Source organism: Amblyomma mixtum, chromosome 5 (genome assembly GCF_055824585.1).
Source record: "Amblyomma mixtum isolate Tamu chromosome 5, ASM5582458v1, whole genome shotgun sequence".
NCBI lineage: Eukaryota > Metazoa > Arthropoda > Arachnida > Ixodida > Ixodidae > Amblyomma > Amblyomma mixtum.
The window spans coordinates 127,797,120-127,869,208 of record NC_143016.1 but is presented as its reverse complement, the minus strand read 5'-3'; the positions used below and the strand labels follow the sequence as shown (position 1 = coordinate 127,869,208).

The window sequence follows — 72,089 nt, the reverse complement described above, 5'->3', positions numbered from 1 at the left end:
TTGCCGCGTTGGTTATGGTGTTCGGCTGCTTAGTACGGCGTCGCTGTTTGTATACCGGGCCCTCGGCGGGCTCATTTTGATGAGGGTGGAACGGAGAGAACTGCCGAATACTGCAATTTCGGTGGCTGTTGAAGAGGTTGATGTGGTTGAAAGTAATGCTGAGGCCTCCTATACGACATGGCTCATTAGTCATAGTTTTGTTCTGTCACGAAAAACCTCATAAACCGAGTTTCGCAATCATCTTGAGTACTGCCAGAGTCGCTCCTAAGCCCTCAAGATCGTGAGGAGTGCGTGCGAGAAAAACGAGAAAATGCGAGAAAAACTTGTGAAGGCCGTAACGGCTTGCTTCTCTACTCCCGAATACATGGAACGTGAAATATTGAAAAAAAAAAGAAGATTAGTGAAAAAGGTTACTTGTGGCAGTTTACCTTGTCTATCGAGTAATGATTCTTTGAAAATAAAGTTTGCAGCTTGCGGTGATTTTACGCGAGAAGGGTGTGGTTTCGGACGAGTCGATGTGCGGTCAAAACAGCGACGAGAACGCAGAGCAAAGAGCGCTGTAGCAATACGCGCGCTAGCGTATATGGCCTGCTCGTAGTTAACCGTAGAAACTGCGACTCTGAACCGTTGGTCGTGAACTGCGTGGTAGTTAGCGAGGATACTGACAGCACGGATATTACAGAGACAGCAAAAATTGCCAGACTGGGCGACGCGCGCATGTTTAATGGTAAATAAGTGGAGCACGATGTTCAGTGCTAAGCGCAGTGATGCCTGCCTTACCAGAAATCTGGAAAACATCGTGTGTCTATAAGATATATAGCAATGGACACCACCAGCCTGCAAATGTCATACCTCCCTTTTCCGTTTATGCGACGTGTGAATAAGGTTACGATAGCGTGGTCAATTTGTTTCTGTATTTGCTCTCGTGCAGTAGCCAGTGAAGCTGATCTGCTGGCGTCGCCAAGGGTTCGAAGCTCAGTCGAGGCAATAATTATTTTATTTCTGCATGGGCTGTTGCCGGATAGACCTCATGAAATAGAGCGTTCGCATTGAAACTGGCGTGCTTACATCGCGCGTTGTTGAGATCGTATCGTGGATGCACATTCATATGATCGTGTGTAGCTTGTTATTTCTTTAAATGATATATTTTGGCACGCCAGGCTGCGCTGACTGCCATTAATGCACAACAGGTGGTGCCGCTCAAACGCTCTAGACAGGTATGTGGAAATCTGTACGTCTTCAATTGAGCCATCGGTTTCTCGGGGACGCAAAGAAAGCTCGCTGAAATTGGAAGGCGTCACTATTTCTCGACAGATGTGTCGACTGACTCCGGCTGGCGCGCTGGCGCTCTGTCTAAATGATGTCATGTCGCGAATTCGTTATTTGCGTCTGGTTTTATCTTACTGTCGTTCGCAAGCAGGGGTGAGCAGTGGCGAAGAGGTAACTGCCTCTGAGAAAGCAGTTGTTGGATGGAGAGGTTTCCAACTTAAGCGTGCCAGGGCACAAGGACAATAACTACACGCATGCGGGAATGCTAAGCTTAGGGAGCTCCATTTTGCATACAGATATTGCGTTTGTGCATAGCAGACGACTCACCAAAGGGGCAATGATCTTCCATTCAACCTTAAAAGTAGGCGGGATGCCATGCTAGCTAAACTACTTAGGAAAACAACTGGCTTAACGAGGACAGTACGAATCTACGTATATGATAGTAAATATACTGAGAAACGTTTATTAAACGGCTGGTTTTTCGTAGCGTACTAAGTACGCGACTGAGTTTTGTTGAAGTAAAATTTTGGCAGCAATTGGTTGGCGGAATTTTAAAATCGTCTTTGAGCTGAGTAGAGTAAGCTATTGATAACTCAACAGGATGGATAAGAGGGGAGTTGGTGATACATAATGCAAAAAAAACAGCGCGAACAAACGGGGACGAGACGTAGAATGCACAGGAACAGCGCCTGTTCCTGTGCATTCTTCGTCTCGTCCCCGCTTGTTCGCGCTGTTTTTTTTGCATTATTGATAACTGCCAACCGCTCGACCAAAATCTGCGATAGATAATCAGAAGTACATTTGTCGGTCGTTCTATGTCTCTTGCAATGGTGAAGGCAATTGTTCGCACCCTTTATTTTTCCTTCTCGGTAAGAATTCGATTATTCATTTTGATATTTGGTCAGTTATTGTACTGCTGATGTAAAAAAAATCCAGAAATAAATGCGAGCTTTCATTTTACTCCTGTTATGCATTCTTCGTTTTTCGAATCCGCTTGGTGTCGATCGATGAGCTGTGCGACTGCTCAGTAAAGCAGCTTTACAGCTTTTTGCCTTACAGCACTCACTGCGCGCCAGGCGATCAAAATGACAAAAATGAAATTGCGCTAAAGTTAGCGAACGCTGTTGCTTTGGTGCTACCTTTCTTTTGCAATTGCCAAAGACCTATGGAGCAAGGCTTAAGATTTACAGACTTTGTTGCAACGTCACCGACCACAGCAATCGCAACGGGCGGCAGCAGGCCGCGTGCCTGGCGCCGGTCACGTGACCAGTTAAGGACGGCCTGTGTTACGAATCCACCAGGCAGGGCTCTGTATATCAGCTTCTTCTGGAAAAAAGTTTCGCCGACTGCGAGCTAACGAGCTGCACATGAAAGCTTGTAATAGGCAAGGGCGTCTACATCCTCAGAATGCACACATCTCTCCTTTGCCTCTTCGAAAACGACGCGCGCTGCATTGAAAGGCTCCTCTTGGAAAGCTGCATCATGCTTATTTAAAATATCATAATTTCATACCATCGTTAGAAGACGCCACAAAATAAGTGCCGCAAACAAACAGTACAAAGATTCGCGGTATTATTCCCCTCTCAAAGAAGCATCGACTTGAAACTTTAAAACAAACGAGTAGAAAGAAATAAAACGTACTGTGCTCAATAAACACCGATAGTTGAGACACGGTGCCCTTTAGCGTTCATAATAGGGCTTTAGACGGACGACATGGACAACTTCTGGTCGTACGCGGCGTCTCTGGAATGCAGTCATTTTTTCAGTTACGACTTCCTTGTATAGTTTGCATAGCTGCCGAAGAACCTTGTGCGGGACGAAATAGCGCGGCCAAAGTTCTTCACTGAAACCGCGGCAGTGAATGGGCGTACAAACACAGACGCGGCCCCCTGGCTTGAATTCTGCGTTGCGTCTTTGTAGGTTCTAGCGTCTGGCGTCGGTCCGCTGCTGGTCTTTGGTCCGTAATCGGGCAAGTATTCGGGCTTCTTCTGCGCGTTGAAGGTAGGCAGCAACATCGACGTTATGTTCTTCGGTAACGTTGGAGAGCATGGAATCAAGCTTGGTCGTGGCCTCCCTGCTATGGACGAGCCTAAAAGGCGTCATCTCCTGCACCGCGGTGTTGTAGGCGAAGAAGACGTAAGAAAAGACGATTCCCCAGGTCTTGTGCTCGCCATCGAAATACATGGTAAGCATATCGGTGGTGGTTTTGTTCAAGCGGTCGGTCAGTCCATTGGTCTGCGGGTGCATAGAGTTTCTTACTATTACCTAGAGGGAAAGCTGGCAAGCCGTCTATGGGAGTTTGCATGGAGACCCCACGTGACCACCTCAGCCGCCATGGGCGCTCAAAGCATCATGGGGCGGTGAGCTACTTGTTGCGGAACTGTAACTTTTGGCCAAAAAATAATAAAAAAATAAAGCTGTTTGATAGCTACAAACGTCCTAACATTCAATATCTTGTCTAATGATTGCAACAAACGAGCAGAAAAGCATTTAAGTGCAAAGTTTGCCTAAAATAAGACATGACTAGCTTTCCTATTGGCCAAGTGATGAACACTAAAAAAACTAATATTTCGTAATTAACAAGCGCACTTTTAAAAGTAAATATGTTTTCAGAAAAAATGTTGTTGTTTAGATACTTTAAGAGGTTTTTTAATGGCATTTCGGAAGAGTAAAACCTTTTATTGGCGTCGTGTGTCGTCGCGTCTTCACTACTATGGCTTTTGCACACTGCGTTCGCGCGAAAGTCGTCTGCGCACACACGAACTACGTTTTCGGAATGAAACGCCTCAGTACTGCCACTCTGTGTTCCCGAAAAACTACGACTGTTCCGCAACAAGTAGCTCACCGCCCCATGATGCTTTGAGCGTCCATGTTGGCTGAAGTGCAGCGCCGCCAGCTTTCCCTCTAGGTAGTAGTAAGAAACTCTATGTGCGGGTGGTATGCAGTTGTCCTCCGGTGGCTGGTTTGGCTGCAACGCAAGAAGGCTTGCGTTAGTTCCGCCGTGAATGCTGTTCCTCTGTTTGCGATGAGCACAGCGGGTGCGTCGGGCCGCAGAAGAATGCACTCAACGAAAAATTTAGCGACTTCTGCTGTTGTTTCATTCGGTAGGACATTTGCGTCGGCGTAGCGGGCGAGGTAGCCATTCGTTATGATGATCCACTTATTTCCAGACGTTGACATCGGGAAAGGAATAAGCAGGTCCACGCCGATATGCTGAAAGGGCATTGAGGGTGTTCAATGTTGTTCAGAAAGCCTTCTGGCCGGGTGGGAAGACTCTTTCCTTGCTGACAATCTCGGTAAGTTTTCACATAATGTGCGACGTCGGCAGACAGTCGGGGCAGGTAATACTTGTCTTGAATACGGCGGCGGGTGTGAGAAAACGAGAGATGTCCAGATGTCGGCTCGTCGTGTGGAACCTGTAGGTCTTCTTAGTGGAGACTTGCAGGTACAAGATTGAAGTAGGCTGCTTTGTTCGAGGTAGGACGTTTTGTTCTTCTTCATGAGAACATCATTCTGTACACAGAACGAAGAGTATCCTCGCTTGAGTGAGGCAGGGATGAGAAAGCTTGCCTTCCAAAGGCTCCATGAGGCGGTTTAGGTCGGGGTCCGAGCGTTGCTGCTGTGCAAAAGAGCTGTAGCTGATGGGTCTCAGGAAGGCATCCTCCTCGTCGTCCAGCGGCGGTAAACCCGCAGGGGCTTAGTGACAGGCACTCCACCTCAGAGTGTTTGCGTCCTGACTTGTAGATGACGGTGACGTCAAGTTCCTGAAGGCGCAGGTTGTATTGAGTGACGAGAGTTCCTTAAAACTTGCAAAACAGTACAGTGCGTGGTGACTGCTGACCACATTGAACGGCTGTCCGTACAGGTAGGGGCAGAACTTCGACCTACCCCGGATGATGGCAGGACACTCCTCAATTTTCGAGCAGTTAGCCTCGGCCTTGGATAGGAAACGGCTAGTGTATGCGATTACTTTCTCCAGTCCGTAGGTTAACGAGAACGGCGCCTAGGTCCACACTGCTTGCGTCAGCATGAATTTCAGTCTCGGCGTTTTAATCAAAGTGCGCGAGGACTGTAAACGACGCTGATGTGCTTTGAAGGCTTCCGCTTGCGGCGCTTCCCATTTAAATGGCACGTACGTCTGCCTTTGTCAGTTGGGTGAAAGGCTCGGTGATACGCGAAAGGTTCTTGACAAATCGTCGGTAATGCGCGCACAGTCCAAGGAATATGCGCACAGTCCGAAGAATCTGCCCACAGCTTTCTTATCGGCCGACGGTGGAAACAGTGCGACAGCAGCTGTTTCCTGTGGGTTTGGGAGCGCACACTTCTTGCTAACGATGAGGCCTAGAAACAGCAGCCCTACATAGGCAATGTGGCACTTCCCTGCTTTCAAAATTGGGCCGGACGAATTGATTACGTGAAGTACTGTTTGAAGCCTTTTTAGCTGCTTTTCAAAGTTCGAGGCGAAGACAACGATGTCATCTAAATATGGCAGACAATTCTGCCACTTCAAGCCTGCCAGCACTGTATCCCTTACTCGCTGAAACGCTGCTCGAGCGGAACAGAGACCAAATGATATCACCTCGAACTCGAAGATGCCATCTGGAGCGATGAATGCGGTCTTCTCTCGATCTTTTTCATCGACCTAATTTGCCAGTAGCCGCCCTTGAAGTCCATCGATGAGAACTACTTGGCGGTGCAGAGCAGGTCCAGTGCTTCTTTGATGCGGGAGCGGCGGTAGACGTCCTTGTTTGTTATGTTATTGAAGCGGCTGTAATGAACGCACAATCATAGCGCGCGTCTTTCCTTTCACTAGAAGATCCGGTGCCGCCCTGAGGCTCTTCGATGGCTGGATGAAGTCATTGTGAAGCATTTATTCCACTTGGTCCCGCATGGCTCGTCGTTCTTATGGCGACACAAGGTAGGGGCTTTGGCGGAGAGGTCTGGCGTTTGATGCCACGTGTGTGCTTGGTAGGGGAGGCACAAGGTTAGGCCGTGAGATTTGTGAGGATTATCACATTAACAGGGAAGGTGATAACTGTGTTAGCAAGACATCACTTGCCTTGTCCAAAAAAGAAGAAATGGACCTCAAAAGCAGCTTGCCACATTTTTACTAGTTTGTGCTTGTTTTAACCCGATGTGCGCATGCGCCACTGAAGTGCATTTATTTACCTTTCGCAGTAAACCCTCAGTTCATGTTTAGCGCTCGTCCTGTCTTATTCTATGTCTGCGTCCTAGCTACAAGCGCAATTCTCTTAATTAATGATGACATATCAACTAGCCCAGCTTTCCGCCTTGATGGCATAGGTCTGGCGTTCTTATCGGTTACAATGCGATGCTTGGAAATCGGCGTTTATCGGACATTCGGCGATGACGAGAAGCACTCGCTGTAGTTTCGAAGCATAATGAGGATCTGGTGTTTTCTGTTTCCCGGCAGGGCTGGGTTTATGTCGAATACGTTCTTGTCATCTTCATTACGTGAGTGCTCGGGGGCTAGATCGGAGAGCGCGAAGGTGTCACGAATGTCGGATAGCTTGTAGAAGAAAGCAATCGTCGTTCTTCGCTGAAGCTCTTCAGCAGCACTTCACCTAGGCCTTTGTGTAAATGTGCAATGCATCTTTCGAGGCCGATTCCTCGCTCTAGAAGCAGCTTCGTGTTCTCCTCTATGAGAGCTTCCATATTCTTGCTGCCGTGACACCTACGGTGGACCATGATGCTCAAGGCAGCATGTACACTCAAGGCAGCATGTACACTCAAGGCAGCATGTGATTCCATTGTTTTCGTCGAACGAATGGCTTTGTCCGTCGAAAGCGTGATGAGCTTGGATTGAAGTTTGATTATCGCTGATGTTCATTTAGAAACTCCATGCCCAATATGACATCGCGGGGAAATTGCTGTAAAAGTAGGAAGGTCGTAGGATAGGTATCTCCGTTGACAGTCACTAGCGCTGTACATCATTCTGCGATGGGAGTCGTGATTTTCTAGGCGGTCGTGAATTTCCTCAGCTGCGCAGCGAATGCTTCATTCATCACCGAATAATCAGCTCCTGTTTCGACTAGAGCGGTAACTCTTCGACCTGTCGAAAAGCACTTCTAAGTCGGATTCCCCTAGCTCCTGGTTGCCCGTCTTCCTCAGCGTCGGGTAACAGCTTCGTTGGGTATGGGAATCGTGGGTAGGGCATGCCGTCGAAGCTTTTCTGGGTGGTGGCGTCGTTTCGTCGGCGGTTCGCGCGTAGTCGAGGATGTCATTATAGGCGGCGTCGGCGTATCGGACGCGGTGTCTTCATGCGGCGTAGTCGTTCGCGTTCGCGTTTCTCTTGTGTTCGCGTTTCTCTTGTGAGGAACCTCACCTCCAGAGGTTGCTGACTTTAGTTTCCCCTACGTGGGCTGCGAGACCTTCCTCTTACCGCGGATGTGCAGCTGCGGCGCAGCGACGCAAAATGCGCTACTGACGGTGATGATGGGCGCAAAAGGCGGTTCGGAGCATTTTCCTCTCGACGCAGGTAATCGTCGATTTCTTGTGGACGTTGGCCGAAGCTTAGTCGTGGTGCATCAACGGGAAAGCCACGAAGTCCGTTACGAGCAGTGAGGAAGAATATGGATGGCTTCACCGCAATGAAAGCACAGCGGGCGATTGCCGGTAGTCCGACAACTGTCGCGTTTCCTGAGGTTTGAGCGTCATTCATAGGCTTGGCGGGCGGGGGCAGGTTGACGAACTTAGGTTGTGTCTTTGGGGCTGAGGATTGCGTACTGCAGCGGCGTAGGTCAAGCTCGGAGCTTCAGCTAGAGGTGTCGATGAGAGGGAGCTAAGCGCATGCTGCACTTCTTCGCGGACGATTTCTTCAAGGGTCGCTACTTGAGGCTGTTTGGAAGATGGTAAGAGGCGACGCAGCTCTTCCGTACAATTTCGCGGATGACAACCCGCACGTTGACTCTGAATGCAGCGCCGTCCCAGACGGTTGTTGAGGCCACTTGGAGCCGTCGAGGGTAATGGCGGGCTCGTGCTTCCGAGGTTTTCTCAATGGTGGCTGCATCGCTGGTAAATTACGTGACGGTCTTCGGTGGATAGCTGGTCAGACCACAGAAAAGTGCCTTTTTAGAACCACGCATTAAAAACTAGGCCTTCTTCTCCTGCGTGATGTCAGGATCGACATGTTGAAAAAGGCGCAGCATATCTTCTACGTACACGGTCCCTGTCTCATTCGGGTGCTGGATCCGTGATTGTAGAAGCACGTGAGGTCTTTCTTTCCTGACGATGCTTCTGAATGCCCTCGGGAACTCTCGCTTGAATGATTCCCATGTCGCCAGTCAGGCTTTGTGGTTTTCTTACAAAATTCTGGCTAATCCTTCCAGGGCGAAGGAAACATGGCCAACTTTAGTTTGATCATCCGAACTATTGAATACTAGTACGGCGACACGGACAAATTGTTCTAGCCATTCTTCATGACCCTCCCCTGGTGAACCGTTGAACGTGGGCGGAAGTCGCGGCTGGTGCAAAATAATGGGGGCTTGTGTCGTAGCCATTGCTGACGTCGCAGTTGAGGAGCCCTTCTTGGCTGGCATGCGGTCCGGTTGTAGTCCGTATTCAGGTGAACTCCTCTGGAGACGACGGGCGCTTCGCATTTCGTCTTCGGGTGGGGTGGCTTCTGCTGCTTTCTCATGATCTGCTTCTTCGAGAGGGCTCAGCTTGCTTATGCGGCTCCCAGGGGTCATTATGTGGCAGAATTAGTAAATATTTGCACTAATTAACATATCTCACGCAACACACCTGCTGACAGATGACTTCTACTGCTGCAGACTGTGCTTCACACCTGCTAGCCGCTTTTGTGAGTGTGTATTATGCGCAGTATTAGACACGCTGGCGTTTGTTGAGTTCTGCTTGAAGACAAAGTAAGGACAAACAAGTTTTACGGAATTTTTGTCCCAGGGTAATCTTCAAGGCTCAATCTGGGCGCTTAGATATACCTTCCATCCTACACACCAGATTCGTCCGAGCAAAGGTTTCAAACGTGGCTTTGCAAAGAGCGTCTCCTGATCGGTGATGCTATCCGCGAAACTTCGACATTTCTGGCGGCCTTTTCAGGTTTCTTGCTGATGATCCGTCACCGAAATCTATTCTGAAGTACGCGCACAGCATGGCTCTGAAGCTCCAGGACTGGGATGGTGAAGGTACCCAGCACCTCATACCATATGTTACATGATGTTAAGCCGATGAAGACAGAACATGGATGGTGGCGGCGTGAACGCAGCCGCCGCTGTTCGTCTTCTAGTCTGCCGTATATATATATATATATATATATATATATGGGTGTGTTCAGATAAGAACGGTAATCGAGGTCCCATGACCATTTTTTGTTTTCAATGAAAATTTTATATATGATGGGAAATGTGTCCACACAAAGGAATGAACCTTAGTTTTGCAAGAAGCTTCGTAGTTTACTCGGAAAAAAATCGCATGTCACAAGAGGTGGAGAATGTCGTTTTTGGCACTTCGCAATGTTGCAAGTTTGAAGCCTCATTCCATGCACAAAAAATTTTTTCCGCCCATCAGCATTTTTTCAGAACTTCTTTACAACTTGTACAATTTGAGAAAATAAAAAATGTTTTCTTTCTCTTGAAATCTTCCGAGTAAAAAAATGCAAACTTTGCTTCTGGAGCTATGCGGTGCAAAAAACGCACTTTTCAGGGCAGCCTTAGGCCAAGATGCCTAAAGATCTCCCCACTGAATATTTTTCTCAGTATTTTTCAGCTGTTTTTACTCACCTCAAGCAAGTTCTGTTGCTCTAGACTTGACAGATAGTTTTCAGTACAGTCTCAAAATTGGCCGAAGTTCAAAAACGCCAAAAAAGTGACAACTTTGACTTGGGTTTAAAAAAAACATCATCATCGAATTTTGTTAAAATTTGCCTGAATAATCCTCAATACATGGTAACTTTAAGGCACTAGAAAAGTGTTGCATTATATTCTTTTAAAATACAAAAATAAACACAAAACTGAGTTCATGTTTTTGTTATATAGAATTGCTTATTACTGCCTCTTAGAAATAGTGGCTGTCAGCAATTTGATTTAGCACTCATTGAACGTGGTTAAATTTTATTTACCCCAATATCCGAACCATTCTGAATGCTTATAGAGCTTCTATTCGCTTGTTAGCGGCGCTCTAAATGCGTGAAAATGGGAATAAATTCGCTATTTTGCCTGATGTCATAAGAATTGGCTGGTGGCGGTCAAAAGTTGTTTGTATTGTCTAATTTATTCGTCGTACGGTCTATTGGTATATATAATCGATTCCTTAAAGATATTAGATCATTTCTTGGTTCTTAGAAAAATTTTTATATATAAAAGTTAATATTGTTACGCGGCGGCCAGCCGAAGAATGAGGCGTGGTGAACGATGGCTATGAGATGGTTTAATGGCCGCTGGCCTAGCGCGAGCGCTCCGTCCGGCGCCACTGCCAGCTTCGTCTTCGTCACACTACCCGGGGCCTCCGAGCGATCGTCCCGATCGGTGACGAACAGACGGCGAAATGGCGATGGTCTTGAGTGAAGGATCGAACAATATGTAGAAGATAGTGCAGTGCTGGCCGCCACGGTGAGAAGATGAGAGAATGAGTCCTGGTCCACGAAGCATCCGGGCCGTAGGGTGCCAGGAGCTGACGGCCGAGGTCTCTGGACGCACCGAACGGCAGAGGCAGGGGGACGGTGTCTTCACGTTTGGGTCAGTGGGGTCTTGGGTCGGTGGGGTCTTGGGTCCGTCGGGTCTTGGGTCCGTCGGGTCTTGGGTCGTCGTGTAGTGTGGTCCGGGCGGGGGACGGGGCTGGGGTGAGCGTCGAGGTCGGTTCAGGTCGGGCGGGCTGGGGCACGGCCGTGCGGCGCTGACCAGGTACTCACGGCCGACGTCCACGGCAGGCCCAGGACGCCGAAGCTCCGTGACCAGGATGACGATGAAGGGACCCCAGCACCTCACACCAAATGTTACGCGGCGGCCAGCCGAAGAATGAGACGTGGTGAACCATGGCTATGAGATGGTTTAATGGCCGCTGGCCTAGCGCGAGCGCTCCGTCCCGCGCCACTGCCAGCTTCGTCTTCGTCACACTACCCGGGGCCTCCGAGCGATCGTCCCGATCGGTGACGAACAGACGGCGAAATGGCGATGGTCTTGAGTGAAGGATCGAACAATATGTAGAAGATAGTGCAGTGCTGGCCGCCACGGTGAGAAGATGAGAGAATGAGTCCTGGTCCACGAAGCATCCGCGCCGTAGGGTGCCAGGAGCTGACGGCCGAGGTCTCTGGACGCACCGAACGGCAGAGGCAGGGGGACGGTGTCTTCACGTTTGGGTCAGTGGGGTCTTGGGTCGGTGGGGTCTTGGGTCCGTCGGGTCTTGGGTCCGTCGGGTCTTGGGTCGTCGTGTAGTGTGGTCCGGGCGGGGGACGGGGCTGGGGTGAGCGTCGAGGTCGGTTCAGGTCGGGCGGGCTGGGGCACGGCCGTGCGGCGCTGACCAGGTACTCACGGCCGACGTCCACGGCAGGCCCAGGACGCCGAAGCTCCGTGACCAGGATGACGATGAAGGGACCCCAGCACCTCACACCAAATGTTACGCGGCGGCCAGCCGAAGAATGAGACGTGGTGAACCATGGCTATGAGATGGTTTAATGGCCGCTGGCCTAGCGCGAGCGCTCCGTCCCGCGCCACTGCCAGCTTCGTCTTCGTCACAATATTAATGCGTTCCTCAATTCGGCGTTTTCGAACCTGCCTCTATTTACCTCTGTGTTCAATGGTTCTACAAGGCACTGTCAGGAGACAAAACGTCGTCTCTTGAGGGGAACGATTTATCTGCAGGGTTTTTAATCATGGGGAGTTTTAATCGGGAGGCAATTTAAAAATTTCATGCCGCTTCATGTGCACATTGCAATTCAGAAAATCGTAACAAGAAATGAACGGCGGCAGTTGATTTCGGTTTTGCGCACAGTAAATTGTCCAGCACGAAGCACTAACCAGATCACAGTCCCTTCCATTCAGAAGCAGCGGTGGAGGCCACGTAGGATGCACTTCCTTCAATTGACTGAACCTACTTCCACAGGTGGAGCGTCTGAACTCCAGGCACTTTCTTTGCCATTTTCCATTGTTCCTTCTTCACTTCGCGAAAGTCTGCAAGCTCCCTCTGTGGCAGCTCCAGAATGGTGATGTTCTTTAGTGTTTCTTGAATTGCGTCTACAAAGCCTCTGGCAGTGTGTATGGCCTCACTTACAGGCTTCCGCAAGTTGTGTTGTGATGCTTGATGGTGTGATGCTGCGTCATGTTTCCTCAGCAATTGTGCCACTATCCACATGATGCCATTTTCACTTTGGAAAATTTTGAAATGAGCAGCGAGGATGACGTGTTGATTGCTACATGTGAATACGGCGAGCTAGTTAAAAAAACTCTGACCGCTTCATCGTTTATTAGAGAATTTCAAAGAGTGGCCATGAAATGCATTCCCTACAACTATATTATATCTGTGCAAGCAAGAGCAATACACGAAAAAACGCACAGCTGCAAGAGAGGTGCAATTGTTTTACATTTTGATTTTGCCAAAAAATGAACAGTTGTGCTTCCAGACTGAGTACAAGCGTACTATTGGCAGAAAAAGCAGGTAACCGTGTTTACCTGCGTTGTCATGTCAAGAAAATCGACTGGTAACTACGCCGTTAATTTCGACGGTATGTCTCATGATTCCGCTCATGCATGCTTGGCTCTGTCGAAAATCAAAGCACATCTCGAAGAAAACGCGCCAATCTACACCAAGATAATATATTTGAGCGACGGGGCTCCCGCTCACTTCAGGAATAAATACCAGTTTCATGAGCTGCAGTGCAGTGAATGTCAACGGACGATATTGATGTTTTCGGCCTCTGGACACTGCAAGAATGCTTGCGACGGCGTTGGTGGGCTAGTGAAACATTGAGCATCAAACCACAGCTTGCAGAAGCCTGACAATGAGGCCATACACAGAGCCGGAGGCTTCGTAGACGCAATTCAAGAAACACTAAAGAACATCACCATTCTGGAGCTGCCACAGAGGGAGCTTGCAGACTTTCGCGAAGTGAAGAAGGAACAATGGAAAATGGCAAAGAAAGTGCCTGGAGTTCAGACGCTCCACCTGTGGAAGTAGGTTCAGTCAACTGAAGGAAGTGCATCCTACGTGGCCTCCACCGCTGCTTCTGAATGGAAGGGACTGTGATCTGGTTAGTGCTTCGTGCTGGACAATTTACTGTGCGCAAAACCGAAATCAACTGCCGCCGTTCATTTCTTGTTACGATTTTCTGAATTGCAATGTGCACATGAAGCGGCATGAAATTTTTAAATTGCCTCCCGATTAAAACTCCCCATGATTAAAAACCCTGCAGATAAATCGTTCCCCTCAGGTGACGACGTTTTGCCTCCTGACAGTGCCTTGTAGAACCATTGAACACAGAGGTAAATAGAGGCAGGTTCAAAAACGCCGAATTGACAAACGCATTAATATTAACTTTCATATATAAAAATTTTTCTAAGAACCAAGAAATGATCTAATATCTTTAAGGAATCGATTATATATACCAATAGACCGTACGACGAATAAATTAGAGAATACAAACAACGTTTGACCGCCACCAGCCAATTTTTATGACATCAGGCAAAATAGCGAATTTATTCCCATTTTCACGCATTTAGAGCGCCGCTAACAAGCGAATAGAAGCTCTATAAGCATTCAGAATGGTTCGGATATTGGGGTAAATAAAATTTAACCACGTTCAATGAGTGCTAAATCAAATTTCTGAGAGCCACTATTTCTAAGAGGCAGTAATAAGCAATTCTATATAACAAAAACATGAACTCAGTTTTGTGTTTATTTTTGTATTTTAAAACAATATAATGCAACACTTTTCTGATGCATTGAAATTATCATGTATTGAGGATTGTTCAAGCAAATTTTAAGGAAATTCGATGATGATGTTTCTTTTTAAACCCAAGTCAAAGTTGTCACTTTTTTGGCGTTTTTGAACTTCGGCGAATTTTGAGACCGTACTGAAAACTATCTGTCAAGCCTAGAGCAACAGAACTTGCCTGAGGTGAGTAAAAACAGCTGAAAAATACTGAGAAAAATATTCAGTGGGAAGTTCTTTAGGCATCTTGCCCTAAGGCTGCCCTGAAAAGTGCCTTTTTTGCACCGCATAGCTCCAGAAGCGAAGTTTGCAATTTTTTTGCTCGCAAGGTTGAAAGAGCAAGAAAACATTTTTTATTTTCTCGGATTGTACAAGTTATAAAGAAGTTCTGAAAAAATGCTGATGCGCGGAAAAATTTTTTTGTGCATGGAATGAGACTTCAAACTTGCAACTTTGCGAAGTGCCAAAAACAACATTCTCCTCCTCTTGTGACATCAGATTTTTTTCCGAGAAAAGTACGAAGCTTCTTGCAAAACTAAGGTTTATTCCTTTGTGTGGACACATTTGCCCATCATATATAAAAATTTCATTGAAAACAAAAAATGATCATGGGACCTCAATTACCGTTCTTTTCTGAACACGCCCATATATATATATATATATATATATATATATATATATATATATATATATATATATATATATATATATATATATATTGTGGGGTGACTGGCACGGTTCGGACCCTGCAATCAGGGCCAACGCCACTCCGCTAGCTCGACCACACTGTGGCCGCGACGAACAACAACACCGAGGAATAAGCCCGCAGGCAAAACCTTTTATTGGGATCTCCCAATGGCTTCCCTCGGTCGCGCGCAGGCAGCAGGCAGGCAGCAGGCACGGGAAACGGGCACAGGAGACAGGCACAGAACAGTTCGGGTCACCTGGGCCGCCGCTGGTGTCGTGTCCGCTCTCTCCGACGTCTCGGTGTCAACTCCCCGTCAGACTGTCCCGTGCGCGCGGCCCGCGCGGCCGCCGAAACCGAGAGGGGTGGGTAAGGAGGGCTGCCCACGTGACGACGCGTAGTCGCGGGCGCCTCCCCTCCGCTCCCTCCGCTGCTGCGCCTCGTGGGGGCCGCCAGAGGAAGAGCCGCGGTAGGCCACGAGAGAGAGAAGGGTGCATCCGTGGACTCATCAATGGAGATGATGACCAATTCCGCATATATAGAACATTCACCTATTATCTATATACGAACTGCGATCTATGGACGGTGGATCTCAACACCGGAACCGAAGGGAAAACTGAACTGCTGACGCACCTAATTTGCATTTGACCTTACAAAGAAAAGTAACCATCAATTTTTGTAGCAATAGCTACATTACGCCAGGTTGTTGCCTGTTCGCCGTCGCCGCACTTCGAGCCTTGGCTGCACTGTGACGTCACACCACGGCCCTCGATTCTCCAGCAACTCGGCTCGTCGCTGTCGCCCCGTGGCCACCGCTCCTGGTGTTCGGCGGTCACCGCGACTAATTACTGAGCTTTGCCAAAGCATGTTGAAACACTGCCACGGAGTCCACGGTACGCCATCTCCCATTCGGCGCTATTTCTTGCCCCCTGGAGGGGACGCCGCGTTTGAGCGCGGAGCGATCGGACGCGTGGTGCATCGGCTCCGTCGATTTCTCGGCTGGAACCGCGACAACCTGATGTAACGCCTATCAAACCTGTGCGACTGCAACCGTGAAGTCAGCAGGATCCTGGAGAACCCGATCACACCCAGGTACGCCGAATTTTCGGCCATTTCGAGCAACCCTCCGCATCACCACGTAGCGGTCGAGCCAAGCCTAACGGCTCCGGCTCCTCCGCCGCTGGCTGCGGAGACGCCTGCCGGCCAACCTCTCAACATGGCTCTGCCTGAACAACGCGGATACGACCCCACGACTCTGTCGTGGTCATCTGTCCCTGTAAGCCAGCCAGAGGACGGCCCATCCACCATTTCGGCGCAGCAAGCTGCCCTTTTCCAAGTCTTTGAGAGCCGGCGCCGCCGCCGGCAGAACGCACGAGGAGAGGCAATGCCCAAGACTCCTCTCAACAATTCAACAACGGGAGTCGCTCGCACTCCGTCTTTTACACCTCCACTGAAGACTTCTCCACCAGTCTCGAAGTGGACGCCCAAGCCAACGGTCAGGATGAACCCTGACGACGACGTGATCGTGCTGCGGCCACGCAGTACGGTCTCCCTCAAGACGGCCTTCCAGCAAGGTGAGCTCGGCGCTGCCATTTCGCAACTCATCGGCAGACAGCACATGAACACCATCACCATTTCACCAAATTGGGAACAGAACATCATCGTCTGTGGCACGCAGAACCCAGAGGTGGTTAAAAAGCTGCTCACGGACCTTCAACTCAACACCAGCAGAGGATCGCTCGCATTTCACGGCCACCTCAAGCTCACCGGTGATGTGTGTCGCGGTGTGATATCTGTTCACAACTTAGAAACCAGTGAGTCACTAAAAAATAATGTGCAGTGGCGCGGTGGTGAACTAGTTCATGTGCGCAAGCTGGGACAATCAAATGTAGCTGTGCTGACTTTCGAGGGACGCACCGTTCCGCGTTACGTCCACTATAACGCAGAACTGACTCCCGTCAAGGAGTACAAAAAAACAGTGCCAGCGTGCTACCGTTGCGGCACACTGGGGCACCGGGTGGACAACTGTCCCACCCCGGTCAAGGAAAGATGCGGCATTTGTGGCCAAAACGTGGGGCTTGGTACTGAGGGGATGGCCCCCCACGTCTGCAATCCTATGTGCTTAATCTGCGGGGGCCCGCACCTCACCAGCTTCCGCGAATGCACCGCCAAATTCATTAAGTTGCCGCAGCCAGGGCCCAGGACGCCATCCAAGGGAGCCAATGGCGGCGCTACACGGGGAGGGCGGCAGCAAAACAACCAGAAGACGCCACGGCGTGGCGTGATGCCTCCCCCTGGCAAGACAGCAACGGTAACGCCACCACCCGGAGCAGCGGAGTTCCCAGCTCTCAGCGCTTCATCTGGCGGCGCTGCCTGCAACCAACCCAAGGTAGGCAGCTGGGCGAGGGTCGCCTCCTCTCCTTCCCCTCCTCCCTCCTCCCCCACCAGCACCGCCGAGACGCAGGAACTCAAGCGCGAGCTCGCCCTCTTGCGAGCTCAAAACGAAAAACTAGCCAGCGAGCTTAACTCGCTCAAATCCCAATTCCATACTCCGCCCGCGTCGAGCGACGAGGCAGAAAACATAACAGACAGGGAGATCCCTCCTCCTGTGGAGAGTCGCGCCGCGGCCATGGAGACCCGGGTGACCGCAATTGAAACACAATTGGCTGACCTCGCCAAAATTATCCACGATACCATCGCGCGTCAGGTGGAGAGTGTCATCGCACAGGTGACACAAGCCGTAACGCACATTATCCAAAAATGGATAAAACACAATCCGCGCGTCCTTAAACGCGTAGGCCCCATCAGGGACGCTAACCGCCCCTCGAAATTCAATAGAGCTATTCCCGATGAGTTCGACTTTTCGGAAGACTCCTGCACGTCGGCGCCGGGCACTAGCGGACTGGGGATTCTTAACAACGTGACCCCACCCTCCGCCTCCGACCATGGCCCCCAACCCTAAGTCGCGAACAAGAACAACTCAGCCGCTTACACTAACGCAGTGGAACTGCCGGGGTCTCAAGAACCACAAGAAGCGGACTCATCTCCGCCTCTTTCTTGAGAACCTTGAGTTCCTCGTCGCCGTGGTTGCCCTTCAGGAACCCGGCGCCGGTACCAAACTCACAAACTACACTACATTTCAACACAACCCGCAGACATGTATACTTGTTCACAAGCGATACACTGCGCAGGAGGTCACACTTCCCACAACACCGTCTTTCCCATACACGATGGTTTCAGTGCTGCCCCTAAAGCGGTCTGACCCACCTGTACACATTCTCAATATTTACTGCCCACCAAAACTTAAGGACGTCACGTTCAATGAAATTTTCACTCAAGCTATGCAGGTGGCGGGTAGGGATCCCCTCCTAATCGTCGGCGATTTCAACGCACCGAGCAGGCTATGGGGATACCCCCGGGAGGACAGGCGTGGGAGGAAGCTTGCGGAACTTCTTTCCACACTTGGACTCACCCTGCACACTGACCCCGCCAACCCAACACGTGTCGGCAATTCCATTCAACGAGATACTTGCCCGGACTTCACATTTACACGCAACATACGCCATGCCGACTGGCTGAATACAGAGGACACTCTAGGTAGTGATCACTGTATAATCAACACAACCATTTACATGCGTCCCCTGAAACGCCCACTAAAACAAGCTCGTATCCCTGACTGGACGACTTTCCGCACCTCTCTACCTATCGTAGACCACCTCCAGTCGGGATAAGACGCCTGGTCCAGACCGCTCACGTCTACTCACACAACACGAAAAGCAGATACAGCTCACAGAAACACAAACAGACGTGGACAACCACGTTCTCCACCTTTGGGAGGCCCGTCGCAGCCTCACGAAGCGATGGAAGAAACAGAAACATAACAGACGCCTAAAGAACCGCATCCTCGAGCTCACACAACAGGCAGCGGAATATGCTACTCAGCTAGCCGACACTAACTGGGTGGACCGGTGCAACGCGGCTGCTCGCCAGATGTCTGGCCGCAACACGTGGCGCCTGTTCCGCGCTCTCATCGATCCAATACAAACACGCACGGAAACCCAACGCCAATTACATAGGGCCTTGCACAACTTTACAGGAACGACAAAACAGCTAGCGCACACGCTCAGGGATCGATACCTGTGCATCACTAAGGACCCCCGGCAGGCGGCGTTCCCGTATGCAGGCGAAGAGAACACGGAGCTGGACAAGCCTTTCCAACTCCACGACCTCCGGGCAGCCTTAAGCAAAATGAAGCGTGGCACTGCACCCGGGCGCGACAAGGTTACGGTCAAGCTCTTGGCCAACCTTCCCGACGCAGCCTACGCCGCGCTCCTCAAATACATCAATAGCATTTGGGACGGAGAGACTCCTCTCACTCTCGATTGGAAATCGGCTCTCGTGACCTTTATTCCGACGGCCGGAAAACCTATTGATGTGGAGAATCTTCGCCCCATCTCCCTCACGTCTTGTGTCGGCAAGCTGATGGAGACGATGGTGCGCGACAGACTCTCCGATTTTCTCGAAACACAGCACACTTTCGCGGACACCATGTTCGGTTTTCGCCCTCACAAGTCAGCACAGGATATACTTCTGCAACTTCACCACGACATCTTAGATCCTGTCGAATGTCCCCACAACGACAAGGTGGCCCTGGCCTTGGATCTTAAAGGCGCATTCGACAACGTCAAACACGAAGTAATCCTGGACCACCTCAGTAACACCAACTGTGGCCACAAAACATTCAACTACATAAAACAATTTCTTACAGACCGTCAAGCCTACATACGCATACAAGATGCGGAACACGGACCATACACCATCGGCTCGAGGGGAACACCTCAAGGCGCGGTCCTGTCTCCCCTCCTCTTCAATTTGGCAATGCTTCATCTTCCCTCCAAATTGTCTTCTTTGCCCGGGATACACCACGCTCTTTATGCGGATTACATTACAATCTGGGCCACGCAAGGTAACCTGGGCCACATGGAATCCTGCCTGCAAGCAGCGGCGACCCTAGTCGACGACTACGCGGCCTACTGCGGACTCCAGTGCGCCCCATCTAAATCAGAATTTGTGCACATACGTCCCTACCCTCGGGACAAAACACCGCTTTGCATCAGTCTCCCCTCGGGACCGATCCGGGAGTCCAAGGAGATCCGTGTCCTTGGTCTCTTCATACACCATCAACACAGGGTCGACACTACCCTAGCCAAACTTCGCACAGTGGGAGACCAGGTGGGCCGCATGGTCCGCCGGGTCTCCAACAAGCGGGGCGGATTACGAAGCAAGGATGCACTGCGGCTTGGCCATGCTTTCGTGACGAGTAGAATCCTCTACTCAACCCCCTACTTGCACCTGAGGGAACATGATGATGACCAACTGGAGGTCATCCACCGGAAAGTCATCAAGCGGGCTCTCGACCTCCCGGTCACCACGTCCAACCAGCGACTTCTGGCCTTGGGCGTGGTAAACACATTCCGGGAGCTTCGAGAAGCCCACTTAGTCAACCAATACACGCGTCTTGCACAGACCACGTCCGGTCGCCGCCTCTTGGACCGGCTACACATCAAACATGACTACCATATTGAGGAAAGGGAGAGAGTGCCAGAACCCTGGAGACGCGCCCTCCGGGTCCGACCCCTTCCCCGCAACATGTCCAGAGAAGACCATAGCGGTCGTCGCCAGGCGCGCGCGGAAGCGTTGGCGCGATACTATGGTAACCAACAACATGTGTATTACGTGGACGTTGCCGGCCCACACCGCGGGGTGTGGTACACGGCCGCAGTCGTACACAACACAAACACAGTTAACGGGCTCACTTTCAAAGCCTACAGCGCAACACACGCGGAGGAGATTGCCATTGCTCTGGCTCTCACTACTCCCAAGTCGAAACACATCATCACCGACTCGCGAGGGGCCTGTCGGAACTATGAGTTGGGCTGGGCTCCGCCGCTTGCCTGGCGCATATTGGAATATAGCTGCCGATGCGAAGATCCAACTCCACGCAACCTGATTTGGGCCCCCGGTCACCAGGGCCTACAGGGAAACGAGCAGGCCGATCAGGCCGCCCGCGCACTCTCTCCCCGGGCTATCTCCCTGTCCTTGGAAGCCTACTCCCAATCAGACAATCTGGCCCTTACATTCAAACACATCACCGATTACTACAAGGAGGAGCACCGGCGCTACCCGGCCCCTTGTAAGGGACTGGATCGCGCTGACGAGCGCCTCCTCATCAAAATTCTTACTAACACTGTACTGTGCCCGGCGGTACTTAAACATTTCAACGCATCCTTTGATGGAACGTGCCAGTTCTGTGGGGAGGTGGCTGACACCTTCCACATGGTTTGGGCGTGTCAATCCAACCCATCTATCCCCCCTAACCCCAACCCCACCAGAGAGGACTGGGAGGCGGCCCTGCTCGGCTGTCAGGACGTAAAGACCCAAAAGGCCTTGGTTCACCGGACGCGGGCGGCGTTGCTTGCCAATGCGGCCCCGGAATAGGGGCTCCACCTAGTATCGTTAGGGGAAAGGGCCAATAGGGCCTACCCCAATCACCTCTCTGTAAAACATTTATTGCACTATAAATGAGCCGCCGCGGTGGCTCAGTGGCTATGGTGCTCGGCTGCTGGCCCGAAAGACGCGGGTTCGATCCCGGCCGCGGCGGTTGAATTTCTTTGGAGGAGAAATTCGAGGCCCGTGTACTGTGCGATGTCAGTGCACGTTAAAGAACCCCAGGTGGTCGAAATTTCCGGAGCCCTCCACTACGGCGTCTCTCATAGCCTTAGTCGCTTTAGGACGTTAAACCCCATAAAACTAAACTAAACTATAAATGTTTGTCACCACCACCACCACCCCTGGAAACACCTTTGAAGACAACGAATTTTCGAGGAAAGGAAAGGGCGCAGTAATTATCTGTCATCTGTGTGGACACCCGAACAGCACCGTAGAGAAAGGGAGGAATTGGGAGTGAAAGAAGAGAAATAGGTGCCGTAATGAAGAAAATAAAAATTGTATTTGAGGAACGGAAACGACGCAGTAACTGTCTCACATATCTCGGTAGACACCCATCATAGATGACGTCACCTGTCGACAGCTGCCCTCGCCGATGAGTCACCCAAGGCGCGCAATGTAACGCCGGATGGACGGGAGAATAAGCCTTTAAAGGCTTTCGCCTTAAAACAATATCAGCTATATGTGAGGCCGCAGTATGGATGGGGATAAGTCGGCCAGCGTGAGGGAGGCCAGGGATCGCAGTAGAGATGAAGTTAAGAGGAGACAGCGTGCTGAAGAAACTCATGAGGAGCGTGCCGAACGGTTGGCCAAACGCCGTGAAAGCGATGCCGCTAGACGGGCTCGCTTAGCGTCTAACGATAAATCCATAGCGCCGACCTCTGGTTATGAATGCTGCTCGAGTTATGAAACAGCCCGCCTTGCAAGAGGTGCTGAAACTTTGACGAAACGTCGTGCCGATAAGACCGAACTGGGGCGTAGCGAGCGACTCGAAAAACGACGGAAGAGATATATGGTTAGAAGAGCGCGTTCAGAAACCCTTGACGGGGTCGACTAACGCAAGGCTGACTTTACGATGAGACTGAGTGAGTGCCACTCTGCGTGAATTTCACCGTGAGCTTCACTGCCATTTCGCCAACAATCCGTTTGGTAGTGTGTGCACAGTGTGTGAGAGGTTAGGGAATCTGAATGATTTGTCGCCGGTGAGTGAACTCATGAACGGTACTCTTTTCATGGCTTATCCCGATTGGGACGAGGAAAAGTTACAGACAGTTAAAGTGTGCAACACGTGCTGTAAAGCCTTAGAGAGCAGAAAGTGCCGTTATATAGCGTGTTTAACGGTTACCGTTACCCTCATTTGCCTTTGGGGGTGCCGTCGTTAAACAGTGTAGCCGAACGGTTGTTTTCCTCCAGAATACCGTTTCTGTAGATTAGGCGCTTAATGAACTGGAGGAACTGACAGTTTATAATTAAGGGCCCCATTGTAATTCTGCCGGTTGAGACAGGCGAGATGCTTAAACAGCTACATTCAAGACCAGCGTTCGGTCTTTGTGAGCATCAAGAGAAGGATGTTTGCGAAAACTGTATTTGGCAGATGAAGTTTCACGTGTGGCCCTCTTGCCGTGGGTTGATGTTCTTCGAGATTCACTTTTTTATCGCCATTACAGCATAAACATTGATATGACGAAGTCGGAGTCGCTAGGCGATGAGGCAGTTGTCGGGGGAAGTGACGAATATGAACGGGTGATTGAACAGTGCGACGACTTGATCGACATGACTGATCCGACATGAGTGTCGAGAAAGTCGCCTTGACGTTTCACCAACAGACGGTGCTGTATGGCGAGGAGTTCACTCTGACGATGCCTCCTGGTGGGGGTAAACAACCCATGAGCATTCTATACGACCCACATGCCGAAGAGCGGTCCTTCCCACAGATACACCTCGCGCACGCCAGGAACATTAACCCGGAGGCCAAACCGACTGCCTTCACCATGGCTTCGTCCTAGACTCGGCTCAGTGACAGAAAGGGGGCTTTACCAATGCACGTACTGCACATGGCAATGGAGATAATTCGACACCGAGTATGTGGCCATATCAGTGTCATGTTCCGCAACAAGGGCACACGAACAAGATTAACTGGGCTGAAATTGAGAATCCCGAGAAGATCCAACAAATGATTGAGCGAGACATGGGATTCATGGATGGTGTGCCTAATGCAATGCAGTACTGGTATTTGTGTAGTTAAGAGCTCTTTGCCATTATTCGTCAACTCGGTAAACCGACTGTCTTAACTCTATCGGCGTCTGAAATACACTGGCCTCACATTCTCGATTTGCTGCAACGTTTAAAGGTCAGGTTTATGGACGTCAACATTGACGTCAATAAGATGGAACGCCAGTACGCCGCGACGCTTGTGAACGATGATCCGGCAACCTGTGCCTATTTGCTTCAATCGCATGGTGAGGGTTATAACCTCCATTCTGTCCAACAAGCCCATGAGCCCGTTTATGCCTAATCACGTGGTGGAACACTTTAAACGCATAGATTTTCAGCAAAGGGGCGGTGCGCATGTGCACTTACTACTTTGATTGAACGACGCGCGTGACGAAGTGGTAGACAATGATAACATGCCGCTTACTATGGGCCTGGCCGAAAGATCTGTGCGTTGACCACGAAGTACTCGATAGGCCGAGGTACCAGGAACATCAGCATACCAACACGTGCTATAAGGGTAGCCGTAAAACGTGTCGGTTTCACGTTCCATTCTGGCTTATGCCCATGACAAAGTTACTCACACCGCTAGCCGCTCCAGAGACTGACAACATCGAAGAGCTGAGATGGCCTCAGAGTTTCCAGAATAAACGAGATACCCTACATGAGGCATCGGACAGCACAGTCTACACGGACATGGATTCCATGTCAAAGCAGCACGGGATTTGCGATTACGGTGAATACGAGAACGTAATCTGTACGGGTCTAAGGCATAAGAGTACACTTAGACGTACGAAGAACGTTCCCTCGACATGGAAGACATGACGTACGTACAGTTTATGTAAGATTATAGCCAAGCAAAGGCTACTGAGCGACGAAAGCAAGCCAGGCTGTGGTGTAGAGATTACGGGTTGGACGATCCGGTTAACTATCAGCGTGCACTCGTTATACTCTACTTACCGTTCAGGGAAAAAATTGATATGCTGGATGGAGACGCATTTGAGAAACTCAACGATGAAAACCAGGAACGAATCATGGATGTTTAGAGTAGATACACGAGATCTGTCGAATTACATGAACATTGCCGAGACATGATCAGCAGTAACGACAACACTCCTGGTGCTGCTGTACAGGTACCGTGTGCACAAGAGGGACAGGGTGTAATGACCGTCATGCCTACCCTAGTCGAAACCAAAGACTACAGCGATTTGGTCCCAGAAGATGCAGCCTCGAGCGCTGTCGTAGCGGCGGCTTGCGCGGCCGTTAAGCGGAGAGAAGATTGCATGAGCCTGGAAAACTTCTAGCAGAGAATGAGAATTGTTAATCTTCGCCAGGGAATGCTAATCAAGGAAGTCATACATCGTATCTCTGATGAGGACGCCAAGCCACTCCAAATCTTCTTTAGGCGTCTGGTTCGGTGCAGAAAGACAATGACACTACGCCTCATCATGGACGTTTACGTCCGTTACTGCAAGAGTCGAAGTGCAAGCTATGGCGATGCAGAACTTTCGGGAGCAAACGCCTACATAGCCTGCGCGACTACTGGAAAGAAGGCGGTTGCACTGAACGGAGTGACCGTACATTCGGCGTTTAAGATCACTCAGACGAACGGGAGAGACCAGAAGGGGTTGTCTGGTGGAGACTTGAATACGTTCTGTATTCTCTTCAGAGTAGTGCGTTGTGTCCTTATAGACTTGGTCAGTACGTTGTCGGCTGATTTGCTCCTGCAAGTGGATAGGCGCCTCACAGAAATTGGACCTGACCGGATGAGAGAACCGTTCGATGGCTTCGATGGGATTATGTGCAGAGACATGAAGCAGTTGCCGCGGGTGAGAGCTAGTGAGGTGTACAAGAGGCCGAAGTCGGGCGGAGTCGTGTATAACACTTACGTACTGTCCTGGCATCATAAGGATTACTTCACTCTTATGGACGTTGTCCGCCAAAGCGACGTCCTCTTCTCATCACTTCTGACTAAAATTGGAGATGGCCGTGAGCTCAACGACCACGACGTCCAGGTGCTAAACTCACGTTTCGTCACTCAGGAGGACGCAAGCGCCAGATGCAGTAACGCAGTGAGGCTGTACTTTAGTAACAAAGACGTTGATGCGTACAATGAATGTGTGGCCGAGAGGAGTCGCAACAAGTTTACCCACGTAGCCATAGACGTTGTAACGGTCATAGGTCTAACGAAGAGAAGAAACTTGCGCTTCTGAAAATCGCTGCGCTAGAACGAGTTGAGAGTGGAAATCTATCGGCTTCGGTCACCCTCTGCCTAGACAAGCCGTACATGCTCCTCAAGAACATTGACGTCGCAGATGGCCTGGTCAACGGCATGGTGGGCACTCTGCAAGAGTTGGAGTTTAATGTCCAAGGAGAAGTATGTGCACTATGGTTGAGTTATCCACCCAACGTCGGACTTGTCGCCAGATCTAAACTTCTCCGTCAAATCGCTTGCAAGCGACACCATGCCGGTTGGACACGCAATGATCCTGTATCCATGCAATTCTATCCGAAGGGCAAGGCCGGTAAGCACATATTCGTCAAACGAACGCAATTCCTTGCAGTTCCGGCCAGTGCGATGACCGTTCACAAATCACCGGGAGGAACCTTTCAAGCCGTTGTATATGTCTACGCCTGGACACACCCTCAAAAGTTAGTGTACGTCGCCCAGAGCAGAGTGACTAATCTCGATGGTCGTTACCTCACCAATAAGGAGGGCCGTCATGAATATCTACACGGCACGAGCAATCCAGACCGGGCTTTGCGCTCCGAGCTTGAAAAGTTGGAACGATACCGCCTCGACACTGCCTTCTTCTGGAGACTTCTGGAGAACAATGACATCACAGCTGTGGCTCTAAACGTTCGGTCTCTCACAAGCAATGTGCAGGTTATAGGCCGAGGTTCACTACTTATGGCTGCGCATGTGCTTGTCTTTGCCGAGACAGGAGTCGCTGAAGATGGGGCCCCCTTGAAACCAGGGTTTAAAATCGTAGCTGCAGAAAGGAGAGTGGAATCGTACAGAAATGCCCAGGTTTGCATTTACTTTAGGAACGATGTTAGAGATGGGCGTCACATTCCCCCTGTCCACGGTGAACATAGTGAAACAGAGTGTGTGAAACTCTCTGAAACTGCCACTATAATCACCAGTGTACACATATCCCCCCAGAGATATGTGTACACTGCCGGGGGATGTGTAGCTATCGCTACTCGACTAGGTTTAAGCAAAGCTAAACCATAGCTAATTGTTTCGCTTGATTTTAGGCAACTTCTTTAATTACATCCTTAACAGGTGTCCATTGTGTGCTTTTCGGGGATAATTGGGCTCCGATTTACTGTTTTATATTAAATCGGAAGGAAAACCGAGTATGGGTAAGACTAATTTTACCTTGCTGTTCCCAATCGTCTTCTACATCATGGTTCTTGAGACATATATCTTGAACTCTTTCAGTTTCGGGGGAATCGGCTCGATGAAGTAGCAACGACTGCGCGCGAAACACCCTTTCTTCCCACAAACGTAAAAGAAAATAGAAATTGATTTTGCTATAAAAAGATACTGACTAATCTTAAAAGTAATGATAATGTATTTATTTTGCACCTGACTGAGGGGAAAAGCTAAAAAATAGGCGAGCGATCTGCTTTACGACCTTTTGCTCCTACGAAAAAAATACGTTGACAACGGTGACGTCATCTCAAAAATAATTGCGCACTAAAGAAAAACAAAAAGACGCTTATGAGATATGGGCACATCCTAGAACTACCAAAAATAAAACAAAGGCAACATTTGCAAGTAATACATTCGAAGTATCAGGTGTTCGAGAGAAAAAGAGAGATCACAGTCGCAGAGTCACTGAGATCATAGCAAGCGGGTGAGGCAGTTTTACCGGTTTGTTCCCCATCCCACGCATACACCCACAAAGCGACATTGTGTGGAAAGAGTACGACGTTACTGCCACCGCAGTCGACAAACATGCAACAGCTTGAAGGAAATCAGTTGAAGAGCACTGTAATTCGGCATCGATACTGTCGGGCAGTTCCAAACTGTCCTTCAAATAGTAGCCCCATCTGTAGAGCACCGCATCGCATGGTTATACGCAGATATATCCACCTCAAACTCTATTCCAAATTACTTAGGGCGACGTGGAGTCTGCAAATGAAGTACCCTGCTAGCGTGCTTTGTTCCGGGCGCTACCCGTCAGCTGTCGCCGTATATTATAGTGTCGCATCATCCGGACTACTAATCAGCTGCTTTCGTAGATGTTCCAGGGGCCCGCGCTAATTCATATTAAAACCCTGGTCGATGCATAAACCGGGGACAAGTAATTGGGGCTCCTGAGTAGTCGACAAAATTGAACGGAAAATGGCGCTAGAAATTTTGTCTCCGGAGGCATTAAATGAGCGCTCTGGTGCTCACGAGCATGCGCAGAAATATCAAGGAGCGTTCTATCTGTATGGAAAGAAAGCATTTCTACCGCTGTAGCGCCCAAGGCAATCGCATTTCTTCACACTTATAATTGATATTGCATGCACTGATCGACCTCTTAACTTTGATCGTTAATACTAAACGGCTGAGCGCTATATTCAAAAGATTAGTTTATAGAATTGGCTAATATTCGCACAAATTAACATATCTCACGCATCGCTCCTACTAACGGATGACTTCTACTCCTGCAGACTGTGCTTCGCACATCCTAGTTTCTTTTACTTTGCATGAGAGCAGCAAACTCTTGATAAAGATGTGAAACACGAGAGCGTGGCTTCCACTCCCGCAGAAAGTAATTTATTGGTGTCTTTCACTTCCAAGAAGACTCGGGGCTTTCTCGAACTCCTGCCTTACAGGACTCTGCTCACTGAATTCGAGGAAATCTTCACGCTTTATACCGCTCAGCCAGGAATTTTCTGAGAATCATGCCGCTTGATTCTACAGCTGTTATTCGGGCTCGCCTTTGTGCTTTCTATTCCCTGAGGACAAAAGTAAACAAAACGTTTGCTTCGTGAACTCTAGGGAGGCTCACCTAAGACGTTATTACTGAAGACGCTGTTAAGATCGGCGAACGCCGAACTGGGCGGAATGCCTAGCAGACATGAGCCATCATGCAACGAAGATGCGGCGAGGGCTGGCGGCGGTGGCGGCGGCCGCGGCGGAAGGAGCGACAACGGCGGCGGTGGCGGCGTCAAGTGGCCGAGTCTGCCCTAAGGTCGCCGGACGGGGAAATGCTGCGAAGATCAAGCTGTTGGTATTAGTTGAAAGGCGGCTGCTACCTCGACAGAGGTCCCGCGTATCAGACATCTGGCGGGGGAGTAGAAGGTCGCTCAATCAACTGCTGGGAAACGACGTGCAATTCCTTTCCCACAGAGGCATTGAACTTGCCGCAGTGGTGAAATTAACACGAGAGTGTTCGATGACTGTCTTTTCCCTTTTCCATCGAGCGAGCTCGAGAGAGCATCAGCACAACCCTCTGCCGTGGCTGGTGCCACCAGTGTACAGAATTGCCAACCTGCTGGTTTGTTAACTAAACACTTCTATCTCGACTGTAAATATGCACAGCTGAACCTACTGTATAGTTTCCTCAATAACGGAGTTCGGCACCGTTCTTCGGAACCAAGACCTGCGGGGTTGAACGAGTCAGACAACCCAAGGGCACCTCCGTCTCCAACAACGCCCCTTAATGCACACCTCCGTCCGTCCCTTGCTTCACAAAACTACTGTCTGGGGTTGATTTTTATGCCTTCATTGAAATAGGATTGACAAAATGAGTGAATAGATCGCATTTCGTGTAGGAACATAAAAAGGTGCTCCACAAGATAGCATTCGAGACAAAAGTTGTAAATGTCTATTGAAGTTTCACGTTGCAATATGCACGCGCCAATTGGCTAAGAAATTTCCGAGATTTTTCTCTGGTATGCAGTATAAATAATATAGAGAGGCTGCCGTATGGGATATGACAAGACTTAGGGACTATTTGTGCTCCCGTGGTGAAGTTTGACGAGCAGGTGATTGCAGCTGCGGTGTATTCACTTTCACATAACGGCACCTGGTGCTTCTGTGGCGCCACTGCGTTTTGTATCTTGGCAGGAAAGCTACTATGACGAAATATTATGATGAGGTCGCAAGCCGGCGCCATGCTGCGGTTACTGGCAAGAAAAAGAAAGCTTGCGATAATTTTTGAATTCGCAGATTGCCAGATCACTCTCGGCTCACCCCCTCCAGGCTCCCACGAAAAAAGAAAACGAAAGCTGAGGAAACTGATGAAAATTTTAAGGCATGTTTACATAACAACACATTTAGGTGACGCATCATCATCAGCTGGAAAAGGCCGCCATAAATGTCGAAGTTTTGCGGATAGCATCATTGATGAGGAGCTGCTTTGTGGAAAGCCTTTTTCGAAACCTTTGCTCGGACGACTCTAGTGCGTGGGATGGAAGGTATATCTAAGCGCCTAGATTTACCCTTTAAGATTATCCATGGATAACAACTCCACAAAACTTGTTTGTCCTTACTTTGTCTTCAAGCATAACTCAACAAACGTCAGCGTGTCTACTACTGCGGATAATACACATTCACAAAAGCAACCAGCAATTATGAAGCACAGTATGCAGGAGTAGAAGACATCCATCAGTAGGACCGATGCGTGAGATGTGTTAAGTAGGGCAAATATTAATCAATTCTGCAAATTGATCTTTTGAATATAGCGCTCAGCCATTAAGTTTTAAATACCAAACTTCAGAGGTCCCTCGGTGCATAGAATATCAATTATGGAAATGAAGAAATACGATTGCCTTCGGCGCTACAGCGGCAGAAGTTCGTCTTCTCCATACACATACAACGCTCCTTGACATTTATACGCGTGCTCGTAAGCAGCAGAGCGCTCATTTAATGCCTCCAGAGACGAAATTTATAGCGCCATTTTCCGTTCAATTTTGTCGACTACTGAGGAACCCAAATTACTTGTCCCCGGTTTATTCATCGACTAGAGTTTTAATGCGAATTAGCGCGGGCCCGCGGAACATCTGTGAAGCCAACATACGAGTAGTCTGCCTGATGCGACACTATAATATACGACGACAGCTGACGTGTAACGCCGGAAGCCAAACACGCTATCAGAGTACTTGAGTGCGTGCGTGTGTGTGTGTATGCGTGCGCGTTTGTTGTGTAGTTGTGTGAGGAGAAGGAACAAACCGGTAAAACTGCCTCTCCTACTTCCTATGATCTCAGCGACTCTGCGACTCTGATCTCGCTTTTTCTTTCAAACATCTAATATCTCATATCTATTGCTTCCAAATGTTGCCTTTGGTTTGTTTTTGCGAGTTCAGGGTGCGCATATATCACATATGCGTCATTTTTTTAGCGCATTTTTGAGATGACATTGCATCGTTGTCAGTGTTTTTTTTTAACAGAGTACACTGTGGGGCCAGTTGGTCATACAACCAGTTGGTCAGTTGGTCAATGTACCAGTTCAATGACCAATGACCAGGTCAATGACCAGTTGGTCAGTTGGTCATACAACCAGTTGGCCAGTTGATCAATGTAGCCTCGTCCTGTCCTCATCTTTCTGTGTCCTGTTTAAACGCTACGTTTGTTCGTTGAGATTGTTTTTTTTCGCAGGAGAGAAATCGAGTCAAGCAGATCGCTCGCCTATTTTTTAGCTGGTTTTCCTTCATCATAATCATCATCATCAGCCTGACTACGCTCACTACAGGGCAAAGGCCTTTCCCATGCCCCTCCAATTAACCCTGTCCTTTGCCAGCTGCTGCCACCGTATCCCCGCAAACTTTTTAGTCTCATCAGCCCGCGTAACTTTCTGCTGCCCCCTGCTACTCTTGCCTTCTCTTCGAATCCACTCCGTTACCTTTAAAGACCACCAGTTATCTTGCCTTCGCATTACATGCACTGCCCAAGCCCATTTATTCCTCTTGATTTCGCCCCATTCCGCTAGCTTCCGATCTCTTAACGTTACACCAATAATTTTTCTTTTTATGGCTCACTGCGCTGTCCTTAAAAGCTGAACTCTCTTTGTTAGCCTCCACATTTCTGCCGCATAGGCGAGTAACGGTAAGATAAAGCTGTTTTACACTTTTCTCTTGCGGGATATTCGTAAACTGCCATTCATGATCTGAGAAAACCTGCCATATGCGGTCCATCCTATTCTTATTATTCTAGTTGTTTCCCATTTATTCAGATGCAAAATAAATGCATTATCATTACTTTTAGCATTAGAGTATGGCTTTTAATAGTAAAATCAATTTCTATTTCCTTTTAAGTTTGTGGGAGCAGGGGGTGTTTCGCACGCAGTAGTTGCTAATTTATCGAGCCGATTCTCCCGAAACTGAGAGTTCAAGATATAAAACCCTGTCTCAAGAACCATGATGTAGAAAACGATTGGTAACAACAAGGTGAAAATAGCCCTGCCCGTACTCGGTGTTCCTTCCGCTTTAGTATAAAACACTGAATCGGAGCTTAATATTACCAGAAAAGCACATATTGGACATCTGTGAAGGACCGAATAAAAGTAGTTGCCTTAAATCAAGCGAAAAAATTGATAGGCACTTTGCGTTGTTCGGCCAACTGCAAATTAGGTGCGTTAGCAGTTCGGTTTTTCCTTCGAATCCGGTGTTGAGATCCAGTGTTCATAGATCGCAGTTCGTGTACAGATAATAGGTTAATGTCTATATATGCGGAATTGGTCATCATCTCCATTAATAGGTCCACGAGAGTTTTCCAGCCACTCCTGGCGCGGTGATGCAGTATCGCAGCGGTCAAGCGATGCGCCACTGCCTCTCCAGACAAGTGCTGCTATCGGTGGGACTTGGATTGCTTGGCTTGGGTTGCGACCCAGGTTGGTCTTCGTGAGGAGCCTGTCACGATTAACTGAGCTGCCTCCTGAGAGGGCGGGCAGATTGCTATATATATATAAGGCGGATTAGAAGATGAACTGTGCAGCGACGGCTGCGTTCGCACCAGGCCGTCAGCTTCATTCAATTCATGCTGTCACCATCCTTCATGTTCTGTCTTCATCGACTTTCCATCATGTAACATATTGTGTGAGGTGGTGGGTATCTTCACCATCCTAGTCCTGGAGCTTCAGAGCCATGCTGTGCGCCTACGTCTTCTGTGGAGTACTTGCGGTTTCGCATATGCCGGCATTGCCCCAGCCTCCCAGTGATATATGACCCGAGGCCGCAGTTCCGTGGCGATGCTGAGGTTTTTTGTCTCTGCAGGAAAGCTACTATGACGACATAATAAGATGAGGTCGCAAGCCTGCGCCATTCTGCCGTTACTGGCTCAAGAAAGAAAATCTTGAGATAAATTTTTGAATTCGCAGATTGCCACACCCCTCTCGGCACACTACCTCCCGTCTCGCACGAAAAAAGCAAATAAAAGCTGAAATATCTCATGAAAGTTCTAAGGTATGTTTACATCACAACAGATTTTGCTGACGCAACATCAGCGAGCAGCTGGGAAAAACCGCCAGAATGTCGAAGTTTCGCAGATAGCATCACTGTTCAGGAGCTGTTTTTTGTAAAGACACGTTTCTAACGTTTGTTCGAACGAATGTGGTGTGTGGGATGGAAAGTATATATAAGCGTCCAGATTTAGCCTTTAAGATTATCCTAGGACAAAAACTTCCCAAAACTTGTTTGTCCTTACTTTGTCTTCAAGAAGAACTGAAGAAATGTCAGCGTGTCTGATACTGCGCCTAATACACATTCTAACATCTTATTAACTGCATAATTGTTAAAGGAACACGGGTGACAAATTGAGGTTGGCGTGTACCAATGGATTACCGCGTTGTAATGACACAGATGGTGCTTGAACTGAAAGCAGAGATTACAGAGACTCGAAAAAGTGAAATAATATACCGTTATCGCCGCCATCGATCTTTTTTAGCAATAAAACTGGGGTGATGTCAACACGACTTTTAATCTCTTCACTCTTCTTTAATCTCCACAATTCAGCGCGGTTTTTAATCTTAAACTTTTCAACTGTTTTCACTGATATATACTACGGTCACAATCACCTTTCCGTCGTTATCCCTGAAGATTAGGGCGTGATGGAGGCTTATCATGCCAGCATGTGTAATAGGGAAGGAAGTCGGTGTCAGCACTGACTCTACCATGCAAATAAACATTTAGAATAAATATCCAGTACAAAAATCTAGACGGATACGCGCCGCTAAACAGTTTGCGCGGAAGAAGCCCCTGATCACAGAGTCCAGGTGATGCACGCGAGTTTGCGCCAACATGCGTCCCCTTGTGAACCGGTGGCGCGACTTCGACTGAAGCTCCTTCGGTGTGACAGGCTGCATGACCAGAACCGAAGAACGTCCCACGTTCAACTGCACTGGCGTAATCTGGAACGAAGCACCGACGCGCGGCTCCTGGTCCAACACAACTGCTGCTGTGCGCATCTAGCCAACGGGCAGCACATGCCGCTATGTAAGCGTCCGGATCTTCGGCAGAGCCGCTGTAGGATCGCCTGGTGTACTGACTGCCACAATGATATCTGAGCAGTTCCCGTATTTTTGTACGCATCCGTAGCCTGTCGGGTTCTTTTTTTTAAATGTCCCTCTGGATATTCCGCTTCTTCTCGTATGTAACAAGTTTTGTATTTGTGCTGGTCTGATGTGTACTGCCGTCCTGTTTGCTCTATAAGCGGCGTTTCTTTCATTAAACTTTCAAATCGCTCATATTCCCTACCTTACGATCAGTGACCACCGGGCACCTAATGGGCACGGCTGATCTAAATAAAGCTGACACGTTGAGTTCACTACTTTCGTAATGCGTGGGCGAAGCATCCTCTATACCTACTGGCCCACGAAATTTTCAACGTGTATGGCATCTGCCCTTTTCCCCTGCATACAAGTTTCAACAAGACAAAAGAACGTTACAAGCAACTTCTTTCCTGCATCCTGCGCTGGACGAATGTGTTAGCACAATGCCGCAATTCCTTAATTTTACTTTAACATTGAGGCCTAATGCAAGCTTTCTGCTTGATTGTTTCGGTGTTATAGGATATCTTAACCCATTAGGGGCAAAGAAGAATTTAACGGAGGGATGTTGTTCATGTTTAGCACATAATACATTCTTATAAAAAAAAACAGCTCCCTAAAATTTCGTCACAATTGCTTCATTCGTTTCGAAGTTACACGGGTGTGTACTCCACGTAGCACATGTGCCTATTTCGCTGTACTCCCACTTGGTGGCGTCAATTTTGTTAATATGTTCATGATTTTTACGCAGTGTGATAAAACACCTCTTGCAGGCCCTCATGAATCTTTTCTGGCTATACGGGCACCGCAGTTATACTAATTTACGCTGGAAGCTTTCTCCTTTTAAAAGAATCACCGGACACGATTGAGCCTGAGTGTCTGCGAACCGCTGGTGGCTACATGTCAAGGCGTAAGTAATGACGAGTAATGTTCTGAGCATTCTGGACTGACAACTCCACTCAGCATATTGGATTGACTAAGCAGCAACATAAACAATCATATACCCAAAAAAGCGGTGCGAAAATCATAGATTCCAGGAGCTCTTGCGTGCTGGAGTCCTGTGCATGTACCAAGATTTCGCTCAGTTTAACGAATTAACTCAACAATGAGGTAAACATTGCGTTTACCTTACGGTACTTACGGTCCGGTACGGTGCGACGGTTTATCAAATCACCCAGTCCATCACTTTAGGGTGCTTCGCAGCGGCTTCTGCGAAATGTTTCTGAAAAAATGCTTCGAAGAGGTATTTTTCGTTGTCGCAGCTGCTGTCTGAGTGCTCGGACTCGAATTCCGACGAGCTCTCATCAGGCAACGGGAGGACTATTGCCATTCCATGCGATGCCATAACTGAGAGTTGTAGCCGCTATGACGCAGATTACGCAAACGATATAAGCGCACAAAACGCGCGCGAAAGAAATGGCGCTCAGTGTTTCCTGCTGACATTCCTTTGCGAGCTAAAAATAACCAAAAATCACATGTTTGTTTCGGAAGTGGCGACATCGCCGACTACAAGTTCCGGTGAGATCCGCCGCTGGTCGGCGGATCAACCTATAGTGCGCTTCGTATTGAACGGAGTTGCTCGAAACGAGCAGCGGAGTTCACGCGGTCGGTCCAGGTCGACCAGTGGAACTCGAATTTGTCGTCACAGAGCAAGAAAAGCTGCTCCAGCACGACCAGTGGAAATCGCCATAACTTGCGATGACTTAAATCTTCAGCTCTGATGCGCTTTTTATTGAACGCCTTAAGAGGCAGATGTGCAGTATATTTAGGGTTGTTCGTTTTCGGGTAAAACCCGATTTTACCCGATTTTTGCACCCCGAATGTGTTCCTAAAATATTGGGTAAAGCCCGATTTTTCCCGATTTCTGAAACAATTGTGCCCACGGAATTGCTGTGCCTCCAGTTGGCGCGCAGGCGAGAGGCGGCCAGGGCGGCCGACAGACAGACTAGACAGCGCCAAAATCTTCACAAAATGGGACTGCACTTTGAAACGGAACGTCCCAAACAAAGAAGAAAACCAGTTGACATTGTGGAAACTGGGAGCCGTACTCGATCCCTTCCAGAAGCGGCTGCTGAGTCAGTCGTTTGATGACTACCGACCTCTCTTTATTTCCGTGATGGACGATGTAGGCTCGCTTCGCGAGGAGTTTATTACCACTACTTGCTGGAAGCAAGCCCCACAAATGAAGGTGTTGAAGTGATGGACTATTGGAACGACGCAACTGTGCGTTACCCAAGGCTAGCGAATGCAGCGTTGTCATTGTTGTGCCTAGCTAATGGCAGCTGTGACGAGCGAACGTTCTCTGAGCTAAGGTACCTGCCGAGATCAGACAGGTCTCGGATGGAAACCTAGATGTGGCGCATGCAGATGATTATGTATGTTAATAAGGACGTGTAGAACGTCGATGACCGGCACTCGTGAATAAAATATTTCTTTTCTCAAAACTGACCGTTACCCACTGCGAGTAATAATTAATTACCGAAGAAACACCAAATTTTGCCGCACATTCTTGAAAGCAGCCCAAAATGTAGCCCTAATTTTTACCCACAGGTTAGAGCAAATCGAATAAATTATTAGTTTGCAAATTTAACCCGATAAAACCCGAATTTCGGAGTTTTTCCACGAAAAACGCTATTTCTCCCCTATTATCAAGCCGAAAAATAACGCCCGATTTTTACCCCCAGAATTTGAAAAAAATATAAAACCCGAAAACGAATAACCCTAAGTATATTGTACGCGCTGTGCGATGATATTATTATCTGCGCTGCCTGCTTAACCATGCAACGCTTCCTAGCTTGCAATTGCTTCAATGCTCAGCTCTGATGTGCTTGTTTTTTTAAACGCACGAAAAGGCAGATGTGCCGCATATTGTACATGCGGTGGGACGAGATTATTGACTGCGCTGCCTGCTTAAGCATGGAATGTCTCTAACTAACTCAGCATGCGATCCTGTTATCGTGAGCGTTTTACTTATTTTGCATTCAGGGCTAAAACAGAGAACGCAGAAGCGACGCTGGCTTAAAAGAACTTTTGTTGAGTGCGTTGTGATTCCGTGGCATTCAGTGTATGACAAATGGCAGCTGCTTCAGGAATTGTCTGCTTCTCAGAAAGCAGCTAGCGTTGCAGGCGTGTGCTACGATGTGTCCTGTTGGGAGGCTTTTATCAACGCTCTCTTAAAGCGGGCTTTCTCCTTCTTACTTACAGATCTTCTCGTATTATAGAGGTGTTTCTGCAATTTATGACTAAATCTTCGTTTTGACACTGCTGAGTAGATAACAAGCCTAGGTTAAAGAAAACAAAGGTACGTAATGAAATCAACTGGCCAGTTACGAGCTGCGTAGGCGAAGACCGCTGATTTCTGATTCATTATAAGTTATGCCTAAGATACTGACACGTTGCTAGGTAGATAATAATGATGCAGAGGCGTGGTCGGAAGTCTTTTTGCGCAATTCGTGGCGTGAAAATTTTCCTGGGCGCAAATCACCGCTGCTTTAACGCGTCCGCACAAGTGCTCAAATATATATACAGTGCATGTTGTCCTGGTTTTTTTTTTAGCGTACGCCTTGGGCACAGAAAGCTTCACACCTGTGAACGCGCTGTGCGCGATCGTATTAGATACCTTTAGAGTAAGGAGACGCTCATGCTGCAAACAAGTCTCATATTACGTAAACAGCCGCCGCGGTAGCTCAATGGTTATGGTGCTCTGCTGCTGACCCGAAATACGCGAATTCGATCCAGGCCGCGGTGGCTGAATTTCGATGGAAGCGAAATTCTAAAGATCCATGCACTGTGCGATGTCAGTGCACGTTAAAGAGCCCCAGGTGGTCGAAATTTCTGGAACCCTCCACTGCGGCGTCCCTCATGGCCTGAGTCGCTTTTGGGACGTTAAACCCCATGAAACCAAACGAATCATATTATGCAAATAGGGCACGAATGCAGAGTCGATAGCGTCAGAGATACAGCGGCACATGGCGAAATGGAGGCCATTAGCATCCTTGCAAGCTTCTGAATAGGAGCTGTCGAAATGGGGCCTTTGTTCATCGAAAGAGCGTGTTTATCTTGGACCTCGAAAGTAAAACCTGCATAGCCTACAGCATAGGAGCCTGCACACCTAGCTTCTCGTTTCTGTGATAGCACATAAACGCTAGCAAACAAACAAAATAATTAAACAAACATCTGCAAATGGGAATTCGGCGTAAATGGCTCTGGCGCAACAGTTCCCTGTGTGGTAACCATGGTTTGCACACGTTCCACACTCACAGTAGCAAAGACGTTTAGGCACGGAGTTCTCTCTCTAACAATGAGCGACAAAGGCATAAAATTTGAAAAGTCAATTTCATCTGCATATTACGTTGTAGGTGCAACACTTCGCGGCAGTTCAGCGGACAGGTGTAGACAAAATCAGGGGCACGTTATGACATGCATCAAAACAAACATGCATGAAAAAATAAAACAATTCCCCTACGCTTTCCTTGGTTTCGATGGCTGTTGGCTTCTTTATTACGTATGGCATAAGGGCCCTCGTATTATACATACCGTTGTCTGCTAAATAGCTTAACGAGGGTTTCGGTTGTGTAATCTTCATGCGGCAGGCAGCATAAGAGGGTTCTAGAACAGCTGTCACGATCACCGCTCGATCACGTTCGAAGTGGCAATACAGGGGATGCCGGACATTTTATATACCCTGCTAAAGACGAGGCTGGCGCTTTCAGGCGTTTCTTGTAGCGCACAGACATGTTTTTAACATGTTTGTGCAATAGCTTCAACTGATCCCGTTTGTGTGCTTGCGCCTTATGTCAGCTGTTCTCTTGTGTGTCACAAGCTTCGTATTATTACAAAATAGCTTTGAGACAAGGCGCTATTTGTAAGGCAATACCAAGCGGTATAATGTTTGCAATCAGCGTTCAAAAACAGGTCACAAAACAGCAAGTCTGCTCAATAAAAAAGCCTCCAGTTCTTGCCGCTGTCATTATACTTTTCCGTTTGCGGACGCCGTTACACAAACGAAGCTTTTTAAATCAGCTATACGTGCTTGACTACAGAGCCTTAATGAGGACGCGCTAGAGAGTCTTAATGAGAACGAATAACCAGTTTTGTTGAGTTGACAACCTTATTGCCAATAGGCCTTTTTATGCGTAGCATATTGCAATCACTCAGTTCAGCCCTTGGGCGCGGCCGAGCAGCGTCACGTGGTTTGGTGACGTCACGTCACCACGTGACGCGACGTCAGCAAACCACCTGAAAAAAAAAGAAAAAAGAAAAAAAAGGAAATAGAAAATAAAAAAAGGACGGCTGAGCATGGTTGCCACCGCCCCGTTTCAAAGGGGGCGCTCCTATCCATCCATCCATCCCTTCATACGTCACGGAGGAAAAGCTGCTGAGAAAATCGAGTGCCGCCAAGCAATAGCTCGCGCAAAAAGACCGCGCAATATGCAACGCATTCATGGCTTAACCAAGCTAAGCCTGGGCATCATTTTTTTTCTGCTCACCCAAAAGCTTGGCCCATTATATTCTAAGTAGCTGCTGAGATAGCTTCAGTCGATAAAGAGCCTGGAGATGTTGCCGGAATTTACTTCGCTGACATCGAAATAATGTACTACTCTCTGTAAACCGAAACTGTGAGCGCCGAAGCATTCCCACTTGCACTTTCCCGAGGGCTTCAATGCGGCGCTGCGCAAAATGTCACGGACAACATCGATTAGTACAAGTCAGCTCCTTCGCTTTGGATGCAGCTGGGAATGAACGCAGTCTAGACGCGCACCTTTGCCATCTTCACGTAGTCAGCACTGCATGCGAGACATCGGCGAGGATTATCGAGACAAGCGTGCTGATGCACGTACGTGGCTACGGCACGCCGAAAAGGGACACACAATTTCTGGCGATATTTCGGATGACATGCCCGTAAGTGCTGCTTCACTAGCTTATTAACGTGCATGAATGCCAGCTTGAGCGTCATAAGGTTTTTTTTCTTGAAGGCACTACAAAAAATTCAAAATACTTCCAATAATAAGAATATTTGTTATCCTCTAACATTGTCCCATACGAGATCAGCGATTATGGCTTCGAAATTTAGAGTGAGCTTGACTCATAGCATGCGGCTAGCAACGGACTCATCAGAAGCTTGTAATTACTATAATGCATTAGTGGCTAGTTTAGCAAAATCGACGCCACACTGCGGCAGCGCCTCGAACTATTCTGTGGAGGATCGGTTCGTGTGATTAATCATCGCATCTTAATTTTTGTTAGCGGTTGGCAGGCACATAAAAAAATTAAACAGCGCTATTAGTTTTACGTTATCACCTGCACACCGATAGCTGCTAACTGTTAAAGTGAGGGCTGTCTGGTGCCAGCGGCACAAAGATGGTTGCAAAAAGAGAGTTTTCTGATGTAGCGGAACGTACGCAGGTTTTTTTTTATCAAGACAGGGCGGCGTGTACCAGATTACATGAGCGTATGTTAATTCGTCCGAAGGCTAATTGTCGTCTAAAAACAAGTTTCCATTTTGCTTTTCAGTGTGTAATTATCGTCTAAGAACGAGTTTCTTTGATAGTTGTGGGGGCCACTATCGCCCACATCCGAGAAAGGGAACCGGTATATCTTGACCATGGTGGACTTGGCTACAAGATATCCGGATGCTATCGCCTTGCGCTCTATTGAAGCGAAACAGGTTGACGAAGGACTGCTACAGATGTTTTCTAGAGTTGGGATACCTCGCGAAATTGTCACCGATCATGGCTCCTTCTTCATGTCTGCTGTCATGAAGGAATTTAGACACCTCCTCTCAGTAAAACAGCTGCCGACCACGCCCTATCACTTAATGGCGAATGGGTTAGTTGAACGTTTCAATGGCACGCTGAAACGCATGATAAGCCGCATGTGCCAAGAGCGACCTAAGTGTTGGGACCGGTACTTGGGACCCTTGCTGTTTGCTTACAGGGAGTTACCGCAGAGCAGCACGGATTCGCGCCCTTTGAACTGTTATACGGAAGACACGTGCGAGGCGTTGCAGCCAGTGTCCCGAAGCACACTAACGGACTGATTTTCCAGCAGTCATTTGGCGACTGGCATCACACTAGCCTGCCCGTTTTCCCGACGGGTTACAGTTGTGCTGACGATGGGGATGCGTTCACCATCCTGAAGAACCACATATCCGGTTGTGTCTTCTGACGTAGCTCTCCATTCTCTGCAGCAAACATGCAGGAAGCTTCACCCTGTGCCCCTCCTTTCTTGGGACACGAGTCTGCGCGATGGCCAGACTTTTGACATTTCCAGCAAGTCTCAGCCGGCACACTTCGCGTCTTAGACCAACACTCAGAGGCACGGTGTCCTGTCTTTCCGCAGAGGAAACAGCGATGGTCCGCCTTGCCCTCCTTTCGGGACGCCTGTTCGCCAAATGCAGCCGGTGCAGCCAGCGATGACAGCTCCGCCCACCGGCAGGTAGCAGCCACATTAAGGCTGGTTATAAATATTCATTCAGAACGACGGCTTGACATCGCCGCTATGGCGCAGTTCAATAAAAAAAAAAAAAAGCCGCTATGGCGCAGTGGATTAGAAGCACGTCTTGCGTATGGAAGGTCGGCCGTTCGACTCCCCTCTCTGTTCTGTAATTTGTTTTTTAATTTAATTTATTTTATTTTTTCCCTTAAAGGTCGCAAATCGTGATGCTTAGTGGCATACAATGCCGTTTAAGATTTCCAAAACATTTTCTGCATACTTTAAAACAGATTATTCACAGCGCTGGAATATCAGTTTTGATTTAAAACTAAATATTACATGGTAAATAACAATAGGATGGTTTAGACTTTTAAGCATTATTTAGGGATTTATTATCCCTTTTAGGTAAGCCGCTGTGGCAATCTTCAGTCATCGTGATCGATTCACCGTGGTTTCAAGCCTTGTGGCTGTACAGGCTACAGTTGGCGAATACGCTTCCGGGACGACTCTGCTTTCCTCACAGGAGCAGTGGTCGGCTGCTTAGCAATCTTATCGTTGCCTAAATTGGTCAAACTCTGAGCTTCCATTAAGTGATCTGCAGCTAGTGAAAGCGCATTAAGTGTCACACAGTTTCGCTCCTTAAGGGAAACACGCAAAGATGGGCTGCACCCAGTTATAAATTGCTCGGCAATAACAACATCCCTCAAACTCTCGTACTTCTTTTCTGTCTTTCCCATTTCTTTCCAGTGATCAAAATAGCCCGACAGCCGCGCTGCGTACTGAAGGCCTGACTCGTTGTCTTCGGGCTTAGCTTTGCGGAATTTTTCGCTATATCCCTCCGCGGTGTAGCGAAAACGCTGTAAAAGCGCTTGCTACAGCTGACTGTAGTCCAGGGCAGCAACGGGGTCAAGCCGACCGAGCACAGTTAGAGCCTCCCCCTTAAGACAGAGGCTCAGCGAAAGGACCCATTTATCACGCGTCCACTCATGGCGCGACGCGACACACTCGAGCTGTTGTAAGTACGCGTCCAAATCGTCGTCGCGCCTCGTTGAACGGTGGAATCAACTTATGCGGGCTGGACGCAGTCCCCGGTACACCACGCGCCACACTGTCGGGAGCGTCCGTACCTCAAGTAGGCGGCGCTTCCTGGCTACGGGCGAGCAATTGCAAACGCAACTCCAGCAGACGGAGTTCGCCTTGAATACTTGCGAGCTCCCTCTCATGTTCTTTAGCGCGCAGCTCCGACTCTTTGGAGAGTCGCTCAGTCTCTTGAGCGCGTAGCTCCGCCTCTTTAGCGCGGTCCTCACGCTCTCGGGCACGTTCGTCCCTCTCCCGGACACATTCTCCGTCAACCCACTCTTTTAACGCAGCCCCCCGCTCGTGCCCATTTCCTTTCCTGCCAACAGCAACTTCTCGAGATCCATGATGTCCTCCCTGACGGGTGCGTCAGCTGCACGTAAGCACCTATCCCGGCAGGCTCACCAAAATTTGATGGTTCGCCGCGCCCGTGAAAGAAGACACCAATGGGCCCGTTAGCTATGACACCTTTATATGTCGCTGCGCATCAACACCCAAACCGCGAGGAGTGTGCACACAGGCAGGCGGGGCTCGTACGGAACACGACGGCGTTCAAGTCAATGGCCCAATGTCTGCGCGGCCACAAATGTCCCGTGCCATTAACGATTCGAAGTGGGCCCGAGGACACGGCAGAGTCGCTGGTCCTGGCGCTGGTCTGCCCGGCGACACTGGTCGGTGGTTGCCCAAGCGGGGCGGTGGTCACGAAGGCGGCGAACCGATGTCGACGCGTCGCTGCAGCTCGCCAAGGATGTCACAGGCGAGATGGCGGCCCGAAGCCGTCACGTCACTGCGGCACACCCCACACGCACACACGGGTCTCTCGCAGCCGACCCAGCCACAACCGCGGTGTTCGAACACATTCACACGCCCACTCTACACCGTCGTCATCTTCGCCACGCCGGCCACTGCAGCAGCGCCACCATCCCCTCGTGTTAAGGGGAGAAGTGTCAGCTTTTCTCAGTGTTGTTACAGTTGACAGGCCAGCATCGACAAGCTATAAGGGCAAGCATACACTCTACTGATACTTAACAGAAACATTCACCATTAACAAAAAGAAAAAATAGGAACTCACTGTCATGGCGTTATCCGAAAATAATCACTTTGGTCCTTGACCTCCGTACTGGGTGCAGTGCAGGTAAGTTTTTGAGGCAAGCACCTTGTTCGTTTACAGTAATGTGTGATACCGTACAACCAGGATATACTTGGCACATTCATCTCGACTCAATAACTGTATGGGTCTCGTGTGTGGATTTGTTTACTTCTGTCCAATCACAGATGCCTTTGTGTTTCGATAACCTACGAGCTGTTAACTGAACACAAGGTCGCGGATGCAATTTATACCGCTGAGGCTGCAACACGATGTTTTCGAGGTCTAAAGAACTGTCGCGTTCTGGTGATATCTGGCTGAAGTATAGAAAATCATAGGTGCTTGAGAGAAACCAGGAGCTTCCTACTACTGTGATCAGATAACTGATAGCTACTATATAGGACAAACTGTCTGACCTTCGCCCCCTGCATGTTCTGAACTGTGATGCAATGCATGCGGGCGCTACCTGTCAATGCACTGCTGGTGTCGGTCGCGACTGGCGCACACCGAGAGATGCATTGTGAGACTCTTGTTGTCTAGCGGTAAAGAAGAAATGCACTTCGTAATGAAACTCAACTGCATCCAGCAGACATGGAAAGCCACATCTGGTTATGTAGAAATAAGCGCAGAAAAGAAAAAAGCAGCGAGGGTAACTTCTCAGTTTATGGTGGCGATTTTCTTCGTGGTGTTTCTGGAAAGCGCCGTTGCACAAAACGTTCGCAGTGTTCGCTCTTCGCCTTCTAAAGTAACCACTATTTTTCAAGAAGAAATAGTTTCCATGGCGGTTTGAAGCAGAGCGGAAGTTTCTAAACGTCGTCTCACTCCTCGGTGGATATGTCGTAGTCGATTCGTACTGCTTTGTTTTTTCGCGCAATAAGCGAACTGCAATAATCTAAAATGTTCTGCTCTGCATACTAATCATTTCGTGTTTAAATTCACAGTTATCGATGCACTGAATCTGGCTTTACAGGTCCGTAATGAAAAAGAAGAGAGTTCTGCTTTGTATGATACTCGGACTGTGCGTACTGGTTCTATACGTGACGTACACGTGGTCTCTATTATACTTGGGCAGAGCTGGTAAGTTCATAAATGCATGATTTAGCATGTTCAGAAAAAAATTATTATTGCTGATGAGAGACTGATTCTCTTGGTTTTTCTTCTGAGTGCATTAGAAGAAGCATGACGAAATGGAGCTCAGGCGTGTCTGTGTTTCTGTGACTATGAACAGCGCACAAATTTCTTTAAAATGAGAAGTGAGTCAAAGCAATGAAAAACTCTAACTCTGTGAGGCCTCCTGTGTTTGTCTTGTTTTCTTTCTGTGTAATCGTCCTCTTTTTGGCGGTTGAAAAGCTATAAGTCCGAAATGACTTTCTTTTTGCTAGACCCTTGTTTTGTCGATTAGGACGATTAGGATACTAATGGGCAAATTGAGGGGGGGGGGGGCAAGGGCGGGTAAATGGACAGTATCGGGAGGAGGATGTAGTGACAATGTTCGGAGATTAGTGTTCCAATCGTCCACTCTTGGCCCAAATGGTTCTTTCTCGGTTGTGCGCGGGGGGAAAGCGGAGAGGCAGAGCCTGCATGTGGCTGCATCGAAATATGCACATTTTTCCCTCTGTTTTTTTTCTTCGCTTTTTACAGGTTTTCGGTGCACGTTCGAGCCTGACAGCCGTAAGACCCCACCACTCGTGGACGTAGAAGTTGCTGGTCCTCACTCCACCACTGCGAGCGCGACTCGGCAGGCCGACCTCTTCAACTCGACCGACTTCTCAGACTCCACCATTGAGGGCACCCTGCCAGCCGCTTTTCAAGCTGCCCTCAACAACTATTCGGTCGTTCCACCGGGCGACGTGAAAATAGTGCTGCTGGTGACCTACTATAGGGCTGGTTCGTCTTTCTTGGGCGAGCTGTTGTCGTCAGGGCCCCGGACGTTTTTCCACTTTGAGCCGCTTATTATGTTCACCGTTGGCGGCCGCCTGCGGAAGGGCAGGGAACGCCACGCATTCGAGGTTCTCGACGAACTGGTCAGGTGCCGGATGCAGAACGTACCGCTTTACACTGTGTGGTTTGAGAACAACGTCTACGTCAAGTATAACCGCTTCCTGGCCGACGTCTGTGGAGGCGGGGAGTCCTGCTCTTCACCACCTCATATGTCGGCGCTCTGCTCACGGGCCACATCACAAGTGTTCAAGTTTACAAGGCTTTCCATTACACAGGTTAGACACACCTTACATACTGTGACCTTATACTTTATGCAGAACTGCGTTTGCGCACCCAATACTCTCCACCTGGGTAAATCAGTGCTTGAAAATTTTTGCGTGCTCCTTGTCACATAGAACTTAGCAATTGAGATGACGGTAGGCACCCCGCGCTTCCATTTTTCTAAGCTGCAAGGTATCGTCTGTACTATGTTAGACTAGCATTGCTCCGTAAACTGCAGGAAAACTGCGAAGCAGTACGCACACAAACGCGTTTTGTAAGCATCATTTTATTGAAGTTCTCAATGTGTGTTTGCAAGATAGATGGAGAGAACGAGGCAATACGTATTGTCACTGACAATCGGTAGGCGTACACAAGATAGGTTTACTTAGACGTGCGGGACATTCACGACAGCAGGGAGCCCCAGAGAGGAAGACGACGAACCTCTAGCCCCCAGAACACCCAAGGCCTACCAAGTACCAGGTCCTACAGTTAGGTCGCGGTACGGCGTCACTGGAGGTGTGCGTAATGTGGCCTTGCTCCCCTTCTCTAAACGGCACCGAGTCGGTGCCGCAGCAATGTAAGCAGGAAAGGGGATGTTGAATGTGTCTGGCGTCTGGTGTAGAGACGTCTGAGGCGCTAGCGGGCGTGGTACGGCTCCATCTGGGCGACGTGGACGACTACGGAGGTACGGAGGTGGGCCGCCTAGAGTAGCGAACTGTTCGTCGGGGGTGAACTTCGTAGTTGACCTCACTCACCTGGCGGAGTACCTGGTAGGGGCCAAAACATCGGCGTAGAAGCTTTCCGGAGAGCCCTCGCATGCGATTTGAGCCCAGATCCCGGACTTGGTCGCTGAGCTGGTAGCTAACACCTTGGTGGCGAAAGTTATAGCAGCGAGCGTCTGGGCTTGCTGGTGCCGAATTCGCTCTCGCGCGAGTTGGCGGGCCTCGCCGTGACTAACAAATCGGGCAGCACCCATAACACAGGAGGTTGTACTAGTTGGAAGCAGCATTGCGTCCAACATGGTTGCGGCTTCGCGTGCATACACTAAATGAAATGGAGTTCCGGTGTTCCGCGTCGACATACATAGAAATCACGTCAGCGATGTTGTTCAGCCGTTCGGTGAGTCCGGTCTTTTGAGGGTGGTAAGCGGTTGTTTTGCGCTGACTTGTGCCACTAAGGCGCATAACCTCCTGCGTAAGGGCCGAGGTGAACGCCCAGTCAGTTAGAACGATGGCGTGTATTGCTACGAAGCACAATGTCTTGATTGAAAAAGTTCGCAATTTCGCAACTTCGTCAGCCGTACCGCTTTAGCCTCACAGTACCAGCTGAGGGAGTCGCTGACGTGCACAATGTAGCGTTTGCCCAGTGACGACTCCGGAAATGGGTCGAGTAAGTCCATACTGACTAGGTGGAAGGGAAGTTTTGGCAGATGTATAGGCGGCTGGAGTCCGGCTGGCTTAGTCGGTGGCGTCTTGCGACGTTGGCATTCGCGACAAGTTCTGACATAACGCTTGATAACTGCTGCAGCCCTGTGCCAGTAGTACGAGGGTCATCCCAAAACTAAGGTCTCCAGTTCTTTTATAAATCGAAAGAAATGTTTATTTTAAGCAAATTACAAATCGCTTAATAGGCAGACCATTCTTCTACTTTTCCACATAATAGCCGTTGCGGACTATGCATTTTTGCAGACGCTGGGGCAGTTTTTATGCGCCTATGTCATAGCAGCTCGCCGCCACGCCATTGAGGAAGCGTTTGACCGGCAGACTGACTTTGCCGGCAAACTCAGTGTTCGCTTGAATTTTCGCGGCTTGGGCGAAAAGGGGTGCCGCTACTCACGTGATTCTTGTTTGGTCTCAGCTGTGAAGTGGAATGCCCAGGTTTCGTCATTCGTAACAATGGGATCCTTTTCATCTCCATAAGGCCGAAGAAATTCGCGGGAGAAGTCAACGCGTTGCCTTTGATGGTCGTCTGTGAGCATTCGCGGAGCACATCTTGCGCATGCCTTCCGATATTTTGACTTTGCTGTCAAAATCCTATGAATAGTGCTTATAGAAACGCCAGGAATCAAAATGCAGAATTCGTCGAGTGTGATACTCCGATCTTGCCGAATCATTTCTTTGATCTCCGCGACTGTCTTCAGAATTTGACGGTCTCCCGCATCTTTTTTTCCTCGTGAGTTTCAGTACGACCAGCTGCGAACTCCTTACACCACTTGCGGGTGTTTTTAACATGCATGCACGACTCTCCATACACTTCCGTCAGCTGGCGATGAATTTCGATTGGTGTAACCGCTTTTGCGTTCAAAAATCGAATAACTGCGCGAACTTCGCACCTGCCGTAGCGACCAGCGGGAGCTCCATTTCAAATAGCTGCTGTGCGAAGACTGACAGTCCTTTCGCGCTAAGTCAAGGCTTGTTTGGAAAACGGGAAACAATGAAGACAGCAGTATGGCGAGCAGCCACGAAAATAGTTTCCCTGCGGCCGCAGCCCTTTGGAGACCTTACTTTCGGGATTACCCTCGTAGTTTTAGAGTATCCGTGCAGATTTTCAGCAAAAAAACAAGGTGGCCAGAAGATGCGTCATTATGGCACCCCTGCAGGACTTCCTTGCGGAAGGCAGTAGTTACGGCGACCAGAGAGAGAGCTTCCGCTGGGCTGTAGTTTTTTTATGCAGAACGCTGTCGCATACTGCCAGTGATTCATTCAATATACTCAATGAGGGGCCATAGTTCACTATCGTCTATTTCGTGGCGAGTGAGAATGGTCGTGGAGATGGCGGCAAGAAAAAAAATCGGCTTCGGGATCATCTCGATTGTCCTCGACAGGAACACGAGACTGACAGTCCGCACCACTGTGCTTCCTATCGGGCTTATAACGATGGTGACATCGAATTCTTGAAGGCGAAGGCTCTAACGTGCAAGCCGTCCCGAGGGACCTTCGAGGTTCGCCAGCCAACACAGCGAGTGGTGATCGCTGGCGAATCTAAAAGGCCGGCCAAATAAATATGGGCAAAATTTAGTTACTGTCCTCACCATTGCCAGGCATTCTTTTTCCGTGGTGAAATATTTAACATCGATCGTGACAAGGTGCGGCTTGCGTATGCCATTATGCGTTCGAGACCCTCCTACAACTGCACAAGGACCGCGCCGAAGCCGGTGTTCTGGCGTCGGTGTACAGTTCAGTGTCGGCTGACTCATCGAAGTGTCAAGGATCGACGTATTTTATTGACGAGTGCGGAGGTCCTCGAAGCCTGTTGTTGCTGCTGGCCCCAGAAGAACTGTTCGGCATCTTTCGTGAGGGCGGTGAGGGGCTCAGCGATCTGGGAGAAATTCTCCAAAAAACGCCGATAATAGGCGCAGAGATACACAAAGTGGCGCACACTGCTCTTTTCGGTTGGCAGGGAAAAGTAGAGAGAGCAGCTTTTCCTGGTCGCGTTCATTCACCTCGATTTGCCAATAGCTGCTACGTAAAACTAGCGATAAGTACGCGGCGTGGCGCATCCGGCCCATGGAGTCATCCGTACGTGGCAGAGGCTAAACGTATTTTCTGATGGCTTTGTCTAGACGTCTGCACCTACACAGAAGCGTAGGGTTCCATCTTTGCCAACAGAACTACAGACGACGCCTACGGGTTCTTCGACGGCTGCATCAGGTCGTTCTGGCACATTTTTTGAACTCGGCGGTGAATGGCATGACATCCCTTCGAAGTGATCAGATAAAGCATAACATAACGCTCTCTCCTTGCGTCAACTATAACCCGGTGCTTTGTGAATTGAGTCTTCTTAACCTTGAAGGTCGAGGGAAAAAAGTGAAGAAAAGATTGGATAATGCAGTCCAGACAGCATTTTTTATTAGAATGGAGGTTCGGGTTCACTACGGTTTTTATGTAGGTGGTTGGTGCCTCCACTGATGGCGGGGCTTCGGACCACGTGTACAGTCTCGCGCATTGGCTAAGGCCATTGAAATACGCAATAGCTGTTTTGCCAGGCCAACAATGAGGTTCACAACCAAAATTAGTCCCCAAAAGTTATGTTCATTCATTGTTCACCGCAGTAATTCCGCGATGAACACAAATTTGCCGGCCCAGGAGAAGGGAGCGACAAGTTGGTTACAGCGATGCGTTGAGTGCCGAGGTTGTTATCGCTCTCTATGGTAACAAACATTATGACTCTTGACGGGATCAATGCGGTTTTCACAGACGCGTAACTTAGTCCTGCATGGCTCGATATTGTCGTCGACAAGGCGTTGGGTAGAAATGACACGATTAACTCATGAAGGATGATGACGCCACTGTGCTCCTGGCGAAAATCCAAGCCGAGTACCAGGTCCTTGGAGCATTCGGGTAACACACCAAAGCAACCAGGGAAAGTAACTCCAAGGATCAGTATTCGCGAAGTGCTGACGCCAATCGATGTCGCCACATGGCCACCGGCTGTGCGGATCTGCAGTCCAGGCCACGGTGTCAGAAGCTTTCGGAGGGACGGGGCTAACTTACTGCTCATTACAGAAAAATCAACGCCGGTGTCCAGCAGTGCGGTAACATCGTGGTTGTCGGTGGCTACCGGAATTTCGGCGGAAACCAGTCGGTCGCAGCGCGTCCTTGAGATCGTCGGATCGTCATGGCAAATGGTCTAATGGAGGCTCTTGACTCGTTCCAGTACCGGCGGTCCTCCCCCCGGAGAACGCCGTCTTCAGTTTTCCCATCGTGGGGACGTACCATTGAACTGGTCACAGGACGACGGGTGTCTAGGCAAAGAAAACCTCCTTAGGGTGAACGGGACTGGCGTTACTTCGAGGTCGAGGATTGCGCGTTATCGGCCAGGTACCTCTCTATGTCCCACGGCCGTTTACCTTAGCGCGGCCGAGGGGCGTCAGGTGAAAAGCCCCTTAAGTCCACTTTGCGGTAGGGGCAGTGGCGGAGGATGGGACCAGGCTACTCGCAGGGGTAGCAGAGCCGCCGAGTTTTTCGCGTACGCCACACGTGTGCTTTGCTCATGGTAGTGCTGGACTCCTGCGGCATGGAGGGTATTGCTACGATTGGGTACCGCAGAGAAGACGGATGAGCGACGGGGCAAAAGGCTCCCATAGCTGGCGCAGGACTTCGTAGTGCGCCGTTGTAGGTCATCACATAGGGCGCCGGCATTGGAGCTGGTGGTGGCATCTCAACTCGCCGATTTCATCACGAATCATGTCCGTTACGGCAGCGACACTGGCCTGTTAAGCTTGGAAGCGAAGTTTCGCAGGTTCCTCATGCACAAGGCTCTTCGCAAGCTCCTGAAGCTCCTCGGAGGGCAGCGACGTACGCGTGCACAGGGTAGCGGCTACTACTAGCCTGAGGACCGTAGTGCGTGCCCCGTGACTGCAGGGAACGCTCCATACACGTTGCCTCCTTGGTAAAGTCCTTGGAAAAGTCGAACGCCACGCAGGAAGAGGCGTACCTTCTTGGCCTCGGGCTTAGCAGGGTCGGCCCGATTGAAGAGTCGCGTCATAACCTCGATGAACGCGGCCATGCTCTCGTTTGGCTGCTGCGACCTCGAAGGCAAGGCGATTTCGGCCTTCTCCATTTCCTTCGGTGGCACTCAATTTTGCTAACAGCTCACGGCAAAAAATCTCCCAGTTGGTGAAGGAAGCTTAATGGTTCTCAAACCACGTCTTGGCCGAGTGCTGCAGCACGAAGCAGACGCTGCGCAATTTGCGCTCACCGTCCCACTCACTGACGGCCGCCACTCGGTCTTCAAAATCCTCGAACTTGTCAATGTGGAACGGTGGCAACGACCGTGGTGCATGAAGGACCAACGGCGGTGCATTCCTGGAATGCTGAGTTCTCTGGCTAGCCGTGGTGGACGTCATGGCCCTTACCGGAGTTGTCAGTTGGCCGAACTCCGGTTGCAGGCCTCAAAGACGGCGGCTCGCCTTGTGGACGGATCCACGCGTTGAGAACGGACGTAAAGCGTGTCCTCGAATTCTGCGTACAAGAGACGCTACCCAGCTGCTTCACCAAATATGTCACCGATACGCAGACAGGTTTACTTAGACGTGCTGGGACGTGCAAGGCAGCTGGAAGCTTGAGAGAGAAAGACGACGAACCTCCAGACCCTAGAATACTCAAGGCTTGCCACGTGCCGGGTAATAGAGTTCGGTTGCGGTACGGCGCCACTGCAGGGGTTCGTACTGTGACAGTACTGAAGTGAGTGATGAGTGTAGGCACGAAGGACCTCTCTCGGGCTCCCTGTTTGCAACATAGGAGACCCTGTGTTCGTAGCTCTCCCTCTCGAGAATAGTTAGAAGTTTGAAGAGCCATGCAACGAGGGGAAACGATCCATGTGTCCCCGTGCAGGGACACAGCAACACGGAATTACCCAAATTTGTTCCTTCGTTTGCGACTTTGTTTTTTGTGCAGTCATGCCGAGAAGTTCTGGAGAAGCACATTTTTCAAGGGGATATTGTTTATGAACGGAATTTTTTTATGTACCCCCGAATTTCACAATGAGAAGCCATACAGCCGCAGCTCTCCCATCTACAGGCCCGGATTTTATTGCTATCAATGGTTTTTCTATCGTCAAAAACAATCCGCATTGCTGTTTACCGCACATTTGCCCAAGAAACGTGGACTTGTTAACGAAGTGCACGATTGTACCAACTATGACGAGAAGTCAACTCCGGTAATATGCGCTCTGATTGCATTCCCTCCCTCTTCAGCGACAGACGGGAGATAGTAAGAACAACTTTAACGTATGATGACGACAACACATCACAAAAAACTAAGATATTAAAAGCTCAATTGTTCAGCAAATAAGTCGACTCTGTGCGCTGGCACTGTAGCTTTAAATTCCTTACTGCTGGTTACTTGAGCATCCCTGGAACTGCGCAGCATACTGGGTCCTCTGACTTGCCTTTGGAGCCTTTGCACTGCTTTGAGCTTTTCGTTTCTTATACTCAAGGCACTGACCTCTTCGAAGAAAAACTATGAAACTAAGAGCTAAGAAGTAATTTTAAATTTTATTAACAGTATCATATTTCATAAACTTTTTTTACATAATTTCCTCCTCATCTTCTTGAGGCCCAGTTATGCCCCCCCCCCCCCCCCCCTAGCCTTCTTCAGCCGTCTATCAGGTCTTGGTTTTAAACACGCGGATCAAATTCTCTGGTAGCAAAAGAAAGTTGTTTTATGTTTTGCTCCGGATCCTAGCAAAAAACCGTGTTGCTTTAGCGGGCAGGAGAGCTTACTTTCTAAAAAGATTGGATGCGTTGTTGGTCTGTGACGCGTGTAGCATGGATCGGTTCCTAAGTAAAGGTGGCCACAAGTCGTGACATTTGCTCTGCGCTGACGATAAAGCAGCCAAGAGCACTTTGTAAGGACACGAATTGTGTCTTAGAAGTATATCCTCAGGAAATGTCACCTCATTCGTTTCGCTGTAAAAAGATCACGTTTCCTGCCACACATCGCAAAAGATTTATCTCATGACCTGGGTGAAAAGTGTAGAGGATTTGTTTTTAAAGGTTGGCAGCGGAAATAAAAAGCGCGAATAACAGAGGCGCATAAGCGATTAAAACAGTTGCTCAAATTAAACTCCTGAACCTGTCCTTTATGTATCATTGTCGACCATATTTTCATTTCAGCAGCCGACAAGAATTCATGATGGACAGAAAAACTAGAGCACTGTAGTGACATGTAGCATGTTGTGAGATGTTTATGCCGCTAGTGAGACCGCTCTTAACGTCGTTGTGGTCGCTATGGCGGTGCGGCCGGTATTTCTTCCGGTCAGCGCGGCTTCAACGGAAGGAGCAGGCCAGCCGAAGAAAAGCAATGGTGGAGCAAACGAAAAGGGCTTTATATGAAACATTTACAATATAGGAGTCCAAACGTTCGTCACGGGGGCTGACAGCACAATGTGTTCTCGAGGCGAAGCTCGTCCGATGACCAACAGCGAAGGCTTGGTCGTTGCATGATTGTGTCTCCTTTATTTGCTACGATCTCCGGACTCTCTGTAATACCTTCTGTGGTTGGCCGACGGTTGGATCACCCGTTTTGCCTTTTCAACGGGTCACTCGCTTGGAGGCTGACGAATGAAATGGTTCGCCGATGCTGGCGCTTATACCGGGCGCTTTCGGGCGTGTTGGAGGCCCTTGTAGGGCAGTGAGATGTGTGTGCGCTACGCCAGTGAGCTCGGCGCCTGGCTTGCCCAGAAGGAACTTTCATGGTAAACGCTCTGGTAAAACTGCAAAGGAAATCGTCCTGTTGGTTTTTCTGCGCTACCACATATAGCGGCCAGTCCCCGCATTTAGCGTTTGTGTGTTTGTTTGTCTGAAGCCGGTTTTACAGCATGCTGCTCCACTACCCACAAGGTGATGGGCAACCAGCCGAGGTATACGTGTCGATACGTGACGACAAGCCGATGAATACGGGACATGAAGGAATGGAATTTGATGGCATGATTTTAACGGCACTGACGGCCTGGCGCTCCCGCCCACACCACTGCACAGTTTGACATCCTGGAGGCCGCCACAGTATATAGATATATATTTATACTTAGGTGCGCCACCTGGGCGCCGACACTACGCTGCGGCTGAAGATAAAGAAGTTGCCCCACTCTCTCAGTGTTAGCTACTCCTGAATACGCTGCAAAATTCTACACAGATCCTCGGTCTCTCCGAGGACGCAATAAACGCACCCCTGCAGGCAGGCGGGAGGCGTGAAGGAAAGATTTTAATGAGTGACACCCCCCAGGAGAGTGGCGCCAAGGCAGCAGGAATCATATATCGCTATCAGTCGGGGCAAGAAGTCTGGCAGATTGGGCAGGTACGTCGCACAAGTAAGCGTCACACAGCGGAGAAAAGGCAATATCCGCTCGGTCACAGTAAATAACAGTACAATGAATCGAAAGGAAGTCACATCTGAGGGTGATGCCGTGTGAGCAGTGAGACAGCAGAATAAACTGGATGGTGTACAAAACATCTTGAATAAGGACACGAGCCGTACAACGGCTGAGTAGTGAATGCGCTGTAAGAATGTGGTGCGGAGCGAAAAGTCAAAAAGCGGGGTACTTTGCGCAGTCGACAACAAAGAGCTTCACTGATGACGGATGCTGAAGCACTCATGTCGATGAGAGCGAGAACTTCAGCGCCTTCCACGAACGCTACGATTCCATTAGGGAGACGACACGGATGACTTCGGGACAAGCGCTGTACATGCCCCCGGAACTACGACTGTTAGTTTCCCACAAGGGCGGAGTTAGGACGTCGCAGCATTGGAGATGGGGGAAGGCGATCGACGAGTGGCATAAATGTGGTGATCTGGGGACAGAAATGGGGGGCCGGACGGCCTTGTCGGCGAGGGTGGTTCGGCATCGTACGGGCAGGAGCACAGATCACGACTGGAGGGCAGAAAACGCAGGAGGCAAAGCCGCGCTACAAGGCCGGGCAGACCTCACGCGTAGCGTTGACGGCCACACGAAGTAGCCAGCCACGCAAGCCATCTCGTGTGCCAGCGGTGCACGCGCGGCGAACTGTGGTACAAGAGTCAGTTTTGTAATTTGGGTCACGTGACATGTGCCCCTCGCAGTGTGTATATACCATGTTTCTGATCTGCTTTGTGCAGTAAAGAGGCCGAGGATACAGACGCTTTACCGAACGACGCACATGCAATGTGAGCCTTACCGAATTGCAAAAAGGCCTATCGTTAATCTTCAATCTCACAAAGCTGCTCACAGCATTCGCCTGAATGGAAATGAAAATCCAGCACGTTTATCCGGCCGCGGCAGTTGAATTTAGATGGTGGTGAAACTCTAGAGGCCCGCGTACTGTGCGATATCAGTGCACGTTAGAGAACCCCAGGTGGTCGAAATTTCCGGAGTCTTTCACTACGGTGTCCCTCATAGCCTGAGCTGCTTTGGGGCGTTAAAACTCACAAACAAACAAACATTATGATTTTTAGCCCGTAATTTACGCTGAAAGGAAGTCTGCTCGGTTCCCAGGTTTGTGTTTTTTTTTACTGGTGTAGCAAATTAAATCGGAGTGCTACTGAATTAGGTGCATAGGCAGCACCTAGTCTTGTCACCCTGGCGCGGAACACAAATACGGACTGCTCGCGACCTTGTGTTGACGACGCTCTGGGTCTACACCGCTAAGATAGAGATTCGCAGTATGAGCTTCACTAGCTTCTTCGCTGTGTTCCTTCGCTCAGTGCGTCAAGGACCAGATCATCGGCCTCTATTTTCTACGGGAAATTGTGCTGTCATCTACCTCAGCAAACTCACGGTGACATTCTCTACTTCCTGCACCATACCAACAGTCTAGAGCCGGGCAGGTCAGTTTGTCGCGTATCCAAAGACCACGTCACACAATCACCGCGTGGCAGGTTGCTTGTTAAGGTGGAGTGCGAGAACCCAAGCTAGTAACTGTCATGGTATGGTTGGCGGCTTGATGGTTGGTTGGACCGAAATTATAATGAGCCGGGCCAACCTGCCCAACACTGCACTCTCCATCCCACGTGCAAAAGATGAGGTTCGACTGCTGACCGATGGTACGGGCCACGCCTGATTAGCCGTCGACCGGAAGCATGAGGCGTAGGCAAGTTTCTCAACACACCCCTTTACTTCAGTGAAGAACAAAGACAAAATGTTACGAAAGAAACACAGCAAAATAACGTCAGCACAGGCGCGACGCGAATAACACCGCACAATAGGAGGACGCTAACAACTTAATATGAAGAGAACATCAGGGGGAGAACTATACAAGAGCGTTATAAGATTAAAGAAATGTCTTGTCGCGCTTTTTTTTTCTTCACAATGCATGCCCACTCCAGCCAAAGGCCTTCTGCGAAGGCTGGCAGTACCTCTGAAATAAATAAATAAATAAATAAATGCTGTACAAAAGAATAGGACGAAAAACAGCGACAGGACAAAGAAAAAGAGTTCAAGCGAGTGGGGAGAAACGGTGGCTTAGCTGCGGGGTGGCAAGGTCCGGTCGCAGGGAGCGTCGGGGAGCGGATGTGCGCGGGGCTGATGGGGTGTTGCGGATACCGGCGTACATGGGCCACGCGTCTCGGGGGCCGGTGTCGCCGCGCTCTACGCGTCAGGCAGCCGCCTAACATCTCCATGGGCCCATCCGAGGCGCACGAGCGCAGCGCCTACGCGTACCAGCGTACGCCGGAGCCGGTCTGCGCAGACATGAGGCGAAGACGCGAGCTGGCGCTTGGCAAATATCTGTACATGCCAGATATTCGCGCCCCGCTCACGCCGCGCTCGCGCCGGAAGTGGTTCGTGGTTTGCGTCGGTGTAACCAATCAGAGAACGCTATTCTCTCGGCATCCGGTACGGCCCTTCGCGCCGTTTTCTTCACTGAGCTGAGCTGAGCTGAGCTGAGCGCGAGTGCCAGCGACAGGAGGCGACAGGCCATCAAGTTGCGTATGTTTTCCGACGCTTGACGCGGCGCGCCGCTCGGCGCGTAGGCGCTGCGCTCGTGCGCCTTGGTTGTGTGCGTGGACATGGGCCTTTAGCTCGCTTGCCGATCACTTCTCTGGCTGACCTCACACACGTGCACACACACCGAAATCACCAAGCCAACTCTCCGGCTCGCCGTTGGCCGCCGCCACGTTCTCGTGGCAAACAAAAAACAAACAAACGAATACTCAAGGCTCAGTGCGCCAACGATTTGCAGATGTTAAAAAGGAAGGAAAAGAAACAGGAAGAAACTGAGAAGGAACGCGATGGAAAGCCAGAGTCCTAACAAGGAGCGATGCTAGATAGCGAAAGTCGGGAAGGGTGCCGGGGCATTCAACCGACAGCTCCCCGTTCCCACAACCTGCGAGCGTTCGCTACCCGGCGATAGTACTAGGAAAGGCGGAGTGGCCTTGAACCTCCAGCGTCGCGAGTGGTCAACTGTCCACGCAGGGGGGGGGGGGGGGGGGGGGGGAATTATCGCCGCCGCGCCGCGACATGCCTGCGAACAACTGCCGCCGTAGCCACCTCGGCCGCAAAAGTAAAAGAAAGACAAGGCTTGCACAAACTTTGTGACAGTAACGCAGTACTTACTCGTGTGTCACACGAAACAGCGTTAGAAATTTCGCTATATTCCGTGGTATTTCTCACCGCTGTCTAAAATGCAGTACCCACGATATGTAGATGATGCACGAGCACATCTAGACTTCCGGTCCATTCCCAGCATGCATTCAAAGCGAAGAGGCTGACTTGTACTAACCTATTTTCTCCTTGAAATTTTGTACAGAGCTGCATTCCAACACTACGGAGCGCTTCGGCGCTCGCAGTTTCAGTTGTCAGTGAGCAAAAACAATAGCCGTCAGTAAGCGCGCACAGCTGTTAAGTACAAATGCAGCTCCGTATTTTCTTGGGGGTTGCAAACCTCACACTCGGAAATTGATCGAGGTTCGATATTACCCTTACTATACCAGCGAAGAACATGGAGAGTACTCCTCCAGACATTGCAGTCTTTGCAGTAATCTGAAGCTTTCATGCGAGCATGAAGAATATGCTATTTGACAGAAAGGCTGTTCACGAAACAAAACTGGTAATTCCTTCTCATTAAGTGTCTGGAACCCGCCAGCGAGTAGTCAAACCCACATGGCTGATTTAATTACCTCCGTTTGTGCAACAGCCCCACCAAAGGGAACAGTATCATGAAAGCGGCAAGAATTGGATGTTTTGTTATTGAGCATATTCGCCGTTTTGTAACCTGTTTAAGAACTCTGGTTACAAACATCAAATACAGGGCAAAGTATATAAAAACATATGACGACAAGAGAAGAAGTGAAAGAGAAGCAGTGAAAAGAAAAGCAAAAACCTAATGGTAATGCATTGTCATCGCGTAATGATAATTAGGTGAACCCATAATTTTTACCAGGAATTCAGTATGGAAAGCGGTGGATATCAGGAAGAAAATGCGGTTACGTGTGGAGACAACAAAGCTCCAGAAATAGTATATGAGATGTGCGTTTTTAGCTTTTATGGTCTGAAACTTCTCTTTAACGAAATATTCGCAACTGGAACTTTGTAAGCTAGTTCCTAGAGTCTTGAAAACAATAGTCTCGGCCGAGCTGTGCGGGACGGATGATTCAATTCAATTCAATTTATTCTCCAGTTATACACTGGAACGTTCTCCGGGCTAAAAGGACCGACTGGGCCTTGACTGAGTCCCGGAGACGTTTACAGAGCAGCGACAGGCAGTACATACGGAGAAATACTATACAGTACAAAAGTTAGAGTTTACACATATAAAAAGTACATACATATATACAAAGCACACAAAAGAGGACACTTATACAGAGTTATATAACTACAAAATGCGAGGAAGAAGGCAATTACAATTTACTAAAGTATTCGTGTAGTTTTTTACGCGAAAAGTTATTCATATCTTTATGGCGATTTAATATAACAGGTAGATTGTGCTTTATGGACTGCAATTTATAATTGGTGCGAAAATGAGGAACGAGCCCAGGGTCGGTGTTACGGGTAGCAACATTGTGTTCGTGGCGTGTCAATGAAGATACACGTTTAAAAAAAGATTGGAACTCTTTTGTGGAAAAGAGAAATGACTTCAAGATGCGATACTCATAAAAGTGATGAATTCGGATAATATTGTAGTCAGCAAAACTATCGGCGGTGGTCAAGCCAGGATCAATATTTGCGATGTGGCGCATAATTTTCTTTTGAAGGATACTGATTTTGTTTATGTTGGTTTGTGTTGTGGTAGCCCAAACTAGATTGCAATAGTTTATTTGAGAGAAAAATAAACCATAATATACTTGAAGCCTAGTTTTTACAGGAAGTAACATTCGACAGCGGGATAGCGCGCCAGCAACGACAGAAAGCTTCTTACAGATGTGACCGATATGATTGTTCCAATTCAAATCGCTGTGAAACGTTACGCCTAGAATTTTATGTTGTTCGACGAGTTCGATAGGTTGGCCTTGATATTGTAGTACGCTGTTCATTTTAAAAATCTTATTTCGGGCGCGAAATAATATTGCTTTGGTTTTGGTAGCATTAAGTTTAAGAAAATTAGACTGTGACCACATGCATATTTTACCGAGTATTTCATTACATTTTACAACTAGTGTGTTTGGGTCACTACCGGTAATTAGAAAGCTACTGTCGTCGGCATAAATGAAAAATTTAACTGTTTTGTCAATTTCCACTAAATCGTTAATGTACATGTTAAAAAGAACGGGGCCCAATATACTTCCCTGCGGCACGCCGCAGACAATAGGTAACAGGGAAGATTGTTGGCTGTCTAGGGATACGCATTGTCTTCTGTTACTCAGGTAGGACTCAAGCAGCATTAGCGGTTCTCCACGAATGCCGTATTAATGTAACTTTTAGTAACTTTTAGTAACTTTTAGTAACTTTTAGTATGAATGTAACTTTTGATAGTTTTAATCGTCGTTGTCATCCTCAGTAAGGCTCAGGAGTCTCAGGACTGTCCTGAGCGACAGACAATGATAGGAGGAGAAATTTTCCAACCCTAGAGGCAGTACTGAGGCTTAACTCTGCGAGGGAGGTTCTCCGCGCCTACGGCACATTGAACACTCGGTAAGAGAGGGTGATGGCATAGACTGTCAGACACAGATAGTAATCGGTACACCGAGTCTACACTTTAAAGCTTCGTGACTACATCAGCACGCTTTATCGCGAAAGCAGGAGATAATTTGCAAGCACCATAATTTTATTAAGATGCGCAGTAACGCCGTTTTTTGTAGTGCGGTTATGTCTGTGACTTTGTTGAGGCCCTCCGCACCTCGACAAATGCCATTCTTTTTGATGGAAATGCTTTACAGCCGCCTAGTGTAGTGCTTGTGTGGTGGTGCTTTGTGCCGTTGTGTGTTCAAATATTATAGCGCTTTAATCGCGCTTTCAGTCCCACCACTGAACCCAGTATATGAAAAACACCATGGGTATACGACCATTACACCCCTTGGTATGTCAAAAAAACACCGAAAATCGCTGCTCAAAGCTTCTGGATAAATAACACTTTTATAAAACTCAAACAATGCTATGTGGATGTTTAATGTGCACGCCTATCTGCGCAGCCTACTTAACCATGGACACGTGGGCCCATGCTTGCAGCATACGCATGCTCATTACAGAGACCTTCACTCCTATAAACACTGCCGATCCGTTTTTCGTTTTCCTATGTAAACAAGGAACCGGTAGTGGTTCCGAAACGTCATTTGTTTTTATCCTATTGTTCTTCAATTCCTTGGCGAGTGTTAGGTTTTTCAGAATGATTCATCCTATTTAATTAGCTTTTTTTTTAATTAATGTCACATTTGCATGCATCGGGACGCTCACTCGTCTGGGCTTTTTTGGTTTGGTTTGGTTTATGGGGTTTTACGTCCCAAAGCAACTAAGGCTATGAGAGACGCCGTAGTGAAGGGCTCCGGAAATTTAGACCACCTGGGGTTCTTTAACGTCCACTGACATCGCACAGTAAGGTCTTTTTTTCATTCAGCTGTTATGCATCTCTAACAAATAGGCTGGAGATCACTCAGCCGCCGTGCCTGCACGCATTCAAAAAAACCTGCCGAGAGCTGCACTTCTCACACCACCTTACGTCTTGCGTCTGTTTTGTGTCTCTTGCAGCAGAATAGCGGCATTATCTTAGCTTTCATGGTGCTCCTGGCCCTTCTGTACCCTGCAACTGGTCAATCTTCTTTTCCCGAATAGCCTGGCGCTAGTGCCATTCTGCTGTAGTGTTCAAGGTTACAGAAAGTATACCGACATTTAGAGAGGTGTCGCGAAGACCTTTACAGAAGCCTAGTTTTATTGCGAAAGCAATACTGCTAGCGGTTTGTGCCTTCAGCGTATCGCGGCGGTAGTTACCATTGACCTTTACCTTTAGTTACCATTGACCTTTAGTCACACCAGCTGCGAAAAACCAGGGCCCCAGCTCGCGCCGTCAGTGTGGAGCGGCGGTAGCTACCAACAGCGGTGAGCCTCGCGCTCCTCCGCTAGGGGCGCTACAGCCGGAGTGGCGTCACACCAGCTACGAAAAACCAGGGTGGTGGTGAAAACATTTATTTCAGAACGGACAGGAGGTGTTTGGATCAGCCAATAAGGGACCGATCCTTACAAACACTAGGTGGAGGTCCCTAGTTTGGAACTCCAGTGGCGGTAGCCGCCGCCCGGGCGCGCCCGACTAAGGCTTGTTTGGCCTGTAAGTCGTGGTAGCCGAGCAGGGTCGCCTCCCAGTCCTCCCGGGTTGGGTTGGGGATAGGGGGAATGGCCGAATTGGAGGGGCAGGCCCACACCATGTGATAGGTGTCCGAAGACACCGCACTACAGTGCGGGCAGTTTCCGCTAAAGGAGGGGTCGAAATGTTTTAGGGCTGCCGGGCACAGCAATGTATTGGTGAAGAGGCGGAGAAGGAGCCGCTCATCCGCCTTCTTGAGGCCTTTACAGGGGCCAGGGTAAAGGCGATGGCTATCTTGATAGTAGGTTGCGATATTTTTGAACGTATAGACCGGATTAAAATCGGGTTCCTGATCAGGTGGGGAGGAGAAAACAGCCCGGTGAGAGAGCGCGCGGGCGGCTGCGTCTGCTGCCTCGTTTCCTGCCAACCCCTGATGAGCAGGGGCCCATATGAGGTAACGGTGTGCGGGGTCCGTATCCCGTATATTCGATAGGCTAGAAAGGGAGTGCAGCCTTGTTCGACGTTCCGACAGGCCCCTCGCGAGTCGGTGATTATGTATTTTGAATTGGAATGTGAGGCCGCGAGAGCAATCGCGACCTCTTCTGCTTGTGTTGCGCTGCGGGCTCTGAAAGTGAGGCCGTTAACTGTGTTGCTGTTGTGAACTACCGCGGCCGTGTACCATCTCCCGTGGTGAGGGCCGGAGGCGTCCACGTAGTATACGCCTATTTGTTGCCATAATATCAGGCTAGCGCTTCCGCTCGTGCCAGGCTCCGACCATTATGGTCTTCATGTGACATGTTTGCTGGAAGAGGCCGCACGTGGAGGGCACGTCTACACAGTTCCGGGATGCGAAACCTGTCTTCCATTGGAGGGGTGTGTTGGATATGGAGTGAGTCGAGCAAGAAGGCGCCGAAAAACCAGGGCCCCAGCTCGCCCCGTCAGTGTAGAGCGGTGGTAGCTACCAACAGCGGTGAGCGGCTGTAGCGCCCCCTAGTGGGAGGAGCGCGAGACTCACCGCTTTACGGTGCGGTTCGGGTGTCCACCGAGATGACAGAGAATTACTGCGCCATTTCCTTTCCTCAAAAAACCTTGCGTTCAAAGGGGAAGGCATCGCGCCGAACGGGTGGTGGCGTTCCGTGGACTACCTGGCAGCGCTACAACACGCTGTCGCGTTCCACTCCTAAAGGCGAAGCTTAAGCGTCATTAACTAACTTTGATAACATAACCCTTACTAAGAGCACCACCAAGACACACCACCAGACAACCTAGGCGCAGCCAGGAGAAATTGCTGTCGCAATTACCGGGCTTAACCAAGCTAAGCCTCAGCCAATGTTTTTTGTTTGCAGATGAGATTAGGTTTGCTACTTGCTCGCGCCATGACAGATCATTGCTGATTGCGGTGCATAGGTAAGTGTAGGACGGGACAAGTTCTACAGGGAAGCCAGAGATCGCAAACGTAAATGAATGCGGCTTCCGACGGCGATGTAATGACATGAGCTTGCATTCAATGGGATTAGCTCTTATATAGTATATTCGTGTAAAATTATTAGCAACAGCTCTTGCCCGATCTTTCATTCTACAGGTTGGAGCCTGGCTCAGAAGAAATCCAGAAATGGCACCCATGGTTCGCGTGCTTCACTTGGTGCGGGACCCACGGGCCATGTACGCCTCGCGTCAAAAACTTGATTGGTGCAGGAAGGACAAGTCGTGCGGGGACCCCGGCGAACTGTGCGCACAGATGCGCGCCGACCTCGACGCCTTCGATCAGTTGGTCGGACAAATGCCTCCCAACAGGAAGCACCGCGTCCGCTTCGAAGACCTCGCGACCGACGCTGCGAACGAGACGGTGCGGCTCTACGCCAAGCTTGGCTTGGACTTCACGCCCTCGGTGTCCCAGTACCTGCTGAGCCACACCAAGGCGACCAAGGAGGACCTGAAACGTTTTTTCTCAACGAAACGAAACTCTGCCGATGTGGCCAATGAATGGGTGAAGAAACTGCGATGGAGGACTGTAGCTAAAATAGAGGAAGTGTGCGGTGATGTGTTGAAAAGGCTCGGCTACAAGTTTTATTCCCATATGGAAGAGGACGTAGAAACGCTAGAAAAGCTGCGCAGAGGGATAATTTGGCCATAAATAGGAAATTAGACAGACGTTATTGGAAATTAACACGTAGCAGAAAAAGCATATAACCTAAGAGCGGTCACTTTAAACATTCTGCAAAGAAACCCTATATCGAGGAGTATGACGATGTGATGGTGAAGGCGGTTTATTGGCTTTTAATACCGGGAACGGCTTTTTAGTTGTGTTTTGGAGGCGAAAGACCAGTGTTTCGAAGCGCTGGATGGACCAGATTGAAAGGATGGTTTATGGATTATGGGGTTTTAACGCCCCAAAGCGACTGAGGTTATGAGGGGTGCCGTAGTCAAGGAGTGCAGAAATTTTGAACACCTGGGGTTCTTTAATGTGCACTGACATCGCACAGTACTCGAGTCTGTAGAATTTCGCCTCCATCGAAATTCCGCCGCCACGGCCAGGATCCAACCCGCGTTTTTCGGGCCATCAGCCGAGTGCCATAACTACTGAGACACCACGGCGGCTAGAATGAGAGAATGGTACATTAAAAAGGTCTGTGGCAGTGTGGTTTGTGACCACTGAAAGCTGCACGCGTCAAGGGGTCATAAATCTTGGTAAATTTTAGTCACAGAAGTTTTTTTAAAGCATGTGCGTGATGTATTATCGCGGACAAAATAACTCTCCCCTCCCCAAGTTCACAACTTCAAAAGGGCGTCTGTTGCATTTGTCCGCGATCGGACTTAGCGCATCATGGCTGTAGGTCTCCTTAGAGACATCGCACCTAAGGTATTGTTCACCGTAAGGACTGTTTAGGGCCAAGGCGCTAATAAAACTCTGCAAACATCCTTCTTTCCTGTGATATCGTCGTTCACATTTCTGGCTAAAATGTGCCACATTGCTTCACACTTTGTGCCCATTTGCTGGCAGACAACACACGCATATATCGACACTACGGAACATGAGTTTTTCGCTAGCGTGTGTTGCCTGTAGTACATTCCTTCCCCTACTCTGCATTTTCCCAGTGTAGAATGGGCTTTAACAACAGAAAGGTTAGAAGTACAACCTTTACATAACTCATCGTTTTTCTTATATTTTTAGTCACCAGCGCACAATGACCAGATGAGCATTTGCCCAGCTGGTTAAATGCTTTCGGACATCCTTTTCTATAGTTCTGCCTTCTTCCAGTCCTCGTGCATCTAGCTCATTTTACTGGACCTTTCGGAAAAAGAGAACAGAAATGCAGGTACAGCGCAGTCAGAGCAAAGATACGGATGCAGAGCTCAGCAGGTTTGCTCAATCGCATCCCAATAGGCGCTTCGCCATACGGACACTGACCAGGTGCTTAATACGGTCACCATTATACCGGTGTCGTCGTTAGCACCCTTCACACTTATGCAGCGGAACGATTTATTCAAAATAAAACAAAAAAATTGCAGGACTCTTTGTAAACAATCTCAAGGAAGCCTCACCAAAACACGGGTCCAACCGCCTTTGGCAACATCTTGACGGGGTTAGAGCTGTTGAGAACGCTGCAGATTAATGCATTTGTTTGGTCACTGTGATTGCTGGCGCGGGTTACAAGGCAGGGGTCGTTCCCCGCCAGATGATGCAGCCTTTTGTTTTCACCGTTCGGAGATCTACATGAAAAAAGAAAATGACATAATTCGGGCATAAGACAGTACGGGGGGGGGGGGGGGGGTCTTGGTTTGTTCTGGTTATTGTCTGTAAACTCCTCGAAAAAAGTTTGTAACTAACTACCACTATTCATGGCACAACCGCTCATTAAAACATGTGGCAAACAAAAAAAAAGAAGGCTTTTCTGCAAACCTAAGTCTTCTGGAAATCGTGAGCATTGGTTAGCGCTCCAAAAAACTATTGATAGTGGCAAGTAGTCTTTGAAGGAATCTAAGCACCACTACTTTAATGTGGCGTTTCCAACGCTTATAATGAACAATAAAAAAATTTGGAGTAGTGTAAATGAGCGAGACCAGTCACTTATATCCCTCCTTGACTCGCAATGAAACCCTGTTTTTAGCACTGACGCCGCTGACATTCTTAATGCCACCTTTACTGCAGCCTTTTCAAGTGCCGCAACTGACATTACTGGGATTATAGACTAAGCTTGTAACCTAAGCTGACGGAATTATGACGAAATTATTAACAATAAGAAATGATTGACATTCACTTTATTAACATCAACAAAGTTATGACGCAATTGTAAACATAACTAACAATTGGAAATTCTCCTCCTGTTGGGGGCCTGACGACATTAACACCAGATTTGATGCGAAAGCTGTAAGGCTGTCCTTTGATAAGACTAGTGCACTCTTTGGTGAGACTACTGAGTAATTATTTGCTTATTACAAATCTACTACTCCTTGGGTGATACCCTTTAATATTGGATCAAAAACACTATTGTATATAAGGTGCATGCGCAGTGAACTTTTAATAAGTTATTTTGTTCATCTGCATCGTACCCGTAGCTTGAGGACCAAGCAAACAGGCTAAAATTTTGTGGTCCTTTCTCTTCTTTCTTGTGTTGCCTGAAAATTATGTTATTTCTTGTTAATTCATAAAATAATAATGATTATTAAATGTAATTAGTTAATCGTCAATATATGGCTCTGTTCTATTTGCTACAAATTTGCCGCTGAGAATGAATCGCAAGACCACTTTTGGTAATTTTTCGATTGCATTCTGTGTCTTTTTAAAATCTCCCCAGCTGCAACCTTGCAAATGCCCTGCCAAGGCCCTTTTCATCTTCTTGATTTCTTTTCATCTTTCTTGATTTCCACCTATCATGTTTCCTTACATAGCTTGCTGCGTTGCCCTCATTTTGCGCTGAACCCTTTTAGTTAGCCTCCACGTTTTTGCACAATAGGTGAGTACCGGTAAAGTACAGCTGTTGTATACTTTTCTCTTGAAGGATATTGGCACACTGCAATTCCTGATCTGATAAAACCTACCGATTGGCTCTACCCCAGTCTTATTCTTCTAGTTATTTCACCCTCGAGGTCTGGATCTGTGGTCACTGTCTCCACTAAGTACATTATTCCTTTACCGCTTCCAACGCCATGCTACCTGTCGTAGAGTGCTGCTATCTTTCGAGATCGTGACGATTACTTTATTTTTCAGCACATTATTTTCAAACCAAGCGTTCTGGTTAGCTGGTCTAGAAATTTGTCATTCTTAGTAGTTTTCATCTTTCTTAGCTTTTTTGATGCAACCAACACTGGAGCACTGTTCAGGATGAAGTCATGTACAATAAGAACTACTCGGTTGTTGGCGCTTGCTTTCTTTTGGCTGTTCCGGGAAGCGTCTGTAATGATGCAGTGCAAGTTATGTATAATGAAATACATCGGGCCACCAAAGATTCTTTCGTTCACTGCGGAGATTCCGTCAGTGTGTCAATTAGCTTAATTAAACTGTATGACAGAAAAAATACGCTGCAAGCCATGACCAATATGCCACCTAGTGTCCCACACCACTCGTACTCCAGGCATTCCGCATCCAGTGAAGCCACCATAAACGCCTTTTGAAAATGTTCGCGTGGCTCTTCTCGGCTCGCTTCCCTAGTCTTCAGACGGGCGCGGCTGGGTATCGTGTATGCGGACCATTTGACGAGTTATATGGAGACTGTAGCGTTCATTGCTGCTGCAGCGTTGCAGCCCCTCTCACTCACTGTGGCGAACAGTGATGAAAAGAAGACGACGACCCTGTGGTGTGAAGCTCGTTCACAGCCCGAACTCTTGGCTGAACCGTTGTTGCGTGCTGCAAACTCAGCGTGTTGCAGATTCAGATTCAGGGCTGTAGAGAAGGCTGGAATGGCAGTATCTTCAGCGACCAGCATGTTAACAGTGGGAGGAGAAGTGTGGCACGGGTGGTCGGGACAAAGCCGAGATTGTTCTAAGCTGGCACGAACACAGTCGATGATAGCATGAAGACGGGTGAGAAAGTCACAGCCCACAATGACATCGTGAGAACAGCGGGACAGCGCGAGAAACTCGGCGATGTACAAGACGTCCTGAATAACAAGGCGAGCTCTGCACGCGGCCAGAGGTTGAATGCGGTGCGAGCTGGCAGTGCGGAGGCAAATGTTCGGAACTTTACATAGTCTTCGGGAAAGGGCGGCGCAAATAACAGAAAAAGCAGCGCCCGTGTCCTCCAGGCCGGGAACGGCGACGCCATCGAGAAGCATTTGGACTACATTGGAGGAGGACGACGGAGGACTTGGACAGTTCTGTAGAAGCGCAATTCTTGTCTCTGTAACTCTGGCTGTTAGTTTTCCTCTGGAAGGGCAGGAGAGCGACGGCGCATGGGAGGAAGAGATCGGCGATGACGAGAAGGCGATTGGCGTGGAGAGTATGAAGAACGGTCAAGAATGCTAAGAACGGCGTCAGGTCTAGCTTAGAAGCAGCCAGCACCCACGTTTCTCCTGGGTGACCCCGAGTAACCACTATCTACTTGCAGACATTTGCTTCAAGGCAGGTCGTAAATTACCGTGAGGCGAGGGCAACGTTCATTGCTGCGTCTCAGTGGGTACTCAAAAGAACGACGGACTGCAGTTTGGACACGAAAGCGCCCGATTATCCGGTGTCGGTTCAGGTGAAGGACACCTCGAGCAGGTGGACGTTGTATCTCCCAATTCGCAGCGACCATGGTGGGGGTCAAGGGCGCTCGTTTCTGGTGGCTTTGCAACGTTGCGAGCATGGCAGCAGGCTGGCGGGCAACTTCCCCAACCATCGCCGACATCCCCAAGTACAAAGGACCACTTTCCACTCTTTTTCCGACCTTGCATTCCGACCTTTGTTGTGTGGTGTCATCCTGTGGACAGGTGTCGGCAGCACATGGGAACCATCGGCGGGTCCGAGAGCTTCGACTGCCGTAGTCGACATTACCTCGAAGGCATCCTCCTCTCCCAGGCTCCACACATGACAGGGGCGTGTTCATAACAGCGTGGGTGTCAGTTTGTGCTTGTCAGTTTGGAACAGTAAAGACAGCTATGTTCTGTAACTTCGGAGTTAGGACAGAGTGCCTAAGCGGCCGGATGCGCCTAAATCATAGAGTGAAGGAACCGTTTAGGCGCGATGCGGCTTCTGTCCGGAGAAAACCCGCTAAGCATCAGACTGTCGCGGAGTGTAATGCTCTCAACGCTGCGAATACGAAACAGGCGGCTAATCGGCCCGGGTGGTAACGAAACGCGACAGTTCTAGAGAGAGGTTCTGAAGATGCCATGGAGAAAGCTGCTGAGCTGGGTGTACGCGACGCTCGGATAAAGGGACGAATGCAAGCGTCTAGTCGGAATGAAGGTGCAGCAGGAAAAGGGGGGCGCCTGACACCAGAGCTTAAGGGAAAGGCGCGCGAAACCGTCGCCGAGCAGGGTCACCTCATGGACATGAATCAGGAGTCAATGCAAACGTGCGACCGGCAAGGAGGTAAGGCCGGAAAAGGGAAACACCCGACACGACAGCTTAAGGGAAAGGCACGCCAGACCGAGGCTGAGTTGGATAAGCGCGACGCCACGAGAATGAAGTTTATTCGGGCGTCCAAGTGGCATGGGCGTTAAAAAGAAGAAGTAGAGGTGCCGAAATCTACAGTGTCCGAATGTGAAATAGAGGGTTGCCTTGAAAAGTGTGCACACTACCGTGCAGAGTAGTGCCACCGCGGAGGGAATGACAATTATGAGCCAGGCGAGCTCCAAGGCATTCGGGAGGACACGCAAACGCAACAGTACAATTCTCAGAGGTATCCGTCGCATAACCCAAAGGCAGCCAAAACGTCCGCCGGTCGATTCCGTGAAGTTAGTGAGTGACTGCGTAGCTGCGACGCCAACGAGATTATAGTTCGTTAACCCGGAGAGAAGCCGGCTGGTAGTATGTGTGGGAAACGTAATTAGTCGGTTGTTGATCCCAAGGTGCACGCGGGAGGCTCCCAGCAAAGAGAAGAGACCAGCGCACCACTATGGGAGCAAAAAGAAATGAAGCTCTTATCTTGAGTTAGCAGTTCTAACTGTCCCTGGTTTAAAGAAAGATGGGGTTGCTTTAAATGCTAAAGAAAGGCACTGCATTGTGTGTCAGAAAGCTGAATCCGAACATGCGACGCGTGCGGATAGGTCAGAGAACAAACTGCACAAAAATGCCAGGAAGCTGTAGCATAAAGGTTGAAAGCGACAGTAAGCCCAGAAAAAGGCCACGACATACGAAAATAGCACAGTTGTGTTCTTTCAAGACAAGTGCAGTCAGCAAGAGAGTGAGTAGTCCTGCTAGAAAAAGAGCATCTGCTTTTCGGAAAAGGAGAATAAAAGTAAAAGAACTCTCACTGCGGGAACACTCAACCAAGCCATTTCTAAGGAGACGCTAAAAAGACGACGTCGAAAGCCATCACGGAAAGTTTCTAGGCGGAGGCCACAAGAAAAGGCACGGCAAACGTGTCAGCATCTGCTGGGTCTGTAGACGGGCCAGAAGGGGGACAGTGCAGCTGACACTAGGTGTGAATTGGGAGGGGGAGGGGGACAAGCAATCCCCTTCTCGCAGACCAATGTTTTATAGTAAAGGTCAGCACTACAGGCGCTACCGAGGCTTTCACTTAGCCTGGACAGGGCACAGAGACGGAGACAGTGGTCAAGGAATTTCTAACGCCAGGGATGACTTCAGTCGTCGTGTTTCCGCAGCTGGAGGAACCCCAGTAACACAAGGTGGCGGGCCCTTGCGGGTCCGACATGGGCAATGAGGGCTGGTGGCTGCCCGCAATAAACCCACATGGGTCCCTTGTGGGTGCAGTGCTGGAACAAAACGCTGGGGCTGCCCACTTCGTGCCCGAATGGGACCCTCGTCGGCTAGGCATGGGCTTAAACAGACTGGGCAGCCCACCTAGGTCCCACCGCAGATACACGCGGGCTAGGATGCGGGCTCTATTATGGTGAAGCGCGGGCAACCCAAAAAGGGGCTGCCCGTACACCACCGTGAGGGAGCCGCAGTGTTTTTGTGTGGGCAAAGAGCTAGTATTCCCGCCTTCAGGCTACATGGGTCCCACGTAGGAAATACAGGGGCTAAACTATGCGCTTCACAGAGGCCAAGCGTTTAAGGCATGCAGTTTGGGCTGTCTTAGCACATTTGCCATTCCGACGTCTTCACCGCCTGTATTATAAATCGGCTATGAAAGGGGTAAGCATGGGCTGCGTGCAGTTCGAGTGCATAAAAATGGTGCTACATGACGGTGAAGTGCGGGCACACCCAACAGGGGCTGCCCGTGCAGCGCCCTAACAAAGCCAATAGGGCTGTGTGTGGGCTAACACCAGTATTCCCGCCTGTAGCCTAAATTGGTCCTGCATAGAAAATATATGGGCTAGGCATGGGCACAATTGCGATTCCAACATCTTCTCCGCCTGTATCGTACATATCTGGTAGAAAAGGCCTAAGCGTGAGCTGCACAGTAGCAAAACATACAGCGTGTGCGGGCAAACGGCTAGTATATATCCGCCAGCAGCCTTCGTAAATCCTGCGCAGATTACTCTGGGCTTCAAAGTGCAGAAACATCATGCGCCATTAGCGAGTTGCCGTGCAAATCCTATCCACAGTCCCAAGCACACTAGTTGTACACGGGAAGAGTTGACATTCTCGCATTTAGTCTGCCTACATATCCTACATCAGAGGTAAAAGGGTTAAGCGTGCCCAAATAGCAAGACTTTGCACGTTTCACTCTGACGGAGAGCTGCTCTTTGAACGTCGTAATAACAAAAGAACTCGCTTCTGAGATTTGTTGGTGCTTCTTTTGCGTTTATCGCATTGTGTTTTTTTTCTGGTGTGCTACGGTCGCCGCGGAGAAAGCTGCCAGCATAAGGTTTCTTGTCTGTTTCAATGCACTTCAATTACGCCAGGACTGCAAGCGCTTTCGTCGTCTGCATGCAACATGTGGCGCATGGAATTCATGACTGGTTGTTGAAGGTAGCAAGCCTCCGGCGACTGCGCCAGAGGCTGCAAAAGGTTTGTTACTGTCGCGTTCATTGCAGCAG

At 49.2% G+C, this 72,089-nt stretch overlaps 1 protein-coding gene and 2 pseudogenes across 1 annotated transcript; 2 read left to right on the top strand and 1 right to left on the bottom strand.

Moving 5' to 3' along the window:
* Nucleotides 1–12,561: 12,561 nt before the first annotated feature.
* Nucleotides 12,562–13,485, top strand: LOC149343670 (uncharacterized; annotated as a pseudogene).
* A 26,407-nt stretch (nucleotides 13,486–39,892) lies between these two features.
* On the top strand, nucleotides 39,893–64,927 carry LOC149343668 (carbohydrate sulfotransferase 5-like). The gene is made up of 4 exons (XM_089545991.1): nucleotides 39,893–39,961; nucleotides 44,629–44,735; nucleotides 45,300–45,874; nucleotides 63,587–64,927. Exons 1-4 carry the CDS (start codon nucleotides 39,951–39,953, stop codon nucleotides 64,136–64,138), a joined length of 1,245 nt encoding a protein of 414 aa, XP_089402117.1. The 5' UTR covers nucleotides 39,893–39,950; the 3' UTR covers nucleotides 64,139–64,927.
* On the bottom strand, nucleotides 41,039–44,177 carry LOC149343669 (uncharacterized; annotated as a pseudogene).
* Nucleotides 64,928–72,089: the final 7,162 nt, after the last annotated feature.

What these genes read in the sequence shown, in the direction of transcription:
- LOC149343668 (XM_089545991.1), top strand. An exon ending in ATTATACTTGGGCAGAGCTG is followed by an intron (nt 44,736 to 45,299) that starts GTAAGTTCATAA and finishes CGCTTTTTACAG; the next exon opens with GTTTTCGGTGCACGTTCGAG. An exon ending in CAAGGCTTTCCATTACACAG is followed by an intron (nt 45,875 to 63,586) that starts GTTAGACACACC and finishes TTCATTCTACAG; the next exon opens with GTTGGAGCCTGGCTCAGAAG.